General features: G+C 41.9%; 1 pseudogene; it reads right to left on the bottom strand.

Annotated features, from left to right (window-relative positions):
* Positions 1–45,341: 45,341 nt before the first annotated feature.
* LOC112921544 (dnaJ homolog subfamily A member 1-like) lies at positions 45,342–46,537 on the bottom strand (annotated as a pseudogene).
* Between the last annotated feature and the right edge of the window lie 25,552 nt (positions 46,538–72,089).

Genomic DNA, 72,089 nt, shown 5'->3' with positions numbered 1-72,089 from the left:
ATGGGTTGATCGAGCCAAGAGAGGTATTTTTATTGGCTTCCAGAGTGACCCCCAAGCAGTGATAAAACTAACTATTGATCTTGGTGGGGAGTTTTTCTTCCTGATTTTCTGGTTTTGTTTTTGTTTCTGGCTCATGTAAGTTCAATCAATTATTCCCCACTAATGGCAGCAACGTCTAGAAACTTACTGATATGGTCAAATGATTTGGGATATCTATAGAGTGGGTAATGGACATTTATTCTCTATTGGATGACAGATGACAGAGACTCTGGTTTGTATTTTTGTCTATTTGTATCTTGGTGAGGTCAGTTCAATCAACCAAATATTTGATGTCTACAGTGAGGGAGTTCTTTGAGATTAAGACAATTGAGTTTTTGTATTTCTGCATTTACTTTTGATCTATTGCTGTATTCATAGAACTGAAGCTTTAAGCTATGTGTTTATGCACCTGGTGTGTCTATAATTTAGAACCATATTTACCTCTGTGCAAGTGTGAAGTATTTCCCTACATCCAGAGTTCCCTACATCCATTACCACTCTTAAGTTAAAGGAGCTCTGTTTCCAATTGTCCCTACAGAAATCACATATTCTTAAAATTTACAGAAATTAAAAAACTGTACCTTAGTACTTTAAACATGCTAATATTTTAGAGAAAAAAGTCATTCTTACAGAAACTACAACTCAGAATGTTTTAAAAATTCAAGCTTAAATAATTAAGGTGAATCTTTGAACAAATCGACTGGCTTGACAATTTTAGTTTAAGAAAGAAAATTAAGTTTTATATTTTTTATCTGATTTATCAGTACTAACTAATCTATAAGCATACATTTTACTAAGATTTAGATTCATTTTCTCATAAAGAGATTAGTTGACTTGAACTTTAGGAATTTCTTATATAGGTTATCTATCAAATAGCTAACATTACTCCTCTATAATATTTAAGATCTTAAAATGTATATTTGTGTTCAACTAAATTGAATAATTTCAACTAATGTTTTATAACTAATTATGCTGAGTTATTTTGCTTCTTAAATTTTATTTAAATTTAATTTAACATTATATTAACATACAATGTATTATTGGTTTCAGAATTAGAAGTTAGTGATTCATAGGTTGAATACAATACCCAGTGTTCATTACAACATCACCAAGTTACCCCACCCCCCCACCCCTCTCCACTCCAGCAACCCTCATTTTGTTTCCTATGATTAAAAGTCTTTTATGGTTTATCTCTCTCTCTGATTTTCTCTTGTTTTAATTTTTTCCTCTCTTCCCCTATGATCCTCTGTTTCGTTTCTTAAATTCCACATATGAGTGAAATCATTGTCTTTCTCTGACAGACTGATTTTGCTTAGCATAAAATCCTCCAGTTCCCTCTATATTGTTGCAAGATTTCATTTTTTTTGATGGATGAGTAGTAGTTCATTGTATATATATAGATATATATAGGTAGATATACCACATTGTCTTTATCCATTCATCTGTTGATGGACAGCAATTATGTTTTATAGTAGTTCCATTTAAACATAATTTCCAAAATCATTAGAAAACTTAAACACTTGGATTGATAGTATATCAATTTTTTAAAAGATTTTATTTATTTATTCATGAGAGACAGAGAGCGAGAAGCAGAGACATAGGCACAGAGAGAAGCAGGCTCCCTGCAGGGAGCCCAATGTGGAACTAGATCCCAGGACTCCAGGATCACATCCTGAGCCAAAGGCAGATGCTTAACCGCTGAGCCACCCAGGTGTCCCTCAATTTATTTTTTTATTAAAATATTTTATTTATTTCACAGAGTGAGAGCAAGCACACAAGCACAGGGGGGGATGGGCAGAGGGAGAAGCAGACTCCCCAATGAGGAGGGAGCCTGAGTGAGGGCTCAATTCCAGGACACTGGGAACACACCTGAGCAGAAATTAGACACTTAGCCAACTGAGCCACCAAAAAATGGCTTTTTTTTTTTTTATGCACAACAAATGATTGTATCTGTAGGTCATGTTAAGAAATGTGATCATTTTTTTCACTCATATGTGGAATTTAAGAAACAAAACAAACTATCATAATGAGGGAAAAAGAGAGAGAAAGGCAAACCAAGAAACAGACTCTTAAGTAAAGAGAACACATTGATGGTTACCAGAGGGGAGGTGGGTAGGGTGGGAGAAATAGGTGATGGGGATTGAGGAGGGCACTTGTGATGAGCACTGGGTGTTGAATGGAAGTGTTGAATCACTAAATTGTACTCCTGACACTAATATAACACAGTATGTTAACTAACTGGAATTTAAATAAAGACGTAAAAAAAGAAATGTGTTCATCTTGCCACTTTAAGAAGGTATGAAAGAAGGTGGAAGTGTGCGGGTTGTGTTGTGGGCATATGTGTGCATTGTTAGTCGGCTGAACTGCTTATATGCAAAAAACAGTTCTCAATTGCTTGCTCCCAGTTTTCTTTTTTTTTTTTTAATAATAAATTTATTTTTTATTGGTGTACAATTTACCAACATACAGAATAACACCCAGTGCTCATCCCGTCAAATGCCCCCCTCAGTGCCCGTCACCCATTCACCCCCACCCCCCGCCCTCCTCCGCTTCCATCACCCCTAGTTCGTTTCCCAAGGTTAGAAGTCTTTATGTTCTGTCTTACCCTTTCTGATATTTCCCACACATTTCTTCTCCCTTCCCTTATATTCCCTTTCACAATTATTTGTATTCCCCAAATGAATGAGAACATACAATGCTTGTCCTTCTCCGACTGACTTACTTCACTCAGCATAATACCCTCCAGTTCCATCCACATTGAAGCAAATGCTGGGTATTTGTCGTTTCTAATGGCTGAGTAATATTCCATTGTATACATAGACCACATCTTCTTTATCCATTCATCTTTCGATGGACACCGAGGCTCCTTCCACAGTTTGGCTATTGTGGACATTGCTGCTAGAAACATCGGGGTGCAGGTGTCCCGGCGTTTCATTGCATCTGAATCTTTGGGGTAAATCCCCAACAGTGCAATTGCTGGGTCTAGGGCAGGTCTATTTTTAACTCTTTGAGGAACCTCCACACAGTTTTCCAGAGTGGCTGCACCAGTTCACATTCCCACCAACAGTGCAGGAGGGTTCTCCTTTCTCCACATCCTCTCCAACATTTGTGGTTTCCTGCCTTGTTAATTTTCCCCATTCTCACTGGTGTGAGGTGGTATCTCATTGTGGTTTTGATTTGTATTTCCCTGATGGCAAGTGGTGCAGAGCATTTTCTCATGTGCGTGTTGGCCATGTCAATGTCTTCCTCTGTGAGATTTCTCTTCAGGTCTTTTTGTTTGTTTCTTTGGTGTTGAGTTTAAGAAGTTCTTTATAGATCTTGGAAACTAGCCCTTTATCTGATACGTCATTTGCAAATATCTTCTCCCATTCTGTAGGTTGTCTTTTAGTTTTGTTGACTGTATCCTTTGCTGTGCTGACTCCACACAAATCTTAAAATAATTTGTTCTGACTATCTGAAGAAAGTCCATGGTGTTTTGATAGGGATTGCATTAAATGTGTAAATTGCCCTGGGTAACGTTGACATTTTCAAATATTAATTCTGCCAATCCATGAGCATGGAATATTTTTCCATCTCTTTGTGTCTTCCTCAATTTCTTTCAGAAGTGTTCTATAGTTTTTAGGGTATAGATCCTTTACCTCTTTGGTTAGGTTTATTCCTAGGTATCTTATGCTTTTGGGTGCAATTGTAAATGGGATTGACTCCTTAATTTCTCTTTCTTCAGTCTCAGAGTTAGTGTATAGAAGTGCCACTGACTTCTGGGCATTGATTTTGTATCCTGCCACGCTACCAAATTGCTGTATGAGTTCTAGCAATCTTGGGGTGGAGGCTTTTGGGTTTTCTATGTAGAAAGGGAGAGTTTGACTTCTTCTTTGCCAATTTGAATGCCTTTAATGTGTTTTTGTTGTCTGATTGCTGAGGCTAGGACTTCCAGTACTATGTTGAATAGCAGTGGTGAGAGTACACATCCTGTCTTGTTCCTGATCTTAGGGCAAAGGCTCCAGTGCTTCCCCATTGAGAATGGTATTTGCTGTGGGATTTTCATAGATGGCTTTAAGATGTCAAGGAATGTTCCCTCTATCCCTACACTCTGAAGAGTTTTGATCAGGAATGGATGCTGTATTTTGCCAAATGCTTTCTCTGCATCTAATGAGAGGATCATATGGTTCTTGGTTTTTCTCTTGCTGATACGATGAGTCACATTGATTGTTTTACAAGTGTTGAACCAGCCTTGTGTCCCGGGGCTAAATCCTACTTGGTCATGGTGAATAATTTTCTTAATGTATTGTTGGATCCTATTGGCTAGTATCTTGTTGAGAATTTTTGCATCCATGTTCATCAGGGATATTGGTCTGTAATTCTCCTTTTTGGTGGGGTCTTTGGTTTTGGAATTAAGGTGATGCTGGCCTCATAGAACAAATTTGGAAGGACTCCATCTCTTTCTATCTTTCCAAACAGCTTTAGTAGAATAGGTATGGTTTCTTCCTTAAACATTTGATAGAATTCTCCAGGGAAGCCATCTGGCCCTGGACTTTTGTGTCTTGGGAGGTTTTTGATGACTGCTTCAATTTCCTCCCTGGTTATTGGCCTGTTCAGGTTTTCTATTTCTTCCTGTTCCAGTTTTGGTAGTTTGTGGCTTTCCAGGAATGCGTCCATTTCTTCTAAATTGCCTAATTTATTGGCGTATAGCTGTTCATAATATGTTTTTAAAATCGTTTGTATTTCCTTGGTGTTGGTAGTGATCTCTCCTTTCTCATTCATGATTTTATTAATTTGAGTCTTCTCTCTCTTCTTTTTAATAAGGCTGGCTAGGGGTTTATCTATTTTATTAATTCTTTCAAAGAACCAACTCCTGGTTCTGTTGATCTGTTCCACAGTTCTTCTGGTCTCAATTTCGTTGAGTTCTGCTCGAATCTTAATTAACTCTCTTTTTGTGCTGGGTGTAGGATCTATTTGCTGTTTTTTCCCTAGCTCCTTCATGTGTAAGGTTGGCTTTCGTATTTGAGTTCTTTCCAGTTTTTGAATGGATGCTTGTATTGCGATGTATTTCCCCCTCAGGACTGCTTTTGCTGCATCCCAAAGATTTTGAACAGTTGTATCTTCATTCTCATTTGTTTCCATGAATCTTTTTAATTCTTCCTTAATTTCCTGGTTGACCCTTTCATCTTTTAGCAGGATGGTCCTTAACCTCCACGTGTTTGAGGTCCTTCCAAACTTCTTGTTGTGATTTAGTTCTAATTTCAAGGCATTATGGTCTGAGAATATGCAGGGGACGATCCCAATCTTTTGATATCGGTTCAGACCCGATTTGTGACCCCGTATGTGGTCTATTCTGGGGAAAGTTCCATGTGCACTTGAGAAGAATGTGTATTCAGTTGAGTTTGGATGTAAAGGTCTGTAGATATCTGTGAAATCCATCTGGTCCAGTGTATCATTTAAAGCTCTCATTTCTTTGGAGATGTTGTGCTTAGAAGACCTATCGAGTATAGAAAGAGCTAGATTGAAGTCACCAAGTATAAGTGTATTATTATCTAAGTATTTCTTCACTTTGGTTATTAATTGATTTAAATATTTGGCAGCTCCCACATTCGGGGCATATATATTGAGGATTGTTAAGTCCTCTTGTTGGATAGATCCTTTAAGTCTGATATAGTGTCCCTCTTCATCTCTCACTACAGTCTTCGGGGTAAATTTTAGTTTATCTGATATAAGGATGGCTACCCCTGCTTTCTTTTGAGGACCATTTGAATGGTAAATGGTTCTCCAACCTTTTATTTTCAGGTTGTAGGTGTCCTTCTGTTTAAAATGAGTCTCTTGTAGACAGCAAATAGATGGGTTCTGCTTTTTTATCCAGTCTGACACCCTGCGCCTTTTGATGGGGTCATTAAGCCCGTTCACGTTCACAGTTACTATTGAAAGATATGAGTTTAGTGTCATCGTGATATCTATTCAGTCCTTGTTTTTTGGATTGTTCCACTGGACTTCTTAAAGGGGAATTTTAAGAGTCCCCCTTAAAATTTCTTGCAGAGCTGGTTTGGAGGTCACATATTCTTTCAGTTCCTGCCTGTCTTGGAAGTTCTTTATCTCTCCTTCCATTTTGAATGAGAGCCTTGCTGGATAAAGTATTCTTGATTGCATGTTCTTCTCATTTAGGACCCTGAATATATCCTGCCAGCCCTTTCTGGCCTGCCAGGTCTCTGTGGAGAGGTCTGCTGTTACCCTAATATTCCTCCCCATAAAAGTCAGGGATTTCTTGTCTCTTGCTGCTTTAAGGATCTTCTCTTTATCTTTGGAATTTACGAGCTTCACTATTAAATGTCAAGGTGTTGAATGGTTTTTATTGATTTTAGGGGGGGTATCTCTCTATTTCCTGCATCTGAATGCCTGTTTCCCTTCCCAGATTAGGAACGTTTTCAGCTATGAACTGTTCAAATACATATTCTGGCCCTCTGGCCCTTTTGGTGCCCTCGGGAACTCCAATTAAACGTAGGTTTTTCTTCCTCAGGCTGTCATTTATTTCCTTTAATCTATTCTCATGATCTTTTAATTGTTTGTCTCTTTTTTCCTCAGTTTCCCTCTTTGCCATCAACTTGTCTTCTATGTCACTTACTCGTTCTTCCACCTCATTAACCCTCGTTGTTAGGACTTCTAGTTTGGATTGCATCTCATTCAATTGATTTTTAATTTCTGCCTAATTAGATCTAAATTCTGCAGTCATGAAGTCTCCTGAGTCCTTTATGCTTTTTTCTAGAGCCACCAGTAGCTGTATAATAGTGCTTCTGAATTGGCTTTCTGACATTGAATTGTAATCCAGATTTTGTAACTCTGTGGGAGAGAGGATGTTTCTGATTCTTTCTTTTGAGGTGAGGTTTTCCTTCTAGTCATTTTGCTCAGTGCAGAGTGGTCAAAAACAAGTTGTATTGGGAAAAGGAGAAAAAGAGAGGAGAGAAAGAAGGAAAGAAAAGAGAAAAAGAAAAAGGAAAAAAGGAAGAGAAAAAGAAAGAAAGGAAAAAAAGGGTGGGGGAAGCAAACAGAAAGCAAAAAGCAAAAAAAAAAAAACCAAAAAACAAAAAACAAAAAAACAAAAAAACGAGGGAGTATCTTCTGATTTTGTATACTTTAAGTCCCTTGACTTCCCTGGGAACTGGTCCGTCTAACTGTTCTTCTGGGGGAGGGGCCTGCTGTGCTGATTTTCAGGTGTTAGCACTTAGGGGAGCTGCTCTGCCCCCTGCCTGGTGCAGGGCTCAGTGGGGGTTGTTCACCCCGTGAGGCCCCAAGAGGAACAACCGCAGTGGCCGCGACCAGCTCTGCAGCCCTGGAGTCAGCTCCCGCAGTAGCTCCAGGGCTCTCCGTCTGCAGGGCCTGGAGGCTCCGGGCGGGGCCGCTGATCTGCTCAGCTCCGGGCAGGAGCGTCCTTGCTGTCCTGGGCCCTCCCGGCCTCTGCCTGTCCCGGGGGTAGGCCGGATCCTGGGCTGTGTCCCGGCGCCCTGTGCTCCGGGGCCTGCGCTGTTGGATTCGCCCTCCCGCCCTGCAGGCCCTTCCGCGGAGCCACCGCCCGAGCCCCTCCAAGCTGCTCCGGGTCCCGCCGTGCGCGCTGCAGCCCTTAGGGAGCTCGTCGCACTCTCCCGGGGCGCAGGTGCCTGTTAGTGTCCCAGGGAGCCCGAGGGCATCCCCGCCCTCCTGGGTCCTGCTCTAAATCCCCGCGAGCCCCTTTCCTCCCGGGAAGGTTGGTGCAGCTCCTGCTCCTCCGGGACTGGGCTCTCCTGTCCTGGGGACACTCACCCCGGCCTCAGCCCGGCTCCTCGCGGGGCCCTCCCCCTTGGAGGCCTTTTGTGTCTTTATTTCTTTTTCCCCGTCTTCCTACCTTGATAGAAGTGGGAACTCTTCTCACTGTAGCATTCCAGCTGTTCTCTCTTTAAATCTCAGGCCGAATTCGTAGATTTTCAGGATGATTTGAAGGTTATCTAGGTAATTTGGTGGGGACAGGTGACTTGGGGACCCTACTCTTCCGCCGTCTTGCCCCTCCCTCTGCTCCCAGTTTTCTATTTGAAATATAATTTCAAACTTGGGCTAAAACTTGTAATTAATATGTGTGGTTAAAACTATCCTAGCCCCCAAAGTGACAGGAAACTATAAGTCATAGGATGAGTTTTTGTTTTCAAGGACAAAAAAAAGTAGAATTGTCTAAAATAAAATACAAGCTTGTTTCAGAATATGAAGGAGTAAAATGAAAGATAAAATTCGAGTGAATAGCATGGGGCTGAGGGTATTCGCCTTAGCTTCTACTTGGGTGAGTCTGAGATGCAACCATGATACATGATCAATTTTGACCAAGTTTGCCAGCTTAGATGGGCTTATTCATTAAGTAATTGTTTTAAAAAGGGAGGAGGCATCATGAAACATTTATTTCCATGTACTCTGTTAATGCAGAACTAGAATGTGGCTTTCTCTCTGTTACATGACAGATTACATGACAGTCGTAGGGTTCTTACCAAGCAGTAGTTAAAGGTTACCCTTTACCTTCTGAGAAATATGCCCAGATAGCAGAGATTTCATAGCTTACCAGAATAATGTCCTTAATTACTCAAAACAAAACACAAAATGTTTCTCACTTGTGAGAGAGCTAAGTTTCTTTTATGTTTATGTTAAAATATTTTTACATTGGTTAAATAAGTAACCAAGTGTTGATTGCCAGGCCTCCTATTATCCTATATTAATCAAGCATCCAAACATCTTCTGATTATTTTTTTGATTTTGTCTTTCCAAAATCCAGCCTTCAAATTTAAAGAAAGAAGGGTAGGCAGTGGGGAGGGGCAGGGGGGAGATGTATTTTAAACTTAAACTACCTTTGAAATTTTCCAGAGGACCCTTGGAAATTGCAAAAATGTACTCTTTTTGCCTCATAAAAGGAGAGATGCTAGAAATAATTGGGGTTGTTTGCTATGCTACTTCTTTCTTTATTAGTTAAACACAATTGTAAAAACTGCGTGAGAAAAAACCTGTCAAATCAGAAGAGATGCTCAGCTTTCCCTTGGTTAGGTCTGCATTGGTATAATGTAAATATCGATATTCTGAAATGTGTATATTTTGTGAAAAGATCTTAGAGATTTATAAATGCTCTCACTATAATATATTCTTACTTTCAGGGGAAATTGATTAAAACCTAAGAAATAGTTATGTACTGATCCCAATAGAGAATTTTGCTTTCTTCCATTCTGATACTATGGTTTACTGTAATAAATTATGATTATTCAGTCTCATGATTATACCGGTATCTGCTTCCCCGAGATGCTTGGCTGAAGGCTCTGCTCTAACTAGAATGTGTTCTTCATGAAAAGACGGTTGCAGAGCCCTGTAGAAAGGACTGTGATAGGTCCTTTAAACTATTGACACTTTGAAGAATAGACTCCTGTGTACGGGCTTTTAAGTAGACATGGCTTAGATAACATTCAGACTATTCCAGTGAATTTAGTGAGGATTTCCAGGACTCTTTTAAATCCAGATTCAGACATACCTCATGAAAGCAGATTGCTGACCCAAGATCCAGCCACACAACAATTAATTCCATAGGACTGAACCAAGGAAAATGTCATCGTCGCGTTTTACTTGGAATATTGTTGGTATTACTTCTAATACTCTAGTTTTAGGAAATAGGAAGTGCTTTCTCTGTCTATTCAAGCTATTTATAGCTCACTTTCAGTTTAGTAACTTATTCTTTGTAAACTGATACATAAAAACATTTTTAAAAGGGGCTCTCAGTCGGTGAAGTGTCCAACTCTTGATCTCAGCTCAGATCTCAGTCTCGGTCTTGAGTTCAAGCCCTGCATTGGGCTCCCCACTGGGCATGGAGCCTACTTAAAAACAAAAACGTTTAAAATGGTATCTGATTCTCACTGGCCCCTCAGAATTCAGAAAACAAACATTCTTACTGAATCTCCTTACTTTTAATAACAGTCTAATTATTTTAATAGGTTTAATAATAATTCGTCCCCCTTTTACCTGAAAACAATAGGAAAACCAACTATGTAATCAAGACCATACTTGTAGCATTACATTTGGGAATGATTCTTATTTAGGTCTGATTAGGTTCTGCAGGTGAAATCCCATAAATGCAATGTTTAAGGCCAGGTAGTGGCCCAATATCATGTGGTTCTAGGTTTGCAGAGCAAACTCAAGTTTTCCCAATGGCTAATTAATTTTCTTGCTACACCTATGTAAATAATGAAGCTAACCAAATCGTATGAGACCCAACTTCTTGTATTGAGAGTACTCTTTGGAGGTTATTTCTGATTGCAAGTGAGGGAAACTGTCAGAATAATTATGAAAACTGTGGAAATAGGCAAAAGAAATTTCCGGATGTTCTTTCAGGGCGGTGTTACGTTTGCCCTTTGATTTACTTCCTATTGATTGAGCCATTTTACAACTCTGTAAAGGTTAACCTAAAGAGGTCTGGTAGAGATGTAAATAATCTGTCTGGTGGAAAAGATAACCACTAAAATTACAGTTTATTGCCCTGTAAGATATTAGACAGTTTTTATCTGACCGTGTAATCTTATCCTAAGAATCCTTCATTATATTGTCTATAAGTGCTCAGCTCTGCAAATGTTCTTTGAGCCGGTATTAACATCTTCCTGGATCCCTACTAATTAATGAGTTGGATGAAATCTGTGAAATGTACTCATTACTTATTTGTATGAAACTTATGGTTTTGCCTATTTTAGCAGAGGTTCAAAATGTTTGTTAAACCAACACAGAGCCCAGAGTCTGCACTTTAAAGACAGGCTCAGGAGCAGAGATCTAGCCCATGCCCCATTCACAAAGCCTCTCCCTGTCATGGGCCTGTGTCTGTTCAGAGAAAGTTTTTCTTACACAACAATGCCCTGTACCCAAAGACGCCTGTGTGGCTGCTTTCTTTCATTTTGCACCAAGGCACTGACTGACAGGCTAGTGGTGGCCCTAAATGTATCTGTAAAAGTAACAAAAATACTTCTAAATGATAAGATCCAATGACATAGGTACTGCATGAAAGCTAGTACAAATATTTTGTGGTAACCAGGAAATATTTTCAGTCGTTGAAAGGAAATCTTTCAAATATAATGAGCCACGAAACCCACTATAATTTTAATTCAATGACTCTATTTTAGGACATATAGCCCAAGAAGATAGATTCTCCCCCACAACTCCTCCAAAAATAGATCTGTGTACAAAGCAGAGCATTAATAACAAAAAAATTCAAACACTATAGGTAGTCATACAATGAACCATGCCAATGCCTTGGAGTGTTTCCATAAATTTGTAGTACCTAAAAAAGAGCAGATTAAAGAAATATGTAAACTGCTTGATGGCAGGATCATGTATTCCCAGACCCATAGCACCCAGCACATGGCAGGAATGGTGCCCCCTGAAAGTATGATAGCAGAATACATTTGTATAGAATATATACATGTAACAGACAGAGTATTGTAATATTGCAATGCAGGTACAGCACTCCAGTTCCAATGAGGCTGGAAATATCAGAGCCAAGTTGTGTACGCTGTTGAGTGCCAGACTGTGGAGTTTGAACTTTACACTCTGGCTATGGAGAGCTGCAGAATGGTTTTCAAGAAGCAACCTGATGAAAACAGTATTGTTGGGAGCCTGGGTAAAGGTTAACATGGAGTAAAGTTGGCTCTGGCATTCCCAGTCTTGAAGGCTGGCCGCAGAGTAGGTGCGAAAGAGTCTCCATTCATATATGGTAAAGGAGAGTTTGAAGTGACATAAATAATAAAGAGCTTAATGTTTATTCTTTTTTGTAAAGTTGTAGAAATTTCTAGTTGGTTTGGCATTAATAATTTTATCATAATTAAAAAAAAAAAAACTTAATTGACAGGTTTGCACCATTCAAGAAAGAACACCTTGGATTTCCTTGAGATTATCACTAGAGGGCAACCTAATCCTGTCAACCTGACAGCTTCAGAGCCTGACCACCGCTCCAGTGTGATCCTTGGACCTGTAACATCAACCCCTAAGCGTTGGGGTGCTGGTAGAGATGCAGATGCTGGTGTCCCCTGAGACCCAGCAGAATCTGTGTTGTAACCAGCTCCCCAGTGACTGATATGTATATTGGAGTTTGAGAAGTACTTCCTGGAACACACAGATCTCTCCTACTTTTTTTTTTTAAGATTTTATTTCTTTATTCATGACAGACTCACAGAGAGAGAGAGGCAGAGACACAGGCAGAGGGAGAAGCAGGCTCCATTGAGGGAGCCCGACATGGAACTCGATCCCGGGTCTCCAGGACCACACCATGGGCCAAAGGTGGCACTAAACCACTGGGCCACCCGGGCTGCCCAGATGTCTCCTACTTTTTTTGCTAACGGTGGCTTGGCATTTCTTTTCCAGCGCCGGCCTAGATTGCTGTTTTGCTCTCTTGGTTATCTCCGCTCTGTTCCCCCACATTTTCCCTTAGTGGTTGTCTATTTTTACTTTCAGCCCACACCTGGTGGAATATACACATGGAAAAGCAGGACAGAAGGAGATTTCAAACCCGACCCAGCAAACGCCACAGCTGCTCGGTTCCTTGCTAGCGCTAGCACTTTTTAAGGCCAGCACAGAGCAGCTGCTTCAACTTTCTTGCATTTCTGCAGGATAGGAAGACAAATTCTGTTTCTGATTTACCAAAACAGAAATAGAGGACAGCTGCTTTTTAAAGTGTGTTTACCACTGAGGTCACATTGTTAAGTAAGATTTAGCTCTTGAAATCAGTCTGCCGGGAAAACCAAACAGCATAAACAGCCTGCCCCCCACCCTCAGCCCTGCTAGCCAGGAGAAGAGGGGAGACGGGAAGTGGGTCTGTCTAGGAGTGGGGCCAGATGGATCTTGGTGGACAGTAGTCTGACGTGGGAGTGGCTCGGCTCATCTCTGTAATGTTCCTCCCCACAAGGACATGGGCAAAGTTAACTCTTGCCTACATTTCTGCCTTTTATACTAATGGAATCCTAGCAAGTCACATCTGTATTTCCTATCATCTTACCACTCTCAAAAAGTTTAAGTGTTGGCTTGCCCTCAACACAAGAGATAGGGTTGCAGAGAGGATGTCTTCCAGGAGCAGAAAGAGCACATTCCCAGGGAGCAACTATAGCCTTGACCCACATCCTCAATTATAGGGCAGCTATGTTCTAAAAATCTAATGCAACGGTTCTCAAACTTTCCAGTGCATTAGAATCCCCTAGAAGCCTTGTTAAAACACAATTGCTGGGCCCCACCTACAAAATACTTGATTCAGCAGGGCTGAGGTGGGACCTAAGGATTTGAACTTCTGCTTACATTCCCGGCGATGTTGATACTAATTGGTGATCACGTTTTGAACACCATAAAGATGTTATTTTTTAAAAGATTTTATTTATTTATTCATGAGAGACACACAGAAAGAGAGAGAGAGAGAGAGAGAGAGAGGCAGAGACACAGGCAGAGGGAGAAGCAGGCTCCATGCAGGGAGCCCGACGTGGGACTCAATCCCCAGTCTCCAGGATCATGCTCTGGGCTGAAGTCCACGCTAAACCGCTGAGCCACCTGGGCTGCCCATCATGAAGATGTTCTAAAGCATTTTAGCACATGGCTATACATTCCTGTAACAAGTTGAAAACTGTTGTGGCAGGCTTGGAGCATTTTGTAGACGTTAGCGCTTTTACTTTTTGTTCCCCATTAAAAAGTCCATTTTAAACTGTCTACGGAACTGAGTTCAGATCTAAATTTGACCTGATTTAGCCCGACCTGACAAGGGACAGATTTATTCTCTGGCTTTCAGTCTTGTTTCCCAGGCAAACAGGCCCTGCTAAAGAAACTACCTCTTGCCTCTATCTCCATAACCCACAAGATGGGACTGCTGGATTACATGAAGAAGACTGAGAAAATCCCATGAAAGGGACACTGGTAATGTTTCTAAGGGTACCCAGAGTAGCTTAACTTCAGCCTAAAGAATGTAAATGTTGTAGGTTACTCAAACCAACCAAGAACTCCTGATAGTCCTTCCTTTCCTCGCAAACTCATTAATTTTTTAAAGGTAAGATGTTCTGTTAAAATGCAAATAATCTCGAGGGGGATAACATTATCAGTTACAAGTATTAGGACACTAAAGTATTTTATAGTTTGGTTATAAGAGGAGGACAGGTAGATTCAAACAGAAATCTCAACCTGCCAACCTGAAGCCCCTACACCCCCTTGCCCTGACATTCTGAGGAGTTGAAGGGGACTGACCTCAGCAAGCTGGTGGAATAGGGGGTTCTCTATCATAATTCCCCCAAGAACATCAATTTTAACAGCCACCCACAGAGAAGAGTAACTTTGTGGGGTTCAGGAGTTCAGTAGAGCAGTTTCAATACATACCTGGAGCTGAATATAGATGTATTGAAGAAGGGAAGAAGAAGAATTTCCCTTTACTTGTGTTACCTCTTCCTGAAGGCAGCAGGTGCCAAGAGAGAACCCCTCAGCCTACCATTTCTCTTACAGGGGAGAGTGACAGCATAGTGAGTGAGTGACCAGCTTCCTGAGCTGTTCAAGACACTGCTCAGGAAGACCAGTTTTTCCTCATCCCACCCAGAGTACATCCCACCCAGAGTACAGAAGTACTCAGCCCAGCTGAGAGGTTGAGAGAGGTGGGAGCACAGCAGCAAGAGCTCAGAACTCATCAAAGGGCCACGGAAATCTCACAGACTCCACAAGAAGCTCAGCCATGGGTTTCTTGGGACACCTCACCTGTGGACCCCTCTCACTGGCCCAGAGGCACCCCCCAATGCTCTTTATGTTTCAGGCACCCCTCACAGCCATCTCCCAGTGTGCCCTCACAGCCTGCATGAGAAGCCTTTACAGATGACTTTCAAGCACATGTGGAAAGCCATCCCAAGTATGGGAAAGTCACACAAAGTTGAGCATTTCATGGCATTGCTGTTGCATAAACAAATAGAAAGCTCTCAACATTGGCCTGATTTTGTAGGATTGAGAGAAGGCATATGATCTTAAGAATTCCCCCAACAAGAAGTATGAAGCAAGCACATCCATAGACAAGGTCTCAGGGAGCCTCAGAATCCCAAACTGGGATGACTGGTGAAGATCTTCCTCTTCTTAAGCCAAGTAGTAAAGACTGGACACATGACTGCTTCCTTAAATGCAAAAAAAGCAATGCAAAATGCCAAAGAGTGTGTAGAGTCAAAGGAATATGACATCACCAAAGGAACACAATAATTTTCCAGTAATCAATCCCAAAGAAATGGAGATCTATGAATTGCCTCACAAAGAGCTCAAAATTTATCAGAAAGTGCAACAAGCTAGAAAAGAACATAGATAGACAACTCACTGAAATCAGGAAAATAATACATGAAAAAAACAAGAGGTTCAACAGAGATATAAATAATAAAAAGAACCAAGAAATTCTGGAGCTGAAGAATACAACGAATAACATTTTTAAATGCTATAGAGATCATCAGTGAAGGACTTGATCAAGTAGAAGAAGCCTACAGAGTTTATGTGATACTAACAAAAGAACTAATATTCTCATTATGGGTGTCCCAGAAGGAAAAAGATAGAGAAAGAGGCAGAAAGTTTATTTAAAGAAATAATGGCTAAAATTTTTCTAAATCTGAGGAGACATAAAGAAATCTAGGTATATCTCTCTAGGGACTACTCTCAAAAGTCTCCAAACAGATTTAATCCAAAAAGGACTTCACTGAGACACATTATGATCAAATTACCAAAAATCAAATTTGAAGAGAATTTTAAAGCAGCAAGAGAAAAGGACACATCACATAAAAGGGAACCCCATAATGCTATGAGTGAATTTCTCAGCAGAAAACTTTCAGTCAAGGAAAAAGCCAGATGATTTATTAAATTGCAAAAAGAAAAAAATACTAGCAATAAAGGACACTCTACCCACAAAAGGTGTCCTGCAGAAATGAAGTAGAAATACAGAATTTCCCAGACACAAAAAGGCCAAGGGAATTCAATACCAATAGGTCTGCCTTATAAGAAATGCTCATGAGAATTCTTTAGGCCTAAATGAAAAACACTAATTAGTAACACTAATTAGTAACACAAAACTAATTAGTAACTAATTAGTAACACAAAAACATATGAAAGTATAAAATTCACAGGAAAAGGTAAATGTATAGTCAAAATCAGAATACTCAATACTGTAATAGTGGTGTATGATATAAATCAGTTTTAAAGTTAGTATAATGGTCAAAAGACAAAAGCATTAAAATTAAATATGACCACAATCATTTGTTAATGGATACGCAATATAATGAGATACAAATTATATCATCAAAAACATAAAATGTAGAGAAGGGAATAAAGGGTAGAGTTTTTTATGTGATCAAAGTTAAATTGTTATCTTCTTAAAATAGACTGTTATAATAGTAAGATGTTTTATGTGAGCCTCATGATAACCACGAAGCAAAAAACTACAGCAGATACACAAAAGATAAAGAGAAAGGAATTAAGCATACCACCCTAGAAAATCATCAAATCACAAAAGAAGATGGCAAGAGGGGAAGAAAAGAAAAAAGAAAGACAAAACAGCCAGGAAACAATCAGCAAAATGGAAATAAGTTTGAATGCAAGGAGACAATTATATGGGAATATAATGTGATTAATTATTAATAAGTACCTGAAAAGTTACCCCATACTTAGTACTTACATGACTCCCAGCTCCACTAAAGGCAAAATTCAAATTAAATAGAGACCTAGGTCAAATTAAAAGACTCTTCTGATTCAGACACAGTAAAATAGCTACATAAGTTGAAATTCTATAACATTAGCTTTTAGAAGAGCATTTCTTGCCTTTGGGCAAATAGAAATAAGTAGAATTCCATTCCTTGGGTGTCCAGGCATACCTGGGTGACTTTTTTGCCTAGAGAATAAGGGAATGGCACCTGTTGGGTGGGACTGGCTCACTGGGCCCTGGCTCTGTTCCCCTTTCTCCATTGTGCTTCTTCTCTAGAGAGCTAATGAATATCTAATTTTTCACAGCTGAGCATCAATAACAAATGCCCCTTCAAAAAAGTATAAGATCTTTAGTTAAAGGAGATATCATACCTACATACCATAAAAACACTTTGAAGCTGTGACTGTCTCTTATAACATCCTGTCTCTTGGTATTGTTCAATTAGTCTACTTTTTGAGTAACATATTTTGTGAACTTTCTGGTTTCAGAGACCAGTTAGCTTGCATATTTTGTCTCAGCTGTCTGCCTAAAATGAAGGTCAAGGATTGAATCAGTCACTGAAAGTAGGTCAAAGCTTCATCCTTGGACTTGGCACTGTCACAGCCCCCACTATCTCCTTCAGTGTCCTACAGGCAATGAGCCAGAGAGAAGAAAGAGGCCATTGGAAGTTCTAATCTTAATGGGGTCATGAAAAGGATAGACCAGAGGAAAGTCCCAGATGCCAGGGAGACCTTACAGGTAATTTCCAGATACAGATTATTAGTGAGCTGAGGGAGACAAGATGCATGTGGCAGATTACATTTTCCAAACATAGCCACAACAATTTCTCTGTCCCAATGTTCATCTGCAGTGTGACTTTCCTTCTTTAGGAGGGAGAGGGTATGTGCCCTCTGCTTGAACCTGGGTACACTGTGACTCCTTTGAACAATATAATACAGGAGAAGTGATATTCTGTGACTTTCAAAATGGGTCAGAGAAGGTGATATAACCCTTGCGCTTGGAGCCCTGAGCCACCATGTAAGAAATCTGACCTCCCTGAGGCTCCATGTTGTCAGGAAGCCCAAGCCACATGCAGAGGCCACATGTAGGCACTCAAGCAGCAGTGTGTGGCTCTCAGTTGTCCTAACCCAGGCATGGCAAATGTGAGTAAAGTTGAAGAGCTTTTGGATGATGCCAGTTCCAAACTGAAAACCCAGACATTGGAGCAGAAGCAAGTCATCCTGCTAAACCCTGTTTGAATTCCTGACCCACAGAATCCATGAACATAATCAAACTTGCTAGATTTGGAGGTAATTTGTTGTGCATCTGGAACAGATGGAAAAATGGAGAGTGAGAAAACAGGTATGAATATAGACCTCAGCTGGCTGAAGGGGGACTAGAAAGCCAAGTTTATCAGTATCTAATATCCAAAAGAAGATCCACTATTCTAAAGAAAGAGAGAAGAAAATTTAAATTATATATATAAATATATATATGCATTTATATGTATACATACATACATATATAAATACAGATACACATATATATGCACATATACATATGTTTGTATATGTATGACTGTGTGTGGCATTTGGCAATTATTGAATCTTAGCAAGTAAATGTTTGAGTTGAATAGTGAGGTTATCAGAGTGTGGACAGCATCAAAAGTTATCTTTTCTTTGGTAATTTAGAGCATGGCCTATGGAGAATCAAGACCTGGAATTGAGGGCTAATTCTACCACTTACTAGCTACGAACTTGAGCAAGATACTTTATATCTCTTTGCCTCCATTCCTTGTCTATAAAAATGAAAATAATAATACTAGCATTTTAATAGGACAACCAGACAGAAGATCAATAAGGAAATAAAGAACTTCAACAGTACTATAGACCTTTTAGACCTAATAGATTTATAAAGAATGCTCTGCCCACCAAGAGAAGATTACACATTTTTCTCAAGTGTATATTCAAGATAGATCATATGTTAGGCTGTTAAACAAAATACTTGTTTTACAAAATAAACTTTAAAAACTGAAATCATTTTCAAGTATCTTTTCTGACCAGAATAGAATTAAATTGGAAATTAAATTCCACAAATATGTGGAAATTAAACACCAGGCTCTTAAGAAAAACAATGGATCAAAAGAGAAATCACAATGGAAATTAGAAAACACATGAGGCAAATGAAGATGAAAACACAACATATCAAAATTTATGAGATTCAAAGAAAGCCTTGCTAAGAGGGAAATTTATAGCTGTAAGCATTACATTTATTTTTTTAATTTTTTTTTAGTTATTATTTATTTATGATAGTCACACAGAGAGAGAGAGAGAGGCAGAGACACAGGCAGAGGGAGAAGCAGGCTCCATGCACCGGGAGCCCGATGTGGGATTCGATCCTGGGTCTCCAGGATCACGCCCTGGGCCAAAGGCAGGCGCCAAACTGCTGCGCCACCCAGGGATCCCTAAGCATTACATTTAAAAAGAAAAGGGGCACCTGGTGGCTCAGTTGGGTATGTGCCTGCCTTGGCTCAGGTCATGATCTCAGGATCCTGGAATTGAGCCCTGCATTGGGCTCTCTGCTCAATGGCAAGTCTGCTTCTCTCTCTCCCTCTGTGATCTTCTCACTCTCTCAAATAAATAATTAATAAATGAATAAATAAATAAATAAATAAATAAATTTTTAAAATAAAAATAAAAAAGAAAGATCTCAAATCAACAACCTAAATTTCCACTTCAATGAACTAGAAAAAGAACAAATGAACCCCAAAGGTAGCAGAAGATAGTAATAAAAAAGATTAAACACAATAGAAAATAATAGAGACAATCAACTAAACCAATAGTTGGTTCTTCAAAAAGCGCAACAAAATTGACATCTTTTAACTAAGTTAAAAAGAGAGAACATTCAAATATCTAAAATCAGAAATAAAGGAGGGGGTGTTACTGTTATTACTGTTATTACGGAATTATTACAGAAATAAAGATTATAAGAGAGTTCTATGAACAATTAAGCATAAACAAATTAGATAAATCAGATGAAATGCACAAATTCTTAGAAACACATAACCTACCAAGACTGAATCATAAAGAAGTAGAAAATCTAAACAGATCTACAGCTAGGAAGGAGATTGATTTAATAATCAAAGACCTCCCAACAAAGAAAAGCCCCAGACCAAATGGTTTCACTGGAGAGTTTTACCACATAAAGAATTAACATCAATCCTTTTCAAACTCTCCTAAAAAATTGAAGAGAAGGGAATACTTCCTAAATATTCTGAGGCCAGGAGTAACCTGAGACCAAAGCTAGACATAGTCATTGCAAGAAAACTACAGACCAATATCTCTGATGAATATTGACACAAAAATCCTCAACACAATAATACCAAACAGAATTCAAAAACTCATTAAAAGGATTATGTACTTTGATCAAGTTGGAATGCAAAGATGGTTCAATCAATCAATGTAACACCCCACACAGACTGAAAGGGAGAAGATCACATGATAATATCAATTGATATAGAAAAAAGCATTGACCAAATTCATCACTGAACAAACTGACAATAAAAATAAACAATCTCAATATAATAAAGGCTATCTATGAAAACCCCACAGGTGACATACCACATAATGAAAAGGCTAAAAGTTTTCCCTGTAAGATCAGGGAGGATACAAGAATGCCTGATTTCTCCACTTCTGTTCTACATAGTAGTAGAAGTCCTAGCCAGAACAGTTAGGCAAGAAAGAGAAGTAAAACACATCCAAATTGGAAATGCAGAAATAAAATTATCTCTATATACAGACAATATAATCTTATATATGTAGAAAACCCTAAAGATTCCACAAAAACTGTTAAAACTAATAAACAAACTTAGCAAACTTGCATAATACAAAATCAACATACAAAAAATCAGTTGCATTTCTATACACCAACAATGAATGATCTGAAAAGGAAATTTTAAAAAATTTTTCATTTACAAAAGTACATAAAAAATAAAATGATATCAGACTCTTGGGAATAAACTTAACCAAGGAGGCAAAAGACTTGTACACTTAAAATCACAAAACATTTGCTGAAAGACATTAAGGGGGATCCCTGGGTGGCGCAGTGGTTTGGCGCTTGCCTTTGGCCCAGGGCGTGATCCTGGAGACCCAGGATCGAATCCCACATCAGGCTCCCGGTGCATGGAGCCTGCTTCTCCCTCTGCCTATGTCTCTGCCTCTCTCTCTCTGTGACTATCATAAATAAAAAAATAAAAAAAAAATGAAAGACATTAAGGAAGATACCAATAAATGGAAAGATGTCCTGTGTTCAAGGATGAGAAGACATAATATTGTTAGGATGTCAGTTCAACCTAAATGGTCTACAGATTCAATGCAGTTCCTATCAAAATTCAAATGACATTCTTTACAGAGAGAGAAAAATTCATCCTAAAACCTAAAAGTACCCTAAATGGCCAAACAATACTGAAAAAGAACAAAGTTGACACCTCACACTTCCTGGTTTCAAATATTACTACAAAACTAAAGCAATCGCACTTGACAGGATGAGCACTGGGTGTTATTCTATATGTTGGCAAATTGAACACCAATAAAAAATAAATTTATAAAAAAAATAAAAAATAAACTCAACAGCAAAGAAACAAACAATCCAATCATGAAATGGGCAAAAGACATGAACAGAAATCTCACAGAGGAAGACATAGACATGGCCAACAAGCACATGAGAAAATGCTCCGTGTCACTTGCTCTCAGGGAAATACAAATCAAAACCACAATGAGATACCACCTCACACCAGTGAGAATGGGAAAATTAACAAGGCAGGAAACAACAAATGTTGGAGAGGATGCGGAGAAAAGGGAACCCTCTTACACTGTTGGTGGGAATGTGAACTGGTGTAGCCGCTCTGGAAAACTGTGTGGAGGTTCCTCAAAGAGTTAAAAATAGACCTGCCCTACGATCCAGCAATTGCACTGCTGGGGATTTACCCCAAAGATACAGATGGAGTGAAACGCCGGGACACCTGCCCCCCTATGTTTCTAGCAGCAATGTCCACAATAGCCAAACTGTGGAAGGAGCCTCGGTGTCCATCGAAAGATGAATGGATAAAGAAGATGTGGTCTATATATACAATGGAATATTACTCAGCCATTAGAAACGACAAATACCCACCATTTGCTTCGACGTGGATGGAACTGGAGGGTATTATGCTGAGTGAAATAAGTCAATCGGAGAAGGACAAACATTATATGGTCTCTTTCATTTGGGGAATATAAAAAATAGTGAAAGGGAGTAAAGGGGAAAGGAGAAAAAATGAGTGGGAAATATCAGAAAGGGAGACAGAACATCAAAGACTCCTAACTCTGGGAAATGAACTAGGGGTGGTGGAAGGGGAGGAGGGCGGGGGGTGGGGGTAACTGGGTGACGGGCACTGAGGTGGGCACTTGACGGGATGAGCACTGGGTGTTGTTATTCTATATGTTGACAAATTGAACACCAATAAAAAATAAATTTATAAAAAAAAAACTAAAGCAATCGAAACAATGTGATAGTGGCATAAAGACATATAGGCCTGTGGAATAGAATAAGGAGCCCAGAAACAATCATTTACATGTATGATCAAATGGTTTTCAACAAGGATGACAAGAACCATCCAATGGAGAAAGGACAGTATTCTCAAATAGTACTGGGGAAATTGGATACCCACATGTGAAAGAATGAAGTTGGACCTTTCCCTAATGCCATATATAAAAATTAACTTGAAATGGATTCATGACCTAAATGTAAGACCTAACACTACAAGATTCAGAAGAAAATATATGAATAGCTTGAGTCATTAGACTTGGCAGTAATTTTTTGGGGATATGACACCAAAAGCACAGGCAACAATAGAAAAAAATAGATAAATTGGATTATATCAAACTTAAAGGCATCTATGCATCAAAGGATATTATCAACAGAATGAAAAGTTAACCCACAGAATAGGAGAAAATCTTTGCAAATCATATATGTAATAAGGGCTTCATATTTGGTATATATAAACAACTCCTATAACTGAACAACAACAAAAGCCTATTAGAAAATGAGCAATGGACTTGAATAGACATTTCAGCTAAGAAGACAAACAAATGGCCAATAAACACATGAAAAGATGTTCAGTATCACTGATCATTAGGGAAATCCAAATCGAAACCATTATGAGAAAGCACTTTTCACCTATTAGGATGACAGCTATTAAAAACAAGAACAACAGAGAATAAGGGTTGGCAAGACTGGAGAAATGGGAACCCTTGTGCACTGTTGGTGGGAATGTAAAATGGTGCTACTGATATGGAAAACAGTATGATAGTCCCTCAAAAATATTAAAGATAGAATTAATATATGATCCTGCAATTCCTCTTCTAAGTATATATGCAAAAGAATTGCAAGTAAGGAATTGAAGAGATATTTGTACAGCTGTGCTCACAGCAGCATTATTCATAATAGCCAAAGATGGAAGCTACCCAATTTCTCTCAGTGGATGAACGGAGAGACAAAATCCAAAATGTATACAATGGATTATCATCCAGCCTTAAAAAGGAAGGAAATTCCAACACATGCTACCACATGAATGAACCCTGAAGACATTATGTTAACTGAAATAAGCCAGTCACAAAAACACAAACACTGTGTGACTCCATATATATGAGGGACCTAAAGCAGACAGATTCATAAAGGCAGAAAGCAGAATGTTGGTTGCCAGGGGCTGTGGATATAGGGGACTGGGGAGACAGTGTTCAATGGGTACAGGGTTTCAGTTTGGAAAGATGAAAAACATTCTGGAGATGAATGGTAATGGTTGTTGTACAACATCATGGATGTAATTAATGCCATTGAACTTTACATTTAAAAATGCTAAAGTATTACATCTTATATTATGTATATTTTACTGCAATTTTTAAAAAAGAATAAGTGGGAAAAATAATAGGAAGTTTTGTATTAAAATTGTCTTTCATTACCAAAAATTTTAAAAGAATAATGTTTGCTGTTGGCTTTTTGCTGGTAATTTTTACCAAATTAGTTTCCTTCTATTCACAGTTTGCTACAAGTTTTTCTTTGTGTGTTGAATCTTGTCAAAGACTCTTTTGCACTTATATAAGAAAATTATATAATTTTCCATTGTTATTCTCTTAATACAGAAAACTATATTGGGGACTTTTCAAATATTGAACCAACCTTGCAATTTTGGAGTAAACATAACTTGATGGGAAAAAAATAATACTTCCAACTTTTCATCAGGTTACTATGAATAGTCTTAGCATAATAATTGGCATTAGTAGTGCTCAGTAAATGTTTTCTGTGATTATTTCTTAAAAGATTTTATTTATATGAAAGAGAGAGTGTTAGAGCACAAATGGCAGAGCGGGAGAAGCAGGCTGCCTATCAAGCAACGAGTCCAACACAGGGCTTGATCCCAGGACTCTGAGCCCAAGGCAGACTCTTTTTTTTTTTTTTTTTCCAAGGCAGACTCTTAAACGACTGAGCCACCCAGGCATCCCATCGGCTATTATTTATTCTAAACTTTGGAGAAAATCCTGAGTCATGAGTCCCAATTTTCCCACAAAAGCTAATTGAGGTCCTTGTCCTTTGAATTCTTGGGGGAAGGTATCTAAGTGATCTGTGGCAGTAAACTCCAACGGAATTATTTCAAAGAATATATTTCTGCACATATGGATAGCTCTTAAATGTGAAATAAGCACTGACATCGATATAGAAATATTGCAAGGTAGAAATTTGACTTTTACGGTGCTTAGATAGCAGTCACAATGTTTACTGCTAAGCAGTTATGTGCAGTGATTGGTCAGTTTTCCTGCCTAAGAGTTCATAGCTGCCCACCTGTTTACACTGGCCATTATTTGAGAACCAAACAAATGGATCGATATTACTTTGACACACTGAAAACCACCATAAGATACAGGTAGAGGGAACCCAAGAAATAGTTTAAGAGACATGTATTTGTCTGACTAGTGTTTTGGCCAAAAGCCTGCCATCTAGTGGCAAACTGATCAGTACAGACCCAGGCAAATAGGTTGCAAGGAAAAAAAGGGAACGATTACTTTGAGGACTTACTGTGTGCCAAACATTGCAATTAGGTCCTTTATTTCTTCATATCTTTCAGTCTCCTCCAGTCTTCTTTGTGATGAGTATGTCACTGCTGTAGCTCTTCACAAGCAGAGGATAAAAACAAGAAACTTCTTCTAAAATCACATGCAGATAGAATATAGGAAAAAAACCAAGGGAGGGGTACAGAATTGGGAAGTTCAAAGACGCACATATGGGAGCACCTGTTTCCATGACCATGTAACTTAAATGAATCAACAGGTATAAACATTGCGTGGAACATAAGAAGTCTATTAAGAGTAGCTATAATGATGATGATGATGATGATGATGATGATGATGATATTAATTATATTCTAAGTTTCCTCTATATTCCTTTGTAAATAGAGAATTACCGCCTACTGGAGGGCCAGACATGAAAATATATAATTAATTTAGTGAAAATAATGCTAGTATAGTGTGCTGTGGGTCCCAGAGTTCACAGGCAGTTAGCCCAGCCGGAAGGGCCCTGAAAGACTTTCTGGGTGGGAGAGAGTCTCTTCTAGGACTTTAGGGATGACCGTACAAAGGCACAGCATTCTGGGAGAAGACAGCACAAGGCAAGGGGAGTGACGCTATTCTCCACAATATGATAATGGTGCATCCATGGCATTATCCATCACACATCCATCCAAACAAACGTGCAACACCAGGGATGAACCTTCATGGAAAATTGGTGGATAATGATGGGTTGATGTGAGCTCACTTGTTGTAACACATGTGCTGGTCTGGTTAGGGATGTCAATGGTGTGAGAAGCTGTACCAGTGTGGGGGCAGGAGGTATATGGACATCTCTGTACTTTCTGTTCAATTTTGATGTAAACTTAAAAGTACTCTAAAAAATAAAATCCACTAAAACTTAAAAGCACACAACACCTGGACTCTTGAGAGAATGCAGTTTCTTCAGTAACAGAGGAAGGAAACAGTCAGTGATTGCAAACAGTATATTTATGTAGTGGGCATTCAGTGTGGCCAGGGGCTGTGTTAAATGACGTGAGGGGCATAACCGATTGCTATAATAATGTCCCTGAACGCCCACAGCTGTAATCTGTGCCCCCATGAAGCTTGCTCATTGACTCTGGGTTTCTCAGTGTCATTTGCTTTGGCCAATTGGATATTAGCCTATGTGCTGCTGACAGAGGCTTGCAAAACTCTTCCACGTTAGGCTTACACTCTTGGGCTTAGAACTCTCTGTGCGAGGAAGCTGGCCTGCGAGGGCTGGCCTGCGGGAAGATGAGACACCACAGGAGCAGAGCCTAGCTGTCCCAGCTGAGGCGTTAGTCTAGAACAACCAGCCTGACAACCACCAGATATGAGCCATAACGCTGTCCTGAGGTGTCCAAGCCCAGCTGAGGCGCCAGCCACCATATAATGAGCCAAAGCAGCCCGGTTCAGAACCGTCACCTTGCTGACCTAGTATTGTGCTACTCACCCCTGCTCACTCAGCTCTAGTCACACCGGGCTGCTTGTTATTTGTTCCTCAAACTTCAAACCTGCCAGGCATGCTCCAACCACCCGGACTTTCTACTTGCTGTCCTCTCTAACTCAGATATCCTTTACATCTTTGCTTAACGGTGGCTTTCGATAAGACCTATCTCAACCATCAAAGTTAAAATTCAGTTCCTGACCCCTGATGCTTCCTATATCCCTTCCCTGCTTTCTAAATTTTTTTTCAATGCATTGATCAACTTCCAATAGAATATATGATGAACATATTTATTTTATTTAGCTTCTGTTTGCTTTCACTAGAATCTTAGCTCCAGTGAGCAGGATCATTATTTTGCTCACTGCTGCATATCCAACATCTAGAACAGTATCTGGCATTCTAGGAGATCAGTAATTATTTGATGAATGAAATAATAGGAAGTTCTGATCATAGCATATTTAGAAATACCTCTGCCAGCCTCTAAGTAACCAAACTATCATGATTATAAACAATGTGGATGTCACTAAAATTATAAATCCAAGCATAGGGCTATTTAAATCCCAGAAAGTATAGAAACCCACTGAAATAGGTAAGAGAAGAAGCAGATAGAATTAGGGCTCAGACCTATGCCCCCTACCGCCCCACTAACAGTCAATTGTCAAGATCCATCACAGTTCCAAATACTTAGTTTTGTTGTCAAAGCAAATATACTCCCATTTGTCAGAACAGATTCCCAACTTCTGGAAATTAGAACCCCATACAGCACAGCAGTTTTGCTGATAAGAAAAAATGTGGGCACCAAATGGGCCCTGGCTGGTCATATTCTAGAGGATTTTAGAGCCTTATTCAAGTTCCCAAGCTTCACTCATACTCTCTCCTTTGCCTGGAAGGAATTTGTGGCCCCCCATACCCTCCATCCACTCCACCTCATGTTTCCGCCCTTCAGAACCAAGCTCAAGTATGGTTTCTTGAGGACCTTCCCTGTCTCCCTCCCACTTAGGCAGATGTTTTTCCACTGTGATGCCAACAATAACAATCGTTTCTACTGAGTCTGTTGATTTACTTGCCCATATCTCTGTGGACCATGAGCATCTTGAGGTGAGAGTCTGTGTGTCTGAGACTTGATTTTATTATCTCCAAGACCTAGCAAAACAGGTACCTGTGGAATACATAAGTAAATGACCAAATATGGCCACATAATGGTAATTTTGCTCAGCACATGTAAGACTGCATTCCTGGATCCTGAGAGCATTAGACACAGAGATCTCTTCCTAAAACTGACCCCAGGTTGGTGGGAAATGGGGAAGAGCAATTCCCTTTAAAGGATTACACTGCAAAGATGGGAACTTTGTCTTTGATTTCCAAAGAGGTCCAAACTGATGTTGTCATATTTATTTGATAAGCACACATGTAAACACATTTAAACTTATGTCAGCCAAAATCAACCAGACTTTAAAAATGAGGAAAAGCCAACTGCAGGAAAAAAAAAATCCAAGTGAGTCCAGAGGGAAGGAAAACAAACACAGGGTAAGTCCAACAGAACTTTTTTTTTTTTTTTTCATTTTAAGCAGGAAAAGGAAATGAGCAGGACAAAGAAATTCAGTATCTCCCCTCCTCTAAGAAAAGACAAACACCCCAAGAAAGGCTTGGGCCTGCATCTAGTCTGCTGCGGAAGGAATCTTCATCACCTCGTAAAGTTGACTTCACCAATAGCAGATTCCTCGGGTACCTTCCAAAAAATGGCCTCTCGTCCAGTGGGCATGCAGGCTGCAAACTTTTACAAGCATTTTTGACCAAAGGAGGCAATACTCACAGTTATATCAAATGCAAAAGCATTATTCAGGCTACTGAATTACTCTCAATCTGACCTTTCTTTCTTTTCTTTCTTTCTTTCTTTCTTTCTTTCTTTCTTTCTTTCTTTCTTTCTTTCTTCTTTCTTTCTTTCTTTCTTCTTTCTTTCTTTCTTTCTCTTTCTTTCTTTCTTTCTTTCTTTCTTTCTTTCTTTCTTTCTTTCTTTCTTTCTTTCTTTCTGATATTATTGATTTATTCATGAGAAATGCACAGAGAGAGCAGAGACACAGGCAGAGGGAGAAGCCGGCTCCTCGCCCGACTCCCTGGGGCTCCATCCCAGGATCCTGGGATCATGACCTAAGCCTAAGGCAGACACTCAACCACTGAGCCACCCAGGTGCCCCTCAATCTGACTTTTCTGATTTCAGAGCCTTGTCACAGGCCGGTACTGGATGCCTATTTCCCAGTTTATTCATTTACCTCTGGTCAAACCTACTTTATCCCCTGCAGAGCTTCCTGATGTCTGTAGAGAGCACACAGAGTTTCCAGAAAGTGAACAGGGAGGAAATCACTGGACGATTGGCCAGAATTTGCTGTGTCTTTTGTCCTTCCCTATCTGTATGACAGTTTCTTATTTTCATTAATTTGATTCTTTTTATCCAGTAGCTCCACTTAACTTTATCTCAGAGCTATGTGTTGCCTTAAAATTTTTTATATATTATTAATTTTTTTATTTTTTTGCTTTAAAATTTTTTAAAGAAAAAAGAACAGGTTTCTAGATGTAAGTGGTCCCATAACTCCAGTAGGGGTTTGAATTTTGTCAAGATAGGGTCTTCTAGGAGAAACTGGGAAAATTATTGTTCTCTCCTCAGTTGAGATAGCGATTTAAGAGAAAAAATGATGGGACCACGAAGTTCTTTGGTGGTTTTCCAGTGGCTTTACTGATAGGCTGGTGTTGGGCAAGAGAGGAGATCCTGCCTGGTAGGCTGGTTAGATGAAGGTGAGAAAGGCAGCTGAAAATCTCATGATTTCCTATTTGAGCTATTCAGTAATATCTGTTATAGTTAACTAACTAAAGAGGGACTCACCATAGTAAAAAAAAAAAAAACATTTTGAACACTATATTTTGAAATAACTTCAAACTTAAAGACAACTTGAAAGAAGAGTGCAAAGTACTTTTATTTTTCCTGTTCTCCTTTGGAACAGGTTGCCAATGGTACCCTGCCACTCTTGTGGGTGTATTTCCTACAAATAAGGACATTCTCCTACAGAACAGCACAATAACTAAAATTGGCAAATCAATAGTGATACATTACTGTCATCTAACCCTGAATCCCATTAATGTTTCACCACTTGTCCCACTAACGTCCTTGAGAGCAGAAAGATCTAGTAGGAATCCTTCACTTAATTTAGCTATCATGTGTGTTCAATCTCTTCCGATCTAAAACATTTGTTTACTTTCTCTTGACTTTGATGATCTTGACATCTGTGAAGATGACAGGCCAGTTGCGGTATGGAATATCCCTCAGTTTGGGTTTGTCTGATGTTCCTGATGATTATATTCTGGTTAAGCAATTCTGCAGAAATATCACAATATCAAGACCATGTTTTTCACATTGCATTGCATCAAGTGATGCATAGTTTTAGTTTGTCTCATTACTGGTGATGTTTACTTTAATAAATTGGTAAAAATGTTATCTGCCAGGCTTTTCCACTGTAAAGTTATTTTTCATTCCCTTCAGAGTTAATAAGTATTTTGTGGGAAGGTACATTTGATCTCTGTAAATACACCTGTTCTTCATAAAACTTCCCATTTATCCATATCAGTATGTACTTAGGAATTTCTATTTCATTCAAGGGTTTGGAATCTATTCCTACCATTTTTACTTTGATGTTAATCAATGCTTTGTTGAAGGAGCCTCCTCGAACAGCTTCTGTATCTTTTTGACATATTCTTTTCTTTTTTTCCTAAAGATTTTATTTATTTGAGAGAAAGAGATTGAGTGTGAGAGAGAGCATGAGCAGGGAGGAGAGGGAGAAACAGATTCCTTGCTGAGCAGAAAGCCCAATGCAGGGCTCCCCTGAGCTGAAGGCTGTTGTTTAACCGACTGAGCCACCCAGGTGCCCCTGACATGTTCTTCTCATCATTTTCTGAGCACTTTCTTGCCACTTTCTGGCCAAAAGGATGTTCTAGACTCATCCGGAATGAATAATTTTTCCAAGAAGTTCTGGTCCCTTTTAGATCAGAAAGGTATTTAGAAAACAAGATCTGGGTTCTAGGTATGCTCATTGCTAAAGGTCTCCCAGGACCTCTCAGGGACTGAGCCTAAGATCCTTACTACTGTTTCTGACAGATTTATGTCATACTTATTTACATGAAAAACAATGGGTTCACACAGATCTTCAATGTCAGTCCAATACTCCAAGTTCATCCTATTTTTCTCTCTTTTCGTATTTATAATTCTCTTAACAGTGGGAAACCTGGTTCCCATTATCACCAATATATTTAATTATTTGATCAATCCCTCTTTCTAAAGTCAGTCTTCCCACTTTTGCCTCCTTGGTGCCCCGCAAATGCTCTCTCTGGGTGGGTGCTGTCACCCCCACTAGACCCCTACCATCAAGGTGCAAATACCCTCCTCACTCCACCTAGAATCTGATACCCTAACCAAGCCACCATCCTGAGAAGATTCCTTCCTCACTCCAGTCAGGCTCCAACATCCAAACCAGGTCACCTCCTAGCATGAATATCTTTTTTCCCCACACGAATGCTCTCCTCCCCCTGCTCAGACCCTGACACCCTACACCAGGTTACCCTCCCACACAGATGCTTTCCTCATTTCACTCAGTCTCCACTACTTCATCCTGGGTTACCCGCTCTGCTCCTTCACCTCACTACCACCTCATGCAGCCATCTGCCTCGATGGTCTCCACAGAAATGTTGGGGGAGAGGGAGCTTGAGGTGTTTCAAATTCAGTTAAGATTGGTTTCCATCCGAACAAGGGGTGGTGGAAAGGGAGGTGGGCGGGGGGTGGGGGTGACTGGGTGACAGGCACTGAGGGGAGCACTTGATGGGATGAGCCCTGGGTGTTATGCTATATGTTGGCAAATTGAACTCCAATAATAATAAAAAAAGATTGGTTTCCATCCACTCATATTTGTCCTCTTGAATAGATTTGGGTTTTCAAAGCAGTCGTGTAGAAACTGCTACTGGAAAGCCAGTAGCTTCCCCAATCCCTAAAATGATAGTGAGGCCTACTCCCAATTACAGATAGCTAAAATGGTAATAATTCAGGATAGTACAAAAGCAGGTGTCCAGAAGGAGAGAGCAGACGTAAGGCAAGATTGGGATGAGAAAAACTGGCACACCAGTGTTACAAGATCTGGTCAGAAAGGATGGGTTTCTGGACAGGATCTGCACTCCAATAAGAAACTACAATGCCATGCAGGGAAACCAAGATGAACACCATTATAGAGACTAAATCCATTTATTAGGGTGCAAGAAAAGCCAAACTATGGCTTGTTATGCAGGTGCCAAATATTACGTCTAAGGCAATAAAGCTAAGCTAGGTGCTACATGATGATGAGCCTAAGACTATTAACCTGGTCAGGGTTAGTAAGAAATTTGGGGGGTGCCTGGGTGGCTCAGTTGGTTAAGCCTCTGCTTTTGGCTCACGTCATGATCTCAGGGTTCTGAGATTGAGCCTCAAGTCAGGCTCCCTTCTCAGCTGGGAGTCTGCTTCTTCCTCTCCCTCTGCCCTCCCCCTCCATCTCCACTGCTTGTGCTCTCTCTCTCTCTCTCTCTCAAAAAATAAAGTCTTAAAAAAAAAGAAATTTGGTGTGTGGTGGCAAAGTATATTCAAGACCCCACAACTTCCCTAGGTCCAATGACTTGCTCATAAGACTCCATAGTAAGTCTACTTGTGGCTAAGATCTATTACACCAAGATATACAGAGCAAAGCAACAGGTGATGGATGTACATTGGCAGATTCCAGAGAGATTTACCACACACTTCTCATGTCCTTCTTCATCTGAGAGATAGGAGTGCTGTCTCTCTGTCTAGCAGAGAACTATAGGGATATGTGTGGAATGTCTCTGCCCAGGGAAACCTATTTGAATCTCATCATCTAAGGTTTATTTGGGAGGCTGGTTACGTAGGCATATTTTTCTAGCAACCAACCATGGCAACCAAAATTCAGCCTAGTTTCCCATCATCAGGTTGCACAAAGCAACCTGATGGTCTGGTATTGTATTTCCATTGCTCCTAGTGTATATGATAAAAATCATCAATTGCTAACATAAAAAACTCTCCAAAGCCACATTCCCAGGGGTTTGCACAAGCATCAGCCATCATCCCTTGAGACACACAAAGAGTAAGTAACCAGACCTGCTTGTTAACTCTTTCCTCACAGAAGTACAGCAATAATTCCAACTGGATGGCGCTGGAGAGTCAGGAGCTTAAAATACATAATTAGGGCCCAGATTTGGTTAATTATGCTTTCCGATGAAATTGACTAGCAACTAGCAACATAAATACCAACTAATCTCTAACTTGGATTCATAAATTGATATGAAATCCCAAACAACAGGAAAAAGAAGTAAATACAGTTAGGCACCAGTCAAGCACCTTCCTTATCCAAGAGAAATTATGAATGGAAGGCGCTTTGAAAGTGGTAAAGCATTATGCAAGCATGACTGCTGGTAATGCCCTGCAGGAAATGCTCAGACCTTCCCCTGAAAGAACCCAGCTTCCTAATGAATGATCCCGGGCACAGATAGATGCAGAGGAAAGTGCCAAGATTTCTTGCAGGTTAGCATGGAGTAAACCTCAGATGGGCCGAAATCCCTTACCAGTGGTTTTCTTCCTTTGTGCAAGATCCCCACTTGAGGGCACCTCCCCTCACACCCTGGGGGAGTCTGGAAGACACATTTTCCATGCGTAAAGAGGACATAAAATCCTATTTACCTCCACAAATGTGCCATAAGCTACACTTATCTGCAAAGCCTGGACCAGATCAGCGTTATGTACCAGCGATGCACGTCGAAATCAACCAGGGGAATTTTTAAAAAATAAAGACTCCAGGTCTCACTTCAGCTATACTGAACCAGATTCTCTAGGAGAGGCACTACGACAGATAGCAGTAAAGAGGGCCTTCCTACCCTTCAGCTCCCTCGAGTTCCTCCTTTATGCCCGTTATCTAGAAGGCTCTGTGGGCACCCTCCCTCCTCAGGGAGCCAGGCTCCTTCCTGTTGATCAAAAACAGGCTTGCAATCCAGATGTCCCTAGAGCCTCTCCTGCTCCCATTGGTTGGCCTGCCAGTCCGTTCAAGCCAGGATAGATGCCCAGGGGTCCTTTCCTCCATAATGTCTTCCAGGCTTCTTTGTCCATCCCTCTGCCCTGCCCTCCTCTCCACCTCCCTCCATCTTGCCTCACCCCTCATGGTCAAGGCCATCAAACCAGTTCAGGCTCTATCCTGGGAAGGTAACAGAAGATTCTGTAATTATTCCAAGTAAAGCTTCTGTCACACACACACACACACACACACACACACACACACACCCCCCAGCAGCAACCTTCTCTGGGCAATATCAACCAACTACCACAGCATGAATAACTTCAATGGGCCATTACCTTCCCTCCCAGGTAAACTTTAGTGGTAAAGAGCACATCTGAGCCAGACTACCTGTGTTTGCATCCCTACACATCCCCCAGTATGACCTTGGTCAGTCTCTGAACTTTTCTACACCTCCATTTCCTCATCTGTAACATGGGATTAGAACAGTACTTATTTCTGAGGAGTTCTAGAATTAAGCCAATTAATATCTATAAGGCCCTTGGAAGATGCCTGAGCCCAGTATGTGCTGTAAAGTGCTGACTACTATTATTAGCAGGAGTATAGCTCACAGAGGATTACAGACGGTGACGGGGATGCCGCTACCCTGTTCTCATCTAGTCCACTGCAAAAAAGAGGTTCTAATTTACTTTTATTCTGGTGAGAGTTCATGGTTTAGAAGGCTTTGACCCCTGTGTCGACGTTCCCCAAGTCTAGGCAAGCCAAGTGTGGATTTTCTCTCCGTCATTCTTTAGCTGAAAGCCATTCATTCCCTGACCAACTCACACTGCCAGCTGATGCTCAAACGAGGTGCCTTCCCTCAGGGAGAGCTGAACTTATTTTTCAGGAAAGACTTTTGACGGGGGGGGGGGGGGGGACGTTCTATAAGTTCACTATTACTACAGCCTTCTTCCAAATCAAAAACATAAATCACATAGCTATCTACCTCCCAATTATATATTTAGCCACTTTAGCCACATTTAGCACATGTAGATATTTGAGATGATCTAACCCAGTTTCCTCATTTTACAGGTAGAGACTGAAACCCCGAGGCCAACCCATGTATCTGATGTCCCACAGCTTACTGGGGGCACCTGCCTCTTATCCTGCAGCTGCAGGCCTGCCCTGATGTCAGCGCCTGCAGGAGCTGCTCCAGGGCCCCTCACCTGGTGCAAGAAAATGGTTCTACCTCATCTTATTTATTGATAAACTTGAAATCTCTGGGGGGTAAAATTATAACATGCCTGGGGTAAAACCTATACTGGAAGGCTGAGAGCCAGGATCGTAAATTCATGTCACTGAATGTTTGGAGCATAGATTTTTCTTTAAAAACGTATTTGAGGCCACCTGGGGGGGCTCAGTGGTTGAGCATCTGCCTTTGGCTCAGGTCATGGTCCCGGGGTCCTGAGATCAAGTCCTGCATCGGGCTCCCCACAGGGAGCCTGCTTCTCCCTCTGCCTGTGTCTCTGCCTCTCTCCGTGTCTCATGAATACATAAATAAATAATTCTTTAAAAAAGTGTTTGAGAAGGACAAATGAAGAAAAAAAGGAGAAAAAATATCCAGGAAAATGAAAGTCAATTAGTTTAACATCAGACTGAGAAAATAAGATATCCATTCTGTATTCACCTTGATGGGAACATCATGAAATGAAGGAGGCAGCATTTCCCTGTGAGACAAGAAATTGAGTTAAATTAACCAACTTTCTTTGACAGGATCACAAACGTACTGTGTGGAGTAACGTGTTAAATATTGTATTTCTGTCTAGAGCACGTGTAAAAAGAAACAAACGCAATTCTGGTCTTTTCCTCTGGCCTTCAGCCAGGGTACCTCGGCTCAGTCCTAGTTAGGAACTGCTTGTATTCACATAATCCTTCAAATACAACCAGGTGGCCGATTGTCCCAGTGCTGGGGGAGCTGGGTGATTAGCGAGGTGAGGAAGCTGGTTCAATGCTGGGCTGGGCCTGGAGAAGTATTCCCAATTCACATTCCCACCAACAGTGCAAGAGGGTTCACTTTTCTCCACATCCTCTCCAACATTTGTGGTTTCCTGTCTTGTTAATCTTGTGTGGAGGTTCCTCAAAGAGTTAAAAACAGACCTGCCCTATGACCCAGCAATTGCACTGCTGGGGATTTACCCCAAAGATACAGATGGAGTGAAACACCAGGACACCTGCACCCGATGTTTCTAGCAGCAGTGGCCACAATAGCCAAACTGCGGAAGGAGCCTCGGTGTCCATCGAAAGATGAATGGATAAAGAAGATGTGGTCTATGTATCCAATGGAATATTCCTCAGCCATTAGAAATGACAAATACCCACCATTTGCTTCGACGTGGGTGGAACTGGAGGGTATTATGCTGAGTGAAGTAAGTCAATCGGAGAAGGACAAACATTATATGGTCTCATTCATTTGGGGAATATAAAAAATAGTGAAAGGGAATAAAGGGGAAAGGAGAGAAAATGAGTGGGAAATATCAGCGAGGGTGACAGAACATGAGAGACTCCTAACTCTGGGAAACGAACTAGGGGTGGTGGAAGGGGAGGTGGGCAGTGGGACTGGGTGACTGGGTGACGGGCCCTGAGGGGGGCACTTGATGGGATGAGCACTGGGTGTTACACTACATGTTGGGAAATCGAACTCCAATAAAAAAAATATACCAAAAAAAAAAAAAAAAGAAGAAGAAGAAGAAGTATTCCCTCCGTGCCTATGTCCCCAGCCCTTGCAGAGGCTGCTCGGGCGGGCTGTGTCTGTGGTGCTGAAGCTTCCAGCTGGCGTCTCTCCACTTACAAGGGGCCTCTCTCCTAGCAACAGTTGGGCTTCTCATCCTGCAGATCCCCATGGGCTGGTATGAATCACCCCATGTTGTGAAGGTTTTATTGATGCGATCAGCAGGGAGCACGGCCTGAACAGTTAGAAGTAAACCATGTAATGCTGGGCTTGGCATGCTGTTTACAATCACAACGTTTGGTCTCTTGCTTTCCAGGTGTCACAGATAAAATACTCGATGATACACATTTTTTAGGTTTTCATTTTCCAGAAACTATAGAATTGTGGATCCTAACTTTTCTGAGGATCCTCTTTTTTGTAATTGCAGAGAAAAACAAAATCTCCCCTCAGGAAACTTCAATGCATATTACTAAGGGAAAGAAATCAATCTAAAGAGGTGACATAAAGACTCCTAACTCTGGGAAAGGAACTAGGGGTGGTGGAAGGGGAGGGGGTAGGGGGTGGGGGTGACTGGGTGGCGGGCACTGAGGGGGGCACTTGACTGGATGAGCACTGGGTGTTATTCTGTATGTTGGCAAATTCAACACCAATAAAAAATAAATTTATTTTTAAAAAAAAGAGGTGACATACTGGAGATGAAAAAAATTGTGGAGACAGTAAAAAGCTCGGTGGTTGCCAGGGGTTAGGGAGTGGAGAGAAGGATGAGTAGGTGGAGCAGAGAGGGTTTGGGGAATATTACAGTGTGTAATATTACCGTGAAAGATACATGTCATTTTGCGTTTGTCCAACCCACAGAATGTATAACAGCAAGAGTGAACCCTCAAGTAGACTATGGACTGTGGATGAACATGATGTGTCAGCACAGGTTCATCACTGGTAAAAAACTTACCATTCTGGCCAGTGATGTTGATACTGGGGGGAGGCTATGTGCATGTAGGGTCAGGGGATACTTGGGAAATCTCTGTACCTTCTTCTCAATCATGCTGTAAGCTTCTCTTAGGAAACAAAGCAAAAGGCAACTGGATGGCTCAGTTGGTTAATCGGCTGCCTTTGGCTCAGATCATGATCCCAGAATCCCTGGGATCAAGCCCCACATGGGGTTCCCTGCTCAGGGAAGAGTCTACCCCTCCCTCAACCTCTGCCCCCCACCTCTCGCTCACTCTCTCTCTCTCAAATAAATAAGACTTTTAGAAAAGAAACAAAGTAAAAAAGAAATCTTCTTTTAATCTCCATTTTTTCCCCAAGTCACATGAAGCAGAAATAAAATCTGATCAGGACTGACGACCTCCGTCTTCCCTGTCCTCTCTCCCCTCTCCTCACCACTTGGTACATTTTGGGCTTTCTTCTTTGTGCACAAAGGGACCGTTTCCACAGATCAACCCAGCTGCTGCCTGTGGTGCCAGATCCGCGCCAACCTCCATGCGTCCCTTCCCCCCAGAACATGCCAAAGTGCTGGGCTCTCAAGTCCCCTTTCCCTGACTCAGAGAGCCTCTTTAGCCTAGAGCCAGTGCTGAAAGTGTCCATCTGTAAGACACACACACACACACACACCACCACCACCACCACCACCACCAGCACCCCCAATGCCAGAGGTCACTTACAGACAAGTTCCCCTACAATGTGCTACTCTAAGGGCTTTTCTCCAGAGCTAAACCCCAGGACCAGGCCTCAAGCACAATAAATGGGTAATACCTCACTGTCCCCACACGTTGGGGAGACAATTCTCAAGCATATTTCATAGCCTCCTTGGTGTCCCTAGCAGAACTGAGCCCCTCTTGGCTAGTAACTTGCTCAGCCACACACTCAAATACACTAACTGTACCTGGATCCTTGTCTTAGGGTCTGTTTTGGGGAAAATGCAAATTAAAATGAACTTCTTCCTCTCCTCCTCCCCAAACAGCTGAGTCTCCATCCTCATTTTCCTCACTGTGTTTCAAAAGAGGCAGTGTCTTGCCCTTGGTTAAATGCACTCCCTCTCCTCTTGAACCTACTTGGGAATATCCTGCCTCTACCTCTGAACCCTCAGTGGCCCCTCTCAGGGATTCCCATCCTTCATGTTCAACATCCAAACTAACCAACAGAAACCATCTCCACCAGGTATCTTGTTTCTCTCCCTCTTCTTCCCTCAACTGTGCACCTAGAGACTCAGTCTGCACTTGCTATTCCTACCCCTGCCCACCCACCTGCTTACTGCTTATATCTTTTAAATCCATTTTCCTTACTGCTTTCTGGAAACTTCTCTTGAAGGTGACCTCAGGATCACCAAGAACCGGCCTTCTCAGCCTTGAATGTCCTTAATGTCCCTGTACTCTTGGAGAGGTGATTATCCCATTTTTCTTAAAGGATCTCCTTCCTTGGTATAGCACTGCCCTGGCTCCTCTCCCATCTCTCAGACCTGTCTTTCTCCTTTTATGAGTGCTTCTCTAGTTCTTCCTGCTATGTTCTCCAACTGTGTTCCCCAAGGTATGTCCTTGGCCCTCTTTTCTCTTTTCCCCTCCTGTTCTAACTTCAACTATCATTTTTGAAGGGGCTGGTTCTCAATTCTGTGAGTCTGTAGGGACATTCCCACTTGGGAACCACCTACTTGCCTACATTGACCTGCAGGAAGTGGGCAGTTCTGTGCTTTGTGGAACCTCCCCCAAATTCTGTGGGAGCTGCAGTGATGGGTGGGGTGGGGCTGGGGCCAGTGCTGTGACCACTCTCTGACTCTCTGTGCTAGGCACAGTGGGCAGAGGTCTCCACTGGTGTTGGCTTCACAATCACAAGCCTGATGTTGGGCTCACCTTCACAGAAACTGATGTGGGGTGCTCCCTTTCTGGGCACAGCAAGAGTCTTGTGGGACTTCAATCCTCAGAGTAACCCCCATCTGAATCTGAGCTATTTCCAGAACCAAGTTGAAGAATTGTTCATCCTGGTTGACCTTTAACCAGCAGTGTGGGCCTAAGACTCATATGAACCCTTCTCCCTAACGCCCCCAAAAGGAGTCCCTTTTATGAATACCTGCTCACCCAGGCACCGGTCTCAACCCCTAAAATTCACATGGTCTCTACCTTTCCCTGCTGCTCATATCCAATCAGCTTTCAAGACCTTTCCCAAGATGGTTCTCTGACATCTGTCCTATCCATTCTGTGGCCGGGGGACTGTGCTAGTCCAGGTCCATGGTTAGACTTTGACAATGGCTTCCCAGTTGGCCCACCTAACCCCAGTTTCTCTCTCCCCGTCTGTTCTTTCCAGTGAGGATCAATTCAGAATCACTCAAAAAACTTTCAGTGGCTCCTTTTTGCCCACAAAATAAAGCACAAATTCCATTGCTTGGCTTTCAGCCTTTTCATGACTTGGCCTCAACTATATTTCAGGTTTTTCTCCTTCTTTTCTATGTGTGAATCAAACCAAACTGATCACTTTATCTTTTTTATTTTTTTAAAGATTTTTATTTATTTATTCATGAGAGACACAAAGTGAGGGAGAGAAGCAGAGACACAGGCAGAGAGAGAAGCAGGCTCCATCCCCCAATGTGGGATTCGATCCCAGGACTCCAGGATCGCACCCTGGGCTGAAGGCAGGCATTAAACCAGTGAGCCATCAGCGATCCCTACCTTTTTTATTTTTTAAAGATTTTATTTATTCATGAGAGAAACAGGGAGAGAGACATAGGCAGAGGGAGAAGCAGGCTCCTCAAAGGGAGCCTGATGCGGAACTCCATCCCAGGACCCCGGGATCATGACCTGAGCTGAAGGCAGATGCTCAACCACTGAGCCACCCAGGCATCACTAATCACCTTACCTTTAGCCTCATGTTTTCTCAGCCTATTCCTTTTACCCCACCCACCTCCTCCTGCTAAAAGTGTATTCAATTTCAAGGCTTAGCAGAAATGCCTCCTCTTCCATGAAGACTTTCCTGACCACCTTAGCAGAAGTGACTTCTTTCTTCTTCTGAATCTGTAAGTGCCAAGTGTCTTAAATTCTACCTTATATTGTAGTCTCATATTTTATCTCCCTGTCTAGATTATATGTTCCTCGGGGACAGAGACTTTGTTGGTACCTTTGCGGGTCACATACAAATTTCAACAAGAAACACAATGAATTTCTGTGGAACAGAATGCTTGATTTGCTCTTGAGATATTTCGACTCTAAGAAGTTTAACAAAAAATATCAAAACCTAAAGGCACTTGTCAGTGTGATCTTCTCTCATGTTCTCCTTTTCATCTTTTCTCTGCTATGATCAGAAGCTTGTGATAACATCTACGTGTAAAGACTCTATTCTTGCCTGGCTCTGGTTGGTTTCTATTATGACTATCATTCAGCAGCTCTATTATTAAGTACAAATCACTTTCTTTCTCATCAGTCTCTGGCCCCAGAGTTCCGGCCCTTCCCCTGGGATGGGAGGTGCCCAAAGGTGTGACTAGGCAACTGTTCAATTTGCTTACATCATAGGCGGGGCCCCCAGGGCTTAGGGCTGTGTTGATGTTCAGAGATAGGGCCTGTAAGGAGATTTCCTTCAACTTTGTGTTTGCTTGCCGCTCTCCTCTCTGGTTCTTGAACACCCACGAGTCACAGTGTATGACTGCTGAGTATATACATCCCTGCAGACCAATGCGTTTCCCCTTGCTTCAAAATCTGGGCAATCTCTAACCTGGAAAAGAATCCCTATCTCCTCTCCCCATCTCTCTTCCATCCACATCACTGACAATGAAAACTTTATTCCATAATTGGAGATGGCTTTTCCAATGCCAGCACAACCATCCAAGATGCATGTTTAAACTAATACTACAGTGCTAATGATTGAGTGCACACGAGGAATGAGCAAGGAGTCTGGGAGCACCAAACCCAATCTTTGCTGACCTTGTTGACAGCAGCATGGGGTTTAGCAAGGTTGTGACTGAATAAGCAAAGGGGTCAGAATGAAGTGCTTCAGAGCCCAGTTTGGGATTTATATCGCCAAGTATGAACTCATAACAATGACAGCAGGATGAGAGAGGGCTCCAAGGGGGTCGGCTTCCAGCCAGGCATTGCTTCTCTTCCCACCTGGAAAAGATGAACAAACGCTCCTGGGACAGCTGCACCCCTAGCCTCCCAGTTATCAAGGAGAGAGTCTCAACACCCCTCCCCGCCGCCAGCAAACACAGCAAACAGAGAAGAGGACATCTAGATCAGTAGCTGTTTCATCTATAGCAAGGAGCCCAGCTGGGCGGGGGCCCAGTCATCCCCCAACTCAGGTACTCGATAGAACACCATGGAAGCAAGGTTTTAGGCAAGGTTCTGTGATGGTTTTGCTCATAAAAGTCTCCAAAGACTTCAGCTTACTTCAGGACCTGCACACCTATGATTTCAGTTCCTTCAAAAACAGTAATTGAGCGCTTGGGCTCTGGCACCAGACAGTCCTGCACCCGAGTCCTTATTCCTCTGCTTACTATCTCTGTGACCTTGGGCAACTGACTTACCCACTAAGCTTCCTTCTTTATAAAAAGAGATGATAGTAAGACCTACCTCATTCATTTGCTGGGAGAACTGAATTAAATAATCCCTTTAAAATGCTTGGCACAATTCCAGGCAACTACCAAGCACACAACATATCTTAGTAATTATATTATTTAGTTAAGGAGGTTGACCCACATTTTCCTTCAAACATCTTTTCTTTTTTTCCTTCAAATTTCATGAAACCACATTCATTCTAGAATCCTCCACTTACTCAAAGCCCTTGGCCCCCCACCATATAAACTTGGGAATTCCTTTTGAGCCCAGTTAAGATTGACCTTTGACCTTCTTGCATGTCACAGAAGCATAACATGGGATCATTTTCAAATTGTGTTCAGTGCCTGCTTTTCTTCTGGCCATCGGGTGAGTTGACCATGTGTTCTCTCCCGGCAAGCCCAGGAGCTAACGTTATGGTTACAGGTTTAGGTTCTTGAGGGTAGGGATGGTAGTGGGGCTGGGAGGGTGATGATGGAGGGCTGAGGCTCCCTTGGCATCCAGCTCTTTCCCAGGAGGTTCCCTTGGGGCTGATCCAGTTCTGTTGGAGTGTGGGCAGGTCTAGAAGAAACACATTTTTTTAAAAGATTTTATTTATTTATTCAGAAGAGACACACAGAGAGAGAGGCAGAGACATAGGCAGAGGGAGAAGCAGGCTCCCTGCGGGGAGCCCGAAGTGGGACTCAATCCCAGGACCCCAGAATCACGCCCCGAGCCAAAGGCAGATGCTCAACCACTGAGCCACCCATGTGTCCCTAGAAGAAACAGTTTTGAGATTGTTTATGATGTGGCCTACCTAAGCCAATTTGGTCACTTGCAATTAGTAGGCCTTTTTAGGAATTAATGGGTATAGGTTACCACAAGGTAGGTGGTGGGTTTGTTACATGAAACTACCTCTCTATCAGGCAGTTTGTTACAGTAAAAAGCAAGTCTCAGGAGAAGTTGTCACACCTACAGATACTTTACTAGCAAGCTGGCAAATAATAGTTGTAGAACCTGTTCTGTAAGTTCCATGAAGTGGCAGCTCTTTGCTCTTTCCAGCACACCATCAAGGACCTTGTATGAAAGGTTTATTTCAGGTGGATTCAATGACATCCCAGCAGCAGCATTCGGCAGACTGGTCAGGCCTGAATGAAAGACGCTTCTGGAGGACCAGGAAGCAGGACTGTGTCTGCAACCTCAGCTCCATTCCTGAGTATCCAGACAATGAACTCACAGGAGTGGGAGGATCACAGCAATGTAACGATGTTGAAAGCTTAACTTAACCCCTGGTCATTTCACCAGTGTAAAATCAGCTATAAGTCCCCTATGCTAATGATCGAATCCCTGTTGATGATCCAAGATAAGGCTACCTGCTGGGCCTAGAGTCTTCCTCTTTGGAATATGCTGGAATATGGGCTTCTGATTAGCCTTTCAAATGATAACTAAACACCCTTAAATTGAAGCCTGAATTAAGGGGCACCTGGGTGACTCAGTGGTTGAGAGTCTGCCTTTGGCTCAGGTCATGATCTCGGGGTCCTAGGATCCAGTCCCACATCCGGCTCCCTACAGGGAGCCTGCTTCTCCTTCTGCCTACGTCTCTGCCTCTCTGTGTCTCTCATGAATAAATAAATAAAATCTTAAAAAAAAAAAAAAAAAAAGAAACCCGAATTAAGAATCAGGAAGATCACAGTTTTACACACACACACACACACACACACACACACACACAGAGTACCCTGGTGAAGTATTTAAAAAGTAAATTACAGACAATATAACAGCTTATAGCCCTTCAAACCCCTTTGTGTTATCCAAATCAGGAAAGAAAAAAAAATGGCACTGATTCTACTTAGCCACCAAGTTAAAAAACTAGACCCAAAGTCAAGAATGAGGGTCACATCCAGGCTCAGTCATATATCAAATAACTTAGCTGGCTACCCACATGACCCTCATCTTGTCCTCTCCCTACCTACCACCTCTCCAGACTTACTGTTCTATTTGGGGGCCCGAGCCAACTGGGAGTGCCCCTATCACGATTGCACATAGGATGTAGGAAACTCAGCGTCTCTTTTATTATTTTTAATTTTTTTTATTTAAATTCAATTTGCCAACATATTATATAACACCCACTGCTCATCCCATCAAGTACCCTCCTTAGTGCCCATCACCCAGTTACCCCATCCTCCCACCCATCTCTCCTGCAACCCTTTGTTTGTTTCCCAGAGTTAGGGTTTGTCTTCTTCTCTAATTTTTCCCACTCACTTTCCCTCCTTTACCTTATAGTCCCTTTCACTATTTCTTATATTCCATGCATGAGTGGAACCGTATGATGATTGTCCTTTTCCAATTGGCCTATTTCACTCAGCATAATACCCTCCAGTTCCATCCATGCTAAAGCAAATGGTGGGTATTCGTCTTTTCTGATGGCTGAGTAACATTCCATTGTGTATATAGACCACATCTTATTTATCCATTCATCTGTCGAAGGACATCGAGTCTCCTTCCACAGTGTGGCTATTGTGGAGATTGCTGTTATAAACATTGGGGTGCAGGTATCCTGGTGTTTCACCACATCAGTATCTTTGGGGTAAATACCCAGTAGTTCAATTGTGGGTCATAGGGTAGCTCTATTTTTAACTTCTTGAGAAACCTCCACAATATTTCTCATCAGAGAAATACAAATCAAAACCACAATGAGATATCACCTCACACCAGTGAGAATGGTGAAAATTAACGAGACAGAAAACAACAAATGTTGGAGAGGATGAATGAACAGAGGAAGCCAGATACATGATTGTGGGAGGTAGCAGTGGAAATCAGAGGTCAGAAAGAAGTACAAGACGGGCAGTTGATTACATACGACCTTGAACGTGGAACATGAACAGATTAAGTGTCCATCAGCCGCCTTTGCTATTCATGGCTTTCCAGATTAGCCACTCAAGTGTCAGTGACTTTTTAATAAGTAGTGCTGATTATTCATTCTGGAGAACCTCAGGCAGCAGCGGTTCTTATATTTTAGTTCATTTAGGATCACCTGGGGTTCTTATTTGAAATGCAGATTCCAGATCCTGATGCCCAGATGTTCACATTCAGTAGATGTGGAGTGGGACCCAGAAATTTATATTTTTAGGCAGCCCAGGTGATTCTATTATACACTGATCTATGTGTACCACTGCTCTAGGTTTGGAGTACTTGTTTTTTTTCTGCAACAAGGAAAAAAGCTCTTTTAATTATTTAAATACCACATACTCAATACAAAATTTGAACAATTCCTAACAGTGTAAAGAAAAAAAAATAGAGTCAGCTGAAATCCTAGCACCTAAGATGTTTGGTTCTCCAGGAAATTGTTAGGCATGAAAAAATATATATACTCTTGTATAAGATCATATATATTTTGGAGTACTTAAATGCACTCTCCTTTCCTTTGTTCTCTTTGGTTATCTTTCCCCACTCCTGCCAGCATTTCCACCTGGCTCATATTTTTCTTCCCATTTGCATAATAATACAAAAATATTACATGGGATTTTGTCATTGGCCAAAATGTGTGTGGGTTTTTGTTTATTATATATATATTTCATTCCATGACCTAATGTTTCTTTTTTTTTTAATATTTGAATTTATTCTTCATTTAACTTTTAAAACATTACTATAGTTGAATATTAAAACGAAAACAAAAAATAGCAAGTAGTGAGCTATGATTATAGTCCTTCACTCATTCACTACTGCATATAAAATGCCAGCACCAGTGTTATTCACTGGCCCAATTAAGAGGTCTGACACTGAACCACCCCTATAGGCTGATGTTCATCATCCTCATATCCTTCCCCATTGTAATGGCGCCGTCTTTCTTAATTAGGATCAAAGTCCACCAGTTCTACCTGGTCCATTTCATCAGTCTCTTCTATTTCCTTCCTCTCCGGTAGGAGTTTTTCCAGCAAAGAACGTTTATCAGGAGAGGGAAAGCCATTTTCAGGGAAGTTTACCTTAAATTAGATGATTAGGCGACCCTTCTCATATGGTCTACGATAAATTGGCATGCCTTCGTTTAGCGCACACTTGATATCCCCATGCTTGACAATCTGACCTGGATGAGAAGTGATGACCATGGTTCAGTTGTCAAGAGTAGATATTGGCTTTTGAAAGCCACACGGGGCTTCAACCAGCAGTATATCCATACACATGAAAAGATCTTCTTGTCAAGTAAAAACAGCATGGTCCTTCTGATCTAAAATGATGATAATATCTCCTGGTTCCAATCCTGGTTCTTGGTCTCCCTCACCATGGAATGTTATCTTCTGGCCATCTTTCATGCCTTTGTCAATATGCACTTCTAGAGTCTTCTTCTCTCGAATTATCTTCCTTCCGTTGCAGCTTTTACATCTGTCTTTAGGACTGATCTGTTCCCCATGGCCCTGGTACACAGACTGAATTTGCTGAACTATTCCAGGTCCTATCTGATGAATTCTTATTTGCATTCCAGTACTTTGGCAATTGGGACAACATTCGACTGTTCCTTTCTTACCACTTCAGCCTTCACATTTATCACAAATCACATTCTTTTGCAGAGCTACTTTTCTTGTTGCGCCATTATATAAATCTTCCAAGGTTACTGAGAGCTGATGTACAACATTTTTACCTCTCCGTTCTCTCTGCATCCTGCCTCCTTCTCCAAAAAACATATCAAAGATGTCCATGGGGGAGCCAAAACCACCACCAGCTCCACCTTCTTTGATTGCCTGTTCTCTTCCTTTGTCATATAATTCCCTTTTCTTTGCATCCGAGAGCACTTCATAAGCTTGAGGAATCTGTTTAAACTTCTCTCCTTCATTTGGATTCTTATCAGGGTGGTACTTTAAGGCCAGTTTCCTGTAAGCCTTTTTCAATTCCTCCTGGGTGGCATTGGGTTTGACCCCCAAAACATCATAGTAAGTGGTTTCTTTCACCATTTTCTACAGCCGGTGAGAGGGCTGAGGCCGATGTTGGGGAGCAGGAAGGAGCGCGTTGCTGGGTGCAGCTCGGGCAGCCACTGCTCCTCTGCATCTCACCGAGCGTTCTGGAAAGTTCCCTAATGTTTCCTTTTAGTGGCTGTGGTGTATGGTACTCCATAATATGATAAAACACGAGCCCACTGTTTCCAGTATTTTGCCACCGCAAACAGTACTTAAGAAACATGCCCTGCCCTCAAGGACTGTATAATACTTCAGGCTAACCTGTTGTGTTTGGAGCTGGATTGGTCAGCTTTTGTTTTGTTTTAATAAGCTATACTAAAATTCAGTTGCTTAAACTAATAATTATTTGACTCAGAGCAGGACCAGCTGGATGATTCTTCTGCTCCCAGGTGGGTCAGCTCATATCTACTGGATCCCCACATACATTTTTGGTCAACTGGCAGTTTAGCCGGCAGCTGGGCAGCCTCACTTGCAGGTCCAGGGGTTTGCAGGCAGGTTGGTCTGGGGATAGGAAGACCTCAGCTGGTCGTCTTGTGTGTGCTCTGTGTGGGTCCTTCTCTGGGAGGCTGGCCCTAATTTTTTTTTTTTTTTTTACACAGTGTTTACAGGGTTCCAAAGAGCAGCAGGAGAGCACAAGGCCTAACCTGCAAGCCTTTTTCACATGTCTGCTTGTGCTTATGCCACATTTTTTTTCTCCCACCACACAAACCAAGACACATGGTTAAGCTCACAGTCACTATGAGAAATGACTACTGAGGGGGAGCAGAATTTGCTGCCCCCAAACATACCACTTGGACATTTTGAGCTCAAAGCAATTGAGAGGAAGGCTTCCCCCTACCTACCTAAAAGCAAGACATAAATCTGTACAGAAGTGAATCAGCGACAATCCTAGCTCCTTATCAGGCCAAAGAGGGCATGAGAGAACTCTCCATAACTTTACTGACTGGCCCTCACCTCAATTAGTCTCCCATATAATTATTTGCCCAGAAACTCACAGCCTTTTTCTTTTGTCTTATAACTTCTCTGAAAATGTACTATTTTTTGTTCTGATGCTATATAAGCCTAAATTCTAACCCCTTGTTTGAGTTACTCATCCCTGAGTTTCTCCTGTATGTATATGAAATATACATGTCAATAAACTCATTTGTTCTCCTTTTTAATTGTCTTGTGTTACAGAACCCCAGCCAAGAACCCAGAAAGGTAGAAGGAAAAAGATTTTCCCCTGCCCTGTACTACCCAAGAGCATAGATATAGGAGACATATATTCTTGCAGACAATTTACCACAGGAGCTATCTGCTAAGAGGTTCTCAATGTTTAATAGGAAATCAAAAGTCTTGGGAAATTTGTGAATTACAGGAAAAGAACCTGTCATTTCCGGCCCAAAGATTGGTTCCAATGATGTGACAAAGTCAGCACATTTCTAATGATCCAAGTGTTGCAGAACTTCTCACTCCAGGACTCCCGGAACACAGTCTCCAGAAAAGCTGACATCATCTGGTCTGTTCTCCCTCCCTTCACAAATGCTCCCAAAGGAAAGCCATCCCAGCAGCTGTTGTCTGCACCTGCTACTATGAGACCTTAGGAAAGTTCCTTTTTCCTTGGGCCTCACACATCCAGGAGTTGTATGTGTATTTCCTGTGGAGTGACCCAGTTAGAGCAAGTCTTTAGTAGAACACCCAGTTCCCACTGGTATTATTTTTCTGACTCTGCACTGCCATCTCTTGGGGTCATCTCAGATCTCCACCTTTGACTTTCGACTTGGGATACTTGGGTTGTAGTCCTGGGTGTTCTCAGGCAAGTCACTTTATCTTTCTAAGAGAAATAAAGGAGTTGGTCAAGAATGGTGTTTTTCAAAATTTAGTGTGCAATACAGGTCACCCAGAGATCTTGCTAGAAGGACAATCTTTAGGTTCCACCCTGGACATATCAAATCAGCACCTGCTTTTTCATGAAATCTCCTAATCTAAGCCATTGCTCTCAACCTTGACTGCAAATTAGAATCTCCAGGAGGAGCTTTAAAGTAAGAGTCTCCAGTATCCCCCCCTAGAGATTCTGATCTCATTGGCCTCGGGGTGCAGTCTGGCCACTACCCCCCTGGACTTGAAGGAGTAAGGAAAGGGAAGACAAGGGAGACCTGGAGAGAGTGCTGTAGAAGACTCAGCCTTTAGTAGAGAAATATAGCCACTGCCAACCTGTGGAGAGCAGGGAAGTGTCCAAGGCGGGTTAATATCCCACCCCCTCATTTCCTGCCAGTGCTTCCCATTCATGGAACCCAACTGGATTCCAGAAAACAAGGAATCCCAGTTGATTCACTCCATAACTATCAGCCTGGTTGGATGGAGAAGGATACAATGGGTCTCAAAATGCAAATAGAAATTATTCAGCAGAGGATGCTTATTTTGAAATGCAGATTCCTGGGCCCCATGTGAGACCCATTAAAGTAGGTCTTTGCTCTGGAGCTGAGACCCAGAGATCTGCACTTCTAAAGAGTTGTTGATATACATACATCATATACAATATGAGAAGGACTGGGCAAGATGGATGATCTCTGAAGTTATTTCTATCTCAAGGGCCTATGATATTACTCCTTACCTAAACTTCTTGTCATTCTCTTGTGTTCACTGCCATAGCACTTTGCTTGGATTTTCAATGTGTGTGTTCTGCATCTCTGAGTCTATTCACTAAAATGTATATGCTTGAGTAAATCAATAATGAGCCCTCTATTGGGTCTGCTTTCCGCATTTATGGTCCTTGAGCTGAAATGTGTAAGCAGAATGCCATGGTTTACTGTTTGCCTGGTGACATCATGAAAGATTCAGCAGGTTGTAGCTGGACCACGAACATCTAGTTGTAGCCCTCTGCTTTTAGTTCTAATCATCACAGGAAATGTCAACTAGAAGCTTCTCACTTAAACATTATGTAAGTGTTCTCTTTCTTTTCTCATAGCCGTGATGAAGAGTATCAGGTCTCATGTTGGAAGGCTCTGGGAAGCTACTTTACTATTTGTTTTAACACATTTAAATATGAATAATGACACTTTAAATATTTACCAAAGGAAAATGGAAGGGGTGCATTGTTGATAAGATGTTTAACCATAGGGGATCCCTGGGTGGCTCAGTAGTTTAGCACCTGCCTTCGGCCCAGGGCGTGATCCTGGAGTCCCGGGATTGAGTCTTACATCAGCTCCCTACATGGAGCCTGCTTTTCCCTCTGCCTATATTTCTGCCCCTCTCTCTCTCTCTTTCTCTCTCTGTGTGTCTCTCATGAATAAATAAATAAAATCTTTAAAAAAAATACATTTAACTATACATGCCATTAAAAATTCTTGAGGACTGAATCTTGTATCACCTTTGTATAACCCAAACGTCCAATATTCCACCACGTGTAAGTACAAACAGAAGTCACACTTTGTTCTGATGCTCAGCTTCGCATGTCACAATTCCTCAATGGCTTCATCATAGAAAATAATTTTTATCTCACATTCACTTTCCCCCCACCCCTAGGATTTCTAGGGGTCAGGATGCTTCCCACATGTCCACAAATATTCTGTGGACTGCAGTCACCACAAAGTGTTGGCTTTCCTTTCTTGGTTCCTGAAGGTTCGAAGTTGCTCCCCATAGCCCTTCTGGCAGAAGCCTCCCCATGACCCCTGCTCTCCTAAGGAGGCCATGAGCTATTCCCAGGATGACATTTCTTGGTGCTGCCAAATTTCCAATACTTGAGAGTACTAGATTTTCATGCTTGCTTTTCATGTATAGGTGGGGGAAATGCTCCCTCACCATCCCTCCCCATCCTCTTCATGCTATTTGGAACCACCAGCAGCTTCTGCCCGTTGCTGGAGGCAGAGTCTCTGTCTTGCCATTGTTGAAGCTGGCAAACTGCTGGATCAGGGTCAGGAACCAGTCGTTTCATTCTAGAGTGGAAGCAACAACCAAAAAGGAATGTGTGCAACATGTATGGACTCCTCATGGACTATCAGAAATATCGGAAGGGACCTCTGCAGGCTGGGCTCTCTGTGCTGAAGCAAATGGGGACTGAGTAGGTTGGGCGGGATGGTTGGCCACTGCTTCACTGCCTCATCACCAGGGCTAGAGAACTTGACATCTTCAGTGAGCCTTGTTTCCTTGAGTCCCAGACAGCTCTGCTTCTGCTTAGGGTCTTACAAAATTGTGAAGCCCAATTTCATCACCTTCTCACCATCACCCTTTGCCCTGAATCTCATAAGAAGCAATTCCATCCATTTCTAACCCTCTGAGCACTGTCCAAGGGACCAAAAAGGAATGACTGCAATACCTCTCTCCCTCCTCCTCTTCCTACCATCCCCAAGGTCCACGCAAAACTCCTCTTTCCTCTCACGGTAACAAAACAAAAGTCCTTGTACAAATTAATGGACTCACACGGAGGCAAGGCCTCGCTCAGCCAGCTCAAAACTGTCTGTTGCATTTATCACTGGCCCACAAATGGACTCTTTTTTGCTGGCATCGAGGGGAACACCAAGGGCAGCTTTATCACCCTTTTACATAGCGTACATCTTTCTGCCTAGGGTCTGTGCAAGAAGAGGAGGGACTTGTGGTAATTTTAAGGTATATCACAGGGGCCTATCCCACCAACCACCTGTCTTAGTATGGAAATCTCCTTCTCACTCACTCTTCATCTAACCACTGGGCAGCTCTTCCCAAGGGGTCCAGGCCTTCCTCATGGGCCCTGAACCTCCACGAGGCCAGTCAACCTTGTCACATCTCACACTATCCCCTCCCTGGCCGCTATCTTAGATTCAGTCTCCCACCTCCTTTCACCATCATCTCGTCCCCATTCTGCTCTGCCTTTCCTCCCCAGTGACCCTTGCCTTTCCCTTGTTTCTTCAGGAAACTCTATTCCCTCACAAACAAATCCTCTCCATGTTCTTATGTGTTAACCCACTTATGCAGTCAGCAAAATTTTATAAAGAGAGTCCATAAAGGTACCAGGCATTGTCCTGTGTTTTGATAATATAATATAATCCACCCCACCTTATTTTCTTTAAAAGATTTTATTTATTTATTTGAGATACAGAAAGACAGAGATAGTGACTAAGAGAGCACAAGCAGGGAGGAGAGGGAGAAGCAGGCTCCTCGCTGAGCAGAGAACCCAATGTGGGGCTGGATCCCAGGACCCCAGGATCATGACCTGAACCAAAGGCACATGCTTAACCAATTGAGCCACCCAGGCATCCCCTCCCATATATCTCTTAATCACTTGTCTCCTTCCGGGATAAGCTTCTCCAAAGAGCAGCGTTCTCTCATGTGTCCGCTTCCTCTTCCACTGTTCTCATGTCAATCCCTGGCACTCAGCCTTCCGACTCAGTCATCTCCCTGACATTCAAGTTGCAAATTCAGTTATTCCCCTTACTGTCCACATCTTCTTGCACTCCTTTACAGAATTTAATATCGTTGTCTATTATCTCCTTGAAATTTTGTCCTCTTTGGATTTTGTGACACTGTTGATTTTGATCCCTTTTTTTCTGGCCACTGCTTCTCAGTCTCTTTTTAGATTCTCTTTTCCTACACTTGCCTCTTAAATGTTAGTGTTTCCTAGGAGTTCCATCTTTGGTCTCCCATTTTCACTCAACACATTCTCCTGGGTAATTTCAAAGGCACACATGGCTTACAGTTCCACCCATGTGCCTCCAGGTGATGGTACTAGCTCAGTGTACACTAATGCTCATCAGATTGTTTCACCTGAATGTCCTACACATTCCTCAAGATCAACATGGCTCAAGCTGAACTCACATCTTTCCCTAAGAGCTTATTTCTCCTCCCATATTCACTATTTTGGATAATGACGTATCATCATTTAGTTAAAAATCTGTAAATGGCCCTAGACTCCCTCTCTCCTTTATTTCCCCAACCCTACACACACTAACCTATTTTTTAAAAAAGATTTTATTTATTTATTTATTTATTTATTTATTAGAGAGAGAGCATGAGTGGGAGAGAGGGAGAAGCAGGCTTCCCACTGAGCAGGGAGCCTAATCCCAGAACCCTGGGATCATGACTTGAGCCAAAGGCAGATGCTTAACCTATTGAGCCACTCAGGCACCCCTACACTAATCTATATTTTAAGTAAGGTGTTCCAAACCATCACCTCTCTTTCAAGATACTTACTCCATATGACTTCTCTCTGGCTTCTTCTCAGAGAAAATTAAAACTACAGGTAGGAATTCCCTCACCTTCCATGCATTCTCTATTGTGCATTCTCTACTATGATACAAACATGAAGAAGCATGGTGTCTGGAGTTTCAAGTCTATTGAGCACTGGGCATTTGTTTGAACATAAGGAAAGATTTTTTTCTACCAACTGGTGTATGTTATATTAATATTTAGATAAGACTTAAGGTGTAACCTGTTTGGTCAGATTAAAGGATAAGTTTGAATCGCGTGATAGAAAATCGCCAAAAGTCAAAGCAGTAACATTTGGCATAAGTATCTGGAAAAGTTTGTATAAAAAACGTAATACCTAATGTGCACAGCTTGTGACTTGAATTCTAGCTTGTTAATTTGTATAAAAGGTCCTTTCATTGGATCCACTCATCTAAAAGTACATAGCAAATCTGAGTGCTATCTATTTTCTGTGAAGGCAGACAGAGACAGGCACAAACAGCACAATAGTATCATTGCTCTGATGGAGGTAGGAATAGAGATTGGTGATCACACAGATACAGAAGAAATCTTAAGGGAAATCTTCACAGAGAAGATGGCATGTTGACTGGACTTGAAGGAAATCCACAGTTTATCTACATATAGCCTTTCATGTTCCCAAAGGAATAATATGTTTCTAAAACAAAATGCAGGAATCCTACTTCCAGAAAGATGGATTAGGCATCCTTTTTCTTATTCCTCCCACCAACTACAGCTAACTCTCCAGATGTTATGTGTGAAGCATACAAAGACTCGAAAGGTAAAGATAAGAAGGTAGTCACACTAGGGACCTCTGGACATGAACAATAGCAAGGAGCGAGTTCCCTGGGGTTTCTTTTTGCCTCATTATCCCAGGCTGGGTGTTGAAAAAAACTGGTAACATGGAAACACCAATGGAACAGAAGGAGAAAACCCCAAATTCAAGAAAAGTCTGCTCTCTCTCACCAAAGGACCAGGAAAGGAGAAGCCTAGCAAGGCAGACAACTTTCAATAACCACTCAGTTTCAGCCAAACACCACAGAGCACATTATGGCTCTTCCTTCACTCACCAGCAAAGACAAAGTGGAAAACCTAGATTGCCACCTTGTCAGGTTGGTAATAATGAAGCATCTGCTGGGAGGTGTCAGAGGAAACTTAGTGTAGAGGCAAGATTTTCCCCACTGCTCAGAGGTAATGAGGCCACCCCTCCCCCAAGACTCATCAGGAGATATCTGGGGAGCAATAAGTAGGCATCTCTGTGCCTCCCACTCAGGGTGGTGTTAGTAGACAGCCTAGAGCGGGGGCCTACATCTCTTCTGCTCTGCAGTAACAAGGAGTCCCTCTCTCCCAGGTGTCAAGGGAAGAACAGTGAGAAACCTAAACTTCAATCCCCATTTGGCAATAATGAGGCTGAGTCCACCCTTTACCACCAGAGCAGTGTCAGAGAAGCCTACTAATACAAGATTTAAATAAGATTCAGAGCTCAACGTAATACCCAAAATGTTCAGCTTTCAACTGGAAATCACTCATCATACTAAGAACCAGGAAAATCTCAACTTAAGTGAGAAAAGACAACCAACATATGCCAACACCAAAATGACGCAGGCATTAGAATGATCTGGCAAGGATTTTAAAACAGGCATCATAAAAATGCTTCAATGAGCAGTTACAAACTCACTCTAAACAAATGAAATAACAGAAAGTCTGAGCAAAGAAATAGAAGCTATACAGAAGAACAAAACGAACATTTTAGAACTTAAAATACAATAACCAAAATGAAAAACTCATTGGATACTTCATCAGTAGGTTAGAGTGACAGAGGAAAGAATCTGTGCAATGGAAGGTAGAACAGTGGGAGTTGCCCAATCTGAATAACAGAGACAAAATGGACTGGAAAAAAAGTGAAGGGGGGGGGGGGCGGCAAGACGGCGGAGGAGCAGGGTCCCCAAGCCACCCGCCCCACCACCTTACCTGGATAACTTTCAAGTCACCTGAACACCTACGAAATCGACCTGGGATTTAAAGAGAGAACAGCCTGGACGCTACAGAGAGAAGAGTTTTCTCTTCTAACAAGGTAGGAAGGCGGAAAAGAAAATAAAAAATAAAAAAGAATCAGTGGGGAGGGCCCGGAGGAGCCGGGCTGAGGCCTGCGGGGAGAGCCCCCCGGCGGGAAAGCCCAGCCCCGGACCAGCGGGAGCTTTACAATCCTCCCCGGATTCCTCCCCACGGAAAGGCGCTCAGCAGGGAGCCCGGGCGGGATGTGGGGGGGAACCTCCAGGTCCCGGGGTCACTGGCAGAGGAGGGGCGCCGGGGAGAGCGCCCCCCACACCCGCCCATCTCCGTAAAGTGCTGGAGCGCGCCCCGCGGCCTCGGGGAGCAGCGGGAGGGTCGGGCGGGGCTCGGGGCGGAGGGGGCTCCCCGGGAGCGCGGCTCCAGCAGCGCAGGCCCCGACCCCAGGGCGCCGGGGACACAGCCGGGATCCTGCGCTCCCCCGGGACAGGCCGAGGCGGGGAGGGCGCAGGACAGCGAGGACGCTCCTGCCCCGGGAGCATCCAGGCCCCTGCGGGCTGGGAGACGGCGGGAGTCACTGCGGGGGGCGGGGGGCGCCCTCCAGGGCCAGGGAGACCTGGCCGCCGCCGGTGGGGTTGTCCCTCCTGGTGTCACCCTGTGCCTGGGATGGAGCAGGGCCGCCAGGGGACAGAGGCCTCATGGAGTAAACAGCTACCACGGAGCCCGGCATCTGGCAGGGGGCGGGGCAGCTCCCCCAGGTGCACACACCTGAGAATCGGCACCGCAGGCCCCTCCCCCAGAAGACCAGCTGGAAGGACAGGGGAAGAGCAAGTTCTTGAACAAGCAGCGCTGGAAAGCTCCAGGGGAAGGCGAGGGATCTACAGTATATAGAACCGGAGGATACCCCTCTTTCCCCCCCTTTTTTCCAGTACACTAGTTTTTATATCAGACTAAGTTTCCAATTTTCTCTTTTCCCACCTTAACTAAAATATTTTACCACCTCTTCATTTTTAAGTTTCTTCCTTTTTGACTTTCATATTTTTACAATTACACGTCTTAGATATATTTTCCACTTCTAGTTTCCCTTCAATATACTCAACTTAATTTTGGGAGATAAATGAGATATGCTTTTTTTCTTTTGTGTTTTTTCCTTTTCTCTACCTCATTTGGTTCTACAATGGTGCGAGTTAATACCTTCTAAAACATGACCAGCATACACCCAGAACAAGTGGTATACTGTGCTGGTTCATTCTGTGAGATTATATTCTCTCTTCATTCCCATTCTGCCCCCCTCTTTTATCTCATTTATGTTTTGGTGATCAATGTTGGGGCCCTCTACAAGTATTTCTGGTTTATACAAATTTGGGACTGAGCATCTTCTAACAAACAGAACTTAATACACTCAGAACCAAGAGGATAACCTTCTAGGACCCTCAGGTAGACTACATTCTCCCTCCACTACAACTACATCACCACCACCATCGCCCAGTCCCCACCCTTTTTATTCTTCTCTTTTTTCTTTTATCTGCTATTTCCTCTTTACTTTGCTTTTTTTCCCCCTCTTCCTTATTTCCATTTTCTTTTTTTTTTTTTTCTTCTTCTTTGGGATTGTTGGCCTCTTATTTTTTACTACTTTGTTTTAAAATTTGTTTTTTCACTTTAGTGGTCCTTTTGTTTTATTTCGTTCTGATCTTTGTTTTAAATTTCTCGTCTCTGACCTCACCAGAATTATCTAGGCTGAAACTTACTTAGATCGTGGTTGATATTCTTGACTCAGCTGGCTGATACAGCCACTCTGCACTGAGCAAAATGAGTAGAAGGAAGAATTCACCACAAAAGAAAGAAGCAGAAACAGTACTCTCTGCCACAGAATTATAGATTTGGATTACAATTCGTGTCAGAAAGCCAATTCAGAAGCACAATTATAAAGCTACTAGTGGCTCTGGAAAAAAGCATAAGGGATTCAAGAGGCTTCATGACTATAGAAATTAGATTATATCAGGCTGAAATTAAAAATGAGATGAGATGAGATAATTGCATCTCAATTAAATGAGATGCAATCCAAACTGGAGGTCCTAACGACTAGGGTTAAGGAGGTGTAAGAAAGACTGAGCAACATAGAAGACAAGTTGATGGCAAGGAAGGAAGCTGAGGAAAAAAGACAAAAACAATGAAAAGACCATGAGGAAAGGTTAAGAGAAATAAATGACAGCCTCAGAAGGAAAAATCTATGTATAATTGGGGATCCAGAGAATGCTGAGAGGGACAGAGGGCCAGAAAGCATATTTGAACAAATCTTAGCTGAGAACTTCCCTAATTTGGGGAGAGAAACAGGCATTCAGATCCAGGAGATAGAGAGGTTCCCCCCCAAATCAATAAAAACCGTTCAACACCTCAACATTTAGTACTGAAACTTGCAAATTCCAAAGATAAGGAGAAAACCCTTAAAGCAGCAAGAGACAAGAGATCCCTAACTTATATGGGGAGAAATATTAGATTAACAGCACAACTCTCCACAGAGACGTGGCAGACCAGAAAGGGCTGGCAGGATATAGTCAGGGTCCTAAATGAGTCGAACATGCAGTCAAGAATACTTTATCCGGCAAGGCTCTCATTCAGAATAGAAGGAGAGATAAAGAGCTTCCAAGATAGCCAGAAAGTGGAATATGTGACCACCAAACCAACTCTGCAAGAAATATTAAGAGGGGTCCTGTAAAAGAAAGAGGAAGCTCAAAGAAATAATCCACAAAAACAAGGACTGAATAGGTATTATGATGACACTAAATTCATATCTTTCAATAGTAACTCTGAACATGAATGGGTTTAATGATCCTATCAAAAGACGCAGGGTATCAGACTGGATAAAAAAGCAAGACTATTTTGCTGTCTACAAGAGACTCATTTTAGACATAAGGACACCTCCAGCCTGAAAATGAAAGGGCAGAGAACCATTTACCATTCAAATGGTCCTCAAAAGAAAGCTGGGGTAGCAATCCTCATATCAAATAAATTAAAGTTTATTCCAAAGACTGTAATAAAAGATGAAGAGGGACACTATATCATACCTAAAGGGTCTATCCAACAAGAGGACCTAACAATCATGAATATTTATGCCCCTAATGTGGGAGCTGCCAAGTCTATCAATCAATTAATAACCAAAGTAAAGACATACTAAGATAATAATACACTAATACTGGGAGACATCAACACAGCACTTTCTACCAGTGACAGATTTTCTAACACAACATCACCAAAGAAACAAGGCTTTAAATGATACACTGGACTAGATTTCACAGACATATACAGAACTTTGCATCTGAATGCAACTAAATCCACATTCTTCTAAAGTGCACATGGAACTTTCTCCAGAATAGACCACATACTATTTCACAAATCAGGTCTCAGACAAACCGAAAGATTCAGGTTGTCTCTGGAATTTTAAATTTTCTGAATTTTCTGAACACAATGCTTTGAAACTAGAACTTAATCACAAGTCGAAATTAGGAAGAAACTCAAACATCTGGAGGTTAAAGAGATGAATGGGTCAACCAGAAAATTACAGGAGAACTAAAAAGATAAAAAGATTCATGGAAACTAGTGAAAACGAAGATACAACCATTCAAAATCTTTAGGATACAGCAAAAGCAGTCCTAAAAGGGGAATACATCGCAATACAAGCATCCCTCAAAAAATTGGAAAAAACTCAAATACACAAGCTAACCTCACACATAAAGGAACTGGAGACAGAACAGCAAAAAAAACCTACACCAAGCAGAAGAAGAGAGTTAATAAAGATTTGAGCAGAACTCAATAAAATAGAAACCAGAAGAACTGTAGAACAGATCAACAAAACCAGGAGTTCGTTCTTTGAAAGAATTAATAAGAAAGATAAACCATTAGCCAGCCCTATTAAAAAAGACAAAAGACCCAATTAATAAAATCATGAATAAAAAAGGAAAGATCACAACCAATACCAAGGTAATACCAACGATTTTAAAAACGTATTATGAGCAGCTATATGCCGATAAATTAGACAATCTAGAAGAAATGGACGCATTTCTGGAAAACCACAAATCACCAAAACTAGAACAGGAAGAAATAGAAAACCTGAACAGGCCAATAACCCGGAAGGAAATTGAGGCAGTCATCAAAAACCTCCCAAGACACAAATGTCCAGGGCCAGATGGCTTCCCAGGGGAATTCTATCAAACATTTAAAGAAGAAACAACACCATTCTACTAAAGCTGTTCTGAAAGATAGAAAGGGATGGAATACTTCCAAACTTGTTTTATGAGGCCAGCATCACCTTAATTCCAAAACCAGACAAAGACTCCCCCCAAAAAGGAGAATTATAGACCAATATCCCTGATGTACACAGATGCAAAAATTCTCAACAAGATACTAGCAAATAGGATCCAACAGTACATTAAGAAGATTATTCACCATGACCAAGTGGGATTTATCCCCGGGATGTAAGGCTGGTTCAACACTCGTAAAACAATAAACATGATAGATCACATCAACAACAGAAAAACCAAGAACTATATGATCCTCTCAATAGATGCAGAGAAAGCATTGGACAAAATACAGCATCCATTCCTGATCAAAACTCTTCAGAGTGTAGGGATAGAGAGAACATGCCTCAGCATCTTAAAAGCCATCTATGAAAAACCCACAGCAAATATCATTCTCAATGGGGAAACACTGGGAGCCTTTCCTCTAAGATAAGGAACATGACAGGGATGTCCACTCTCACCACTGCTATTCGACATAGTACTAGAAGTCCTAGCCTCAGCAGACAACAAAAAGAAATAAAAGACATTCAAACTGGCAAAGAAGAAGTCACACACTCCCTCTTCACAGATGACATGATACTGTACATAGAAAACCCAAAGACTCCACCCCAAGATTGCTAGAACTCACACAGCAATCTGGGAATATGGCAGGATACAAAATCAATGTCTGGAAATCAGTGGCATTTCTATACACTAACAATGAGACTGAAGAAAGAGAAATTAAGGAGTCAATCCCATTTACAATTGCACCCAAAAGCATAAGATACTTGGGAATAAACCTAACCAAAGAGGTAAAGGATCTATACCCTAAAAACTATAGAACACTTCTGAAAGAAATGGTGGAAGTGAAGACACAAAGAGATGGAAATTCCATGCTCATGAATTGGAAGAATTAATATTGTGAAAATGTCTATGCTACTCAGGGCAATTTATACGTTTAATGCAATCCCTATCAAAATACCATGGACTTTCTTCAGTGTTGGAACGAATCATCTTAAGATTTGTGTGGAGTCAGAAAAGACCCCGAATAGCCAGGGGAATATTGAAAAAGAAAACCAGAGCCGGGGGCATTACAATGCCGGATTTCAGGTTGTACTACAAAGCTGTGATCATCAAGACAGGCACTGGCACAAAAACAGACACATAGATCAATGGAACAGAATAGAGAACCCAGAAATGGGCCCTGAACTCTATGGTCAACTAATATTTGACAAAGCAGGAAAGACTATCCACGGGAGAAAAGAAAAGTTTCTTCAGTATATGGTGCTGCGAAAATTGGACAGAAGAATGGGACTAGACCATTCTTTTACACCATACACATAGATAAACTCAAAATGGATGAAAGATCTAAATGTGAGACAAGAACCCATCAAAATCCTAGAGGAGAACACAGGCAACACCCTTTTTGAACTTGGCCACAGCAACTTCTTGCAAGATACATCTGTGAAGGCAAGGGAATCAAAAGCAAAAATGAACTATAAGGACTTCATCAAGATAAAAAGCTTCTTCACAACAAAAGAAACAGTCAACAAAACTACAAGACAACCTACAGAATGGGAGAAGATATTATCAGATGACATATCAGATAAAGGGCTAGTATCCAAGATCTATAAAGAACTTATCAAACTCAACACCCAAGAAATAAACAATCCAATCATGAAATGGGGAAAAGACATGAACAGAAATTTCACAGAGGAAGACATAGACATGGCCAACAAGCACATGAGAAAATGTTCTGCATCACTTGCCATCAGGGAAATAGAAATAAAACCACAGTGAGACACCACCTCACATCAGTGAGAATAGTGATAATTAACAAGGCAGGAAACAACAAATGTTGGAGAGGATGCGGAGAGAGATTGCACTGTTGGTGGGAATGTGAACTGGTACAGCCCCTCTAGAAAACTGTGTGGGGGTTCCTCAAAGCGTTAAAAATAGATCTGCCCTACGACCCAGCAATTGCACTGCTGGGGATTTACCCCAAAGATACAGATGCATGAAACGTCGGGACACCTGCACCCCAATATTTATAGCAGCAATGTCCACAATAGCCAAACTGTGGAAGGATCCTTGGTGTTCATCAAAAGATGAATGGATAAAGAAGATGTGGTCTATATATACAATGGAATATTACTCAGCCATTAGAAACTACGAATACCCACCATTTGCTTCAAAATGGATAGAATTGGAGGGTATTATGCTGAGTGAAGTAAGTCAATCGGTTAAGGACAAACATTACATGGTTTTATTCATTTGGGGAATATAAAAAATAGTGAAAGGGTTTAAAGGGGAAAGGAGAGAAAATGAGTGAGAAAAATTAGAGAGGGTGACAGAACATGAGAGACTCCTAACTCTGGGAAATGAGCAACGGGTAGTGGAAGGGGAGGTGGGCAGAGGGACTGGGTGACTGGGTGACGAGCACTGAGGGTGGCACTTGACGGGATGAGGACTGGGTGTTATACTGTATGTTAGCAAATTGAACTCCAATAAAAAAAATATACCAAAAAACAAAAGTGAACAGAGCCTCAGAGACCTGGGGGAAGATACCAAAAGATTTGTGTCATCAATGTCCCAGAAGAAGAGAAAAAGAATGAGGCTGGAAAAGTATGAAGAAATAATGACTGATATTTGGCCAAAGATATAAACTGACAGACTCAATAATATGAGGGATCCCAAACAGACAACAAAAACAAAGAAATTCACACCAAGACACATCACAAATTTCTGTAATCCAAGACAAGGGGGAAAAATTGAAAGCAAGGAAAGAGATAACACTTTACCTATAAAAGAAAAACAGTGTTACTACATTTCATGGAGTCATTGAGTTCCCTAAGTCTATTCTTGTTTTGCATAATTATTTTTTCTCTCTTTTGTTCAGCTTGATTCCTTTCCATTACTGTGTCTTGTAAGTCATTCATTCATTCCTCTGCTTCTTGCATCTTGCTGTTCATTGCATCAAGTGTATTTCTCATTTCATTTAGAGCCCCTTATCTCTGTGGTAAGGGGTTTACTCCATATTCCTTTCTTTTCTCAAGTCCAGTGAGTATCCTTATGATCATTGCTTTCAATTATCCATCAGGCATGTCACTTATATCCATTTTGCTTAGTTCTCCAGACATGGCTTTGTCCTGTTCTCTAATTTGGAACAAATTCCTTTGTCTTTTCATCTTGGCTACGTCTCTGTACCTGTTTCTCTGTGTTAGAAAAGTCAGTTATGTCTCCTGTTTTTGAGGGTAGTGACTTTATGAAGAAGAGATCCTGGCATAGTTGGTTAAACATTTGACTCTTAGTTTCAGCTCAGGTTGTGGTCTTGGGATCATGGGATCCAGCCCCATGTTGGGCACTATGCTCAGCAGGGAATCTGCTGGTTCCTCTTCTTCTCCCCCGCCCTCCACTCACACATGTGCTCTCTTTCTCTCTCTCTCTCTCTCTCTCTCTCTCTCTCTCTCTCTTGTTATCGCTAGAATAGTGAAATAAATCTTTTTTTTTTTTTTAAAGGAAGAAGACTTTCTGTAGTGCCCTGCTATAATAGTATCCCCTGTTCTTCCAGGGTTTGGTGACTCCAGGAATGTTCCCATTGTGTGTTGCATGCACTCTACTATTGTGTCCTGGTCACTTTGTGCTTCAGGTCAGTCATCTGCAGAGACTCTCCTTGCTTATTGTGGGCAGTGGTTGATCTCTGGCCTGAATTCTGTACATTTTAACTAGGTGTGCTCTGATGTGCTTGTGAAATGAGACCTGTTACTGCTGCCACCAGAACTGAGACCTTGCAAAATTCCTGGATCAGAAGATGTGGTGTTGGCAGGGGTTAGGGTCAGTCTTTTGGAGTAGGGGATCTGCCATGCTGGGACTGAGACAGGTGTGACTGGGAAGGGTGGTTCCATGGGAGTTGGGGCGGGGGACAGGGCTTAGTGGTAAGCAAGTTAGGCGCTGAGCATCAGTGCTGTGCTGGTTTCCACAGGTGGCCCTGTGCTTATGCTGAGGGGCGGCAGAGGGAAATGGCACTGGCCAGTTCCTTCGTTCCCAGAGGGTCTCTCCATGAATGTTGTTTCTCTGGGATGTCCTGACATGAATAAATAACCTCCCCACTGTGTGCCTCAGACCACTGTGTGCTCTTTAGATTGCTGTTTCCACACTGTATATCCACAAGCAGTTTGCCTGCCTTCTCTCCTAGAGCAGCCCCTATGTTCTCCAAGTTCTCCCAGAGTCAAGCACTCTGACCTTTAAAACTTCAGGCTTTAAGCCCTGCTGGTTGCAAGAACTCCCAGGACTCAGACCCTCTTGCTTTCAAGCCAATAGCTATGGGCATTCCTCTTTCGGGTGTGGGTTCCCCTTGTGCTAGACTGTCTCTTGCCCTTCTCCATGACTGTGGCTCCCTCCCCACCACAGCTGCCATGGGCCACTTTCTCCCAATCCACATCTTCTCATTTCCTACCTTCTTTGATATGGCCTCTTCTCTATCTTTAGTTGTGGAGTTTATTCTGGCAGTCTTCAGGTCAATTTCTGGGGTATTTATGATGATTTGATAGTCACCTAGTTATATCCATGTCCACTTCAGAGCATCCAACTGTCCTGCAGGAATTTTTGAAGTGAGAGAATGATAGGATTTTAAAGGAGAGGAAGACCCCAAACAGACATAAAACATTACCTAGAAGAGTTAGGATGATAAATATCAGGGCTGACAAATCACAGCTCTTGGCCAAAGCTACTCCAGGCCCAGCACGTGAACTGGTAACAGTTTTCAGAGGTGTGTTGAGCTAAGAGCCAAAAGAGCTTCTTGAAGCTTTGAAAAACTTCTGTGAAAATTCAAAGTACCTTTGGCATTCAGAATCCTCTAACAAGCTGAAGACAGATGATAAACATGAATGATTTCTAATAATTTCTAGTTAGAAGAAAAACAAGGTGAAAATCATAGGAAACTGTTTTCATTTCATGGACCAATTTCCAGATAACACAAAGCTGATTGAGAAAGTCAGCTCAGGAATTGGGGGAATATAGGCTGAAAAATAACAGTGAAAGGAAGACACTGAATGGGATGATGTGGTGGAGTGCAAGCCTTTTGCTGTTGAAAGAAACACTGATGTTAGCTCAAGTTTAATACTTGCATCACATGGGTACTTGTGCCCTGAAAAGAAAATGCTCCTGGACTGTAGATCCCATAGTCCTCCGCGAGGAGGTTGAGTGTGTTTTTTTTTAAACCAGCATCATTCCAGTTACATGTCTTGATAGAAGAGTTCTACAGACTTCCTCAAACCTCCCAGGTGTGCAGGGCCTCATTATGAACAGTGAGCTATAAAGCACCACATCTAGAGGAAATAACAACCAGTAGGATCAGTGACTTTTTCTTCATTTTCATTTTTTTTGCTCTGAGCTATGTGTTTACAAATACAAACATAAATAACAATTGCCTACAATTGTGCACGTTATGCACCTACAGAGCACCATGCTAGAACTTTTTATCTCAGTGGATCACTGTAACAAGTTAGTGAGTATTAGCCACCTACAGAGGAGGACACTAGGGTGTACAGCCAGTATTCACCCATGAGTCTGACTCTAGAGGCTACATTCTTAACTTCTCCAAAGCCTTCTGATAAAGAGGAATTCTCACCATCTTCCCCAAAAACAAGTGAATCTGCTTTTTTCACCTGGGCACAACTGGCATATTCTTGAGGCAGGGGGTGAATTAAAGAGCCCTGCACAATACATTATGATATTTTCATACAAAATATAAAGTTCCAATGACTTGATGTGGGTTATCAAAACAGAGATTAACAGGCTGAGTCATAGAGTAATTTATTTCAAATTTGGCTTCAGCAGCCATTGCTATATGATTTCAAAAGTAGGCCAACAGTGTGGGAATGGCTTGCATGACGTCATGTTTAGGCAATCTGATTCCCACCCTGAAAGGCCGAGACCTGCATTGGAGCATGGTGCTTGCCTCTTGCCGTCCCCCACCCAACCACCCACCCATCCACAGTTCAGATGAAACGAGTTGCTCCCCGTTTTGTGGTTTTTATCTCCTAGCAATGCAGCTGCCTGATGCATTCTCATCTTTCAGGCTGAGCTGCCAACTTTCCATTCTGGGCTCCAGAATGAAGACAAAGAATCATCCTCCAAAGTGATGCTAGAGCTTTTTTTCCCCTCCCTTTTGGCATCAGTGTTTGAAATGGAAACTTGATTCACTTGTCACCAAAAAAAAACTACAGAAAGTGCTACATCAGAGGAGGTAGACAAAGCCTCTCCACTGGGATTCCATTTCAGGGGTGATAACTCTGCATGCTGAGAAGAGGGCTTCAGAGAAAGACCAGGAAGGCAGTTCCTCCCGAGGGGCTTGGTGGAGCCGAGGGGACCATTCTTGAGCAGGGAACTATTCTTGTCCTGACGCATAAGAGTGCCAAATTGTGTCAGTCTTGTGAGATTCTCCCTCTCTGGGATGAAACATCCACAATTTAATTATCTCAAGTATGCCAATATTAAGATTCAAATGTTTTGAATACTTAAGTACTGTCTTACCGTTGGTTCTCAGAGATGGGCTCCCCCACTTACTAGGTGCTGGTCAAACTGTAAAATGGGAAAAATTATAGAAATCACTACTTGAAGGCAAACTTTAAGAGATTCTTAACTCTAGGAAACAAACTGAGGGCTGCTGGAGGGGAGGTTGATGAGGAAATGGGGTAACCGGGTGATGGGCATTAAGGAGAGTACTTGATGTAATGTGCGTTGAGTGTTATAGGCAAGAATCACCAAATTCTACCCCTGAAACTAATAATGTATGTTAACTAACTTGAATTTAAATAAAATCTTTAAAACAAAACAAAAACAAAAACAAAGAAATCCCTACTCTATGGGTTTGTTATGAGGATTAAATGAGATAGGAATGTAGATTAGAGGCCAGGCACACAGAGAGGAGTAGAGTGAGGTATTTAACAGCAAGGACTCTGGACCCAATTACCTGAGTCAAAAATCTGTTACTACCACTTACTAGTCAGGTGAACTGGAACAAATTATTTGACCTTTCAGTGAGTGCCTCCATTTCCTCACCCGAAATGGGGTGAAAATGATAAAAATAATGTTTCCTCATAAGGCTGTTGTGAGTGTTCAGTGAATTAATATGTATAAATCATCCAAAACCATCATCAACACATAATATGTCCTCTATGGGTATATTCAACTAAGTGTCCAATAAATGCTCTGTATGGATGTATTATTAGTCTACATTTCTTCAGCCCTACATGCTAGTATTTAGATGCCTATAGGTGGCTTTAGATTGACATGGTCATCTTTGCCTTTATATAGAATAAACATATGGTTACTGGGTCAGAGCTCAGGAAGGGAAGATAATACATACTGAGCATCCATTATGTGCTAAATACTTTATGTGTATAGGCTATGTTAACCTTCATAATCATCCTAAACTTAAATGTACTATAGCTGAGGGCAAATATGCTGAGAAATATTCATTTACTCCAAATCACAAAGCAGAGAACAGCAAAGCCAGAATCTAAGGACAGATCTGTCTTGCCTCCTTCCTCTTGTCTCAGGAAGGAACCTAGACTGAGGTTTATTACCCCATCTTTTCAGTGAAACCCAACCTTAATTTTCGCAGGAGACAAGATCTTTCATTCCACATCAGGATATAGGTTTGGAGATGCAGACACCTCCTGCTGACAAAAATTCCCCTGATGTGTAAGCATCTGACACAAAATCCTTTCTTGATAACAGATTTGGTTGTGGCAGGAACAAAAGGGCACTGGTCCCAGAAAAGGCAAGCCAGATCCAATTTAGGTCACAACTTACTGCTCTCCTGGTCAGTTCTGCTTACTTTCAAAAACTCTAATTTTTAATGTCTGCTCCTGGTAGGGCTGCCACACTTTAAAGTATATATCTACCTAGATGTATGCTTTGTAATTTTTTAGTATAAATATGTCCAGTGTCATATTTGGGATGGACTAAAAAGTTATTTGGGTTTTTTAATCTGAAATTCCAATTTAACAGGGTATTAACTGTGTTTTAGCTGGCAACCCTAGTCTCCTGACTTGAAAGCCTTTCACTGAGTATGTCACAGTCAGAAGAGACAAAGATACCATCACCGAGCATCAGAGAAATAGTCCCAATGCCTTCCTAACCCACAAGCTTAAAATGAACTTGGAGCTGCACTCAGGAATGTCTGATCTGGGCCTAGCACCAGCATTTTCTGCAGAGTACCAAAGGACCTACTGACTGAGGGGAGTGGTGACCAGGTCTGGAGTAGCAGCAATGGGATGATGAGAAAGAGGTGGAAGGATAGGTCCTCTGTGCTTTCAAACCTGTGTATTCTTGTTAGTGGTCTGGTACTGCTGGCACAGATGACAAACCTACTGGCTTCAAACAACACCCATTTATTGTCTCACAGTTTCTGTAGGCCACGTGTCCGGTGGGCTTAACCAGATACTCTGCTTAGGGTCTCACGAGGCTGCAGTGAGGGGGTTAGCCTGTCTGGGCTCTTCTGGAGGCTCCCAGGAAGAATTTGCTTCCAGGCTCGTCCATGCTGTTGGCAGAATTTAGTTCCTCCTCATGCGGTTGTGGGACTGACATCCCTGTCTTTTCTGGCTGTCTGCTGGAGTGGGGGTGATTCCCAGATTCCAGATATTGCTTCTTTCATTGGCCCACAGCTCTCCATCTTCAAAGCCAAAGCCAGTGCATCAAATCTTTCTCATGCTCCCAATCTCTCTGACTTCCTCTTCTGCTGCATTTCTCTGACTCTCTGTTTTCCTCTTGTACTAAAAGCTTCTAGGATTACATTTGACCCACTAGATAACCCAGGATTATCTCCTTATGGTAAGGTCAACTGATTAATAACCTTAATTATACCCACAAAGTCCAATTTGTTATATAATGTATATTCACAGGCATAACACCAAGGGACAAGGGTCACAGGGTCAAAATTCTGCCTCGTACTGCAGGCCTTGGACGTTGACAACACATTAACACATTCTGACAAAGGCTGCCAACTTCTGGAAGCAGAAGAGCACCTACCCATTTCTGGTGCTGTGAAATAATCAGGAGAGAATCGGAAGAACTCTGTTCTGATCCCAGCTCTGCATCTACCATAGCAAGTGAGCTTAGACAAGTCATTTAAAGCTTTTGTGTCTGTGGCTACTTTGCCTGTCAGTTGTAATATACTGGATGAAGAGTCTAGCTCTCGGCCAAACACCTATGTGTGATTTTCAGGTCTGAGCACCAGTGATCACAGAGGCTTCACCTGCAAGTCCTCAAGGGGGAAGCTGACCTCCCCACACACTGACAGGAGTTACAGTCAAGGACCCAGGGCTCCCCCCGCCCCCCGCCAGCCTTGCTCTTACACACGTCTGCATTGCCAGCCCAGGCACCTCCTTCTGGAGGTCTCTTTACCAGGAAGATACAATGACAAAGCCCACCCTCGGGAGACACAGCCAAGACCTCCGTATAGAGGAAGAGAGGAGGACACTTGAAAACACTTTTTCTCTATGCTGACTTAGTATTCACTACTACTTTTCCATGGCAGTCTTCCTCCCTCTGTTCCCTAACCCCCAGCCCAGCCCAGGCTCAATAAAACTCCAGGAACCTTTTGCTCAGGGCTCCCTCAGGAGTGAGACAATTTCCACATCTGCGCTGATACATCAGACCCTCACTTGGTTCTGTTCCACAGGGAAAATCAACAGGAGTAATCAGCACATTCTCCATTCTAGCTTCTTGTTCATACTAGGCAGTGATTAAAGGCTTGACTACTTGCTTGTTGACTTGTTGTCTTAATTGGTTTCTCCAACACCTGGTAGTCCAGCTTTCTCCAGCTCAGCAGAGCACCTGACAACATGAGACAATATAGGACAATGCCTCAGTAGTGGCATGGGTTACATGGTTCATTCATTCATTCATTCATTCATTTATTCAGCACCTATTATGGGCTGGGCACTTGCTAGGTGTCAGGGATACAGAGATGAGTAAGACCCATTCCATTATGGCAGGAAGGTTACATTCCAGTTGAGGAATTATGACCAATGAATTATGACACAGTGATATTAATTCTCTCATCAAGTATTTGTTGAAAGCCTAACTTCTTGCTTGAGATCTCATATAATGATCTTTGAGAGAGATTTATGATTAGCTTTATTTTATAGATAAGTAAAATAAGGCTCAGAGAATAAATATTTTGCTCAAGGTCCCAGAGCTAGTAAGTGATATATCAGGATTCAAACTCAGGACTTTTGATTTAAATTCAGTGTTTTCTCCTTCATCTTAGGTAGAGATAAGTTCTATAGGGACTCAGAGAAGGAGACTGATTCTTCCTGGGTTAAAGATGGAAGTGAATGCTATAATCCTCAGGACCTGGAAAAAGTCGAGTGCTATGTATGATGGCTCCTGCTGTTATCATTCACCATTTACATCCTTACTCCTTTTAATACATAGACAAAATATAAGTTCCAAGTCACCTATAAGTCATCATGCAAAGCCCTGCCTTCCTTTGGAGGCAGAAAGTCCTCTGCTATCTCTGTCACAGACCTGATTCGAGGTCAGCTCCTCCAGCTCTGTGCAGATGACACCCATGCTCCAGACAATGGTGCAAATGGCTTTCTCCACAGGGTTTTAGGAAAGTCTGTCTTTACATAATAACCCACTAAACACAATGACTCTCAAAAACACTGATTCTTTTTAAAAAAAAAAAAAAAAAAAACCACACTGATTCTTTAATGAGGCTGTTGGAGGATCAGAGTCCTATGTGGACATAAAGGAATCCATTGATTCCGCATCACTGGCCTGAAGGAAAAAGCCAACCGTGGGTGTTTGCAGAATGCTGGGCAACAATAAAGGGCTCAGCACTCAGAGCTGGAAGGGCGGCAAAAGTCAGCATGATGCAATGGTCTCCTCCCTAAAATATTTCCTCTCGGTTCCCTGTGAGTATGAAGTTGTTGGCAAATATTTAAGATAAGTGCTCTTGTCTAGACCCACTCACTGGTGCCCAAGAGCTGTAACCACACAGGGATGAATGCTATGGAGCCTAGCCCTGGCATGTGCCCCTCCAAGGGCGCTTCTGCTTTTCATTTGTTTTTTTCCAAGGCCATTTCCCAGCCCTTCTTCCTTTCTAGGGTCCGTAAGGAAAGCACAGCCATCCACACAGATGCCAGAGGCCCCCCTCTGTGACCTTGCATCTGCCCCCTAAGAAATTCTGCAGACACAGGGAGAATCCAGTTTTCTTCTCTCAGATCTCCCTCAGATGGATGTAAATCATTGGCCCCATTGACTAGTTATGATACTTTTTTCCTCTTAGATCCTAGGTCTTCCCAGTCAATAGAGCTTCAAGGTGAGAATAAGAAAGATTGGATTTTATTCTGCCTAGTTTGGTGGTAGCCAAATTACATCCTTACTCAACACGAACAGTTCCAGTTATCAAATAAGACTAGTATGGATTCATTCATTTTTTAAAGACTTTATTTATTTATTCATGAGAGACACAGAGAGGCAGAGACATAAGCAGAGGAAGAAGCAGGCTCCCTGCAGGGAGCCTGATGCAAGAGTCAAACCAAGGACCACGGGATCATGACCTGAGCCAAAGGCGGACGCTCAACCCCTGAGCCACCCAGGCGTCCCACTAGTATGCATTTATTATCTGAAATTTTACAAAATAAGTTCATTGGAAAAAGGTCCTAGAGAATGACAAAGTATCATGCTGTTCTTATCGGCTGTTGCCTAGTAATAGTGATTGTTGGAATCTTTATCCATGTGCGTTTCTTCCCTTAATAAACATCTATTGAGAACTTACTGCATACAGAGTTCTTTGCTGGACACTCATGGTGGTACAGATACACAATCTCTGTCCTTCCAGAATTTAGCATTTACTACTTGAAAGGAGCAAAGAAGAGTACTAGAGAGGAGGAACAAAAAGGTGTCCTTGGTGGTGTGTCATTTGGTTCTGAGCACTGTGTCACAAAAATGGACATTTTGAATAACCAAGCAAGACCGGTGCTGACGCAGCCTGGCTTCACTCATATGCCCCTTTAGCCAGCTGACAGGCTAGCCCCTGGCAAGCACCAAATCCTCTTGTTGGGCTTAATGCACGAGGGTAGTTTGGTGTCTGCTGGAGGCCAACAGAGTGAATTTCAGGTCTGTTTGTGGGCACTCTGGAATTTTAAGTGCAGGCATTTTTTATTCATGAGATTCAAAGGAGACCCTGAAATAGTTGGCTCTCCAGCCTTAACAGGCGGGCCTGAGCACTTTGTAAGGGACTAGGGGAGTCATACCCTGGCTGGGGCAGGGAAAGTGATGACTCACTCAGAGCCACTTAGGTTGGGCAGGAAACGGCTGATTCTGTTGTTGCTGTTCTAGAGGAGGCCTGCATTCCCCGGGTGGACAGGTTGCATTAGGATTTTGGCAGGAGTTTCACTGCAGCTCTTTATCTTTCTTCGATTCTTCCTAGGGATTTGGGGAAAGTATTGAGCCATAGGATGAACTAAACAAATAGGAAGGAAACATGGTGTTCTTCCAGGCCCTCCCCTCAACGTGGGTCCCAGCAACCTGAGCTGTGGTGCCTCCTGGGGAGGTGAGGAGGAGGGGGAGGAGCACACAACAAGGGATCCTTCCTACACTACTTACTGCCTTTGGAGCTCCGGGCCCTGGGGGAGCACCCCCCAAAGTTGTAGCTTTCCAGGAACTGTGGGAAGAGATCCCCTTGCTTGGACACTGCTGGGTTGAATTTCAGCTCAGCTGTGGAGGCAGTAGCTTACTTCCATTCTTTGCATCTCAGAATCCTCATTTGTAAAATAAGATGAGTAATAGAAGTCACCTAGAAGGTTGTTTGTGAAGTTTCATGAAGAAAAACATGAAGCATCTAGAACAATGCATGGTTCAGAGTTCAAGCTTAATAAATATTTGGCTATTTTAATGAGGGTGCCAAGAGGACAGCATGCATGGAACTGGTGCAGACACCGACTGTTACATTATGTCTGGAAGCAACCTTAGTTGTTTAGTTTTAATGAGCCATAGCAAAGACATACGCTGGTAGGAGGTCACTCTGCACCTTTTGATGGATGCAGTTCTCTCCTTCTAAACCTGGGGGCATGTTTCCTTCCTAGTCTAGACCAGTGCGCTT

The sequence above is a fragment of the Vulpes vulpes genome, chromosome 2 (genome assembly GCF_048418805.1).
Source record: "Vulpes vulpes isolate BD-2025 chromosome 2, VulVul3, whole genome shotgun sequence".
In the NCBI taxonomy this organism is placed as follows: domain Eukaryota; kingdom Metazoa; phylum Chordata; class Mammalia; order Carnivora; family Canidae; genus Vulpes; species Vulpes vulpes.
Note: the sequence above shows the minus strand (reverse complement) of the source record. Positions and strands in the feature narration are given on the sequence as shown.